The sequence below is a fragment of the Mixophyes fleayi genome, chromosome 1 (genome assembly GCF_038048845.1).
Source record: "Mixophyes fleayi isolate aMixFle1 chromosome 1, aMixFle1.hap1, whole genome shotgun sequence".
Lineage (NCBI taxonomy): Eukaryota > Metazoa > Chordata > Amphibia > Anura > Limnodynastidae > Mixophyes > Mixophyes fleayi.
The window spans coordinates 17,923,372-17,995,460 of NC_134402.1; positions in this window are offsets into that span (position 1 = coordinate 17,923,372).

The following is a 72,089-nucleotide window of genomic DNA, read 5'->3' on the forward strand; positions in this document are numbered from 1 at the left end:
CCCATCTCTAATTCAAATACACATGTCAGACAGTCCATATTGTTACTGGCAGGAAAAAAAAGGCAGTTTGGAAGCCCCTGTACAAACTGGCTCTATTTTACCTGAGTTGTCCCCCCTCCAGTGTGTACTCGGAAAGAGTTTTTAGTGCAGCGGGTAACCTGGTCAGTGAGCGGCGAAGGAGGTTGCTTCCTCAGAACGTTGAAAAAATGATGTTCATAAAAATGAATTATCAATTACTCAATCAAGTACAGCACTGGCCTCCAGATACTACAGAGGGACCTGTGGTTGTGGAGTCCAGCGGGGACGAATTGATAATGTGTGAGGATGAGGAAGTACACACTGAAGGGGGCGAGGAATCTGAGGATGAGGACGACATCTTGCCTCAGTAGAGCCAGTTGAGTTTGTACAGGGAGAGATGAATAGCTTTTTTGGTGTGGGGGCCCAAACAAACCAATCATTTCAGCCACAGTTGTTTGGTAGGCCCTGTCGCTGAAATTATTGGTTTGTTAAAGTGTGCATGTCCTATTTCAGCAACATAAGGGTGGGTGGGAGGGCCCAAGGACAATTCCATCTTGCAACTCATTTTTTGGCATTATGTGACCGTTCAACAGTCGTTTGCCATGAGCACAAAGTAAAACAAAATTAAAACCAATTAAACAAATTAAACCAAAAGTTAAATGCCCAGTCATAATAAAAAAAAAGAGGTATTGACGTCCTCGAACTACTGTAGTGTTTATAACTTAGAAACACTACACTTGAAAGCTTGAGCCTTTAAATGAAAAAGTCACTCTTCATTGCACAAATATTTGCAACAGGGACAGTTTTTTGGTTAACAAAGTCAACAAATAACCCTTCGACCCTGTCTGTCTTTCACATACTTGATGGTATCTCAATGATGAATGCTCAGTACCATGGTCGTCTAAAACAAGAGGTATTGACGTGCTCGAACTACTGTAGTGTTTATAACTTAGAAACACTACACTTGAAAGCTTGAGCCTTTAAATGAAAAAGTCACTCTTCATTGCACGAATATTTGCAACAAGGACAGTTTTTTGGTTAACAAAGTCAACAAATAACCCTTCGACCCTGTCTGTCTTTCACATACTTGATGGGATCTCAATGATGAATGCTCAGTACCATGGTCATCTAAAACAAGAGGTATTGACGTGCTCGAACTACTGTAGTGTTTATAACTTAGAAACACTACACTTGAAAGCTTGAGCCTTTAAATGAAAAAGTCACTCTTCATTGCATGAATATTTGCAACAGGGACAGTTTTTTGGTTAACAAAGTCAACAAATAACACTTCGACCCTGTCTGTCTTTCACATACTTGATGGGATCTCATTGATGAATGCTCAGTACCATGGTCGTCTAAAACAAGAGGTATTGACGTGCTCGAACTACTGTAGGGTTTATAACTTAGAAACACTACACTTGAAAGTCGGAGGAAGTATCGTGGCCCCGGTACCAAATTGGGTATCGGGACCACTCCACTATGCAGTCCAGAAAGCTACCTCGGTGAAACGTTTTGGACTAAAAACAATATTGTGAGGTGTTCAGAATAGACTGGAAATTAGTGGAAATGATTGTTATTGAATGTTATTGAGGTTAATAATAGCGTAGGAGTGAAAATAAACAAAAAAAACCTTGATTTTAACACTTTTTATGCTTTTTTCAAAATAAATCCGAATCCAAAACCTTAAATCCGAACCAAAACCTTTCATCAGGTGTTTTGTGAAACAAATCCGAACCCAAAACCTCAAGCAAATCCGAACCCAAAACACAAAACACGAGACACCAAAAGTGGCCGGTGCACATCCCTACTTTATACCCCCTATTATTTCTGTACCACCCCATATCCGTCTCCCCAAGTGCCAACTGTACAAAAAATGGTCTCATTCAGACCAGAATTAAATTAAATATAGCTAAAAATCAAATACATCATATAGTAAAGCGAAAAGTAATAGTTGTTGCTATCTCTTCAGAACTAAGTATGCTGAAATTTTTATTTCAAAACATTTAATACGGTGGCAAATGTGTCACAACATTAAAAATAGAAATATTGCAGCCTGTTTGGTTAGCAATGGAAAGCTCAATAGATGAAGCTTTCCCATTCATTTCAATGAATCTATTCATTGCTGGTTATGAGGTTTCTACATGTAGCTCACACGTTGAAAATTCCATTAAATGGAATGGACACATTTAAGTGATCGGAAAAGCTCTGTGATTTTTGAGAAACGCGTGGTGCATACACCTTTTGAAATCAATGTAAGTCTAAAAGTTGCTAAAAGACACTAAAAACATTTTAACAAAATATTTACAAACAACATGATTGTTCTGATGAAAATTAGGCCACCCACACATTTTAAGGTGATTATAGACCATGCAGAATGTGTAAATGAAGATTGCTAAGTAAGATTTCTGTGCAACAGGGGTAAATGCCCCTATCCAACAGTTATAATGTATTTCATAAAATATTAGACCAGGGGGTAAATGTATCAAGCTGCGATTTTGAATTTCCAGCGATTTTCTCAGGCAATTTAAAATCATCGATTTATTGACTGGCGATTTGATGTAAAATCACCAGAGATCTTTTTCTTTCCAAATTGCCGTTTTTAAAATCGCTACAAATCGCAGTCCCAATTTTTCCCCACTCTAGCTACACAAATCACCAAATGTATGAAGCTGAGATTTTGCAAACTCGTCCGAGTTTGAATTCAAAATCGTCAGATACAACTCGCTGTTTTCTATGGGCGAGATTGGCAAATACATCGCTGTTACACTGCAGGGCAATTTTAATATAACAGGAGGCACAATGGAAGTTTAAATAAACCACCTTTTTTGTTGCAGTGGGGCAAAAATTATTATGAATTTTCTTACGAGGGACAACTTATTTTAAGAATAAATTAGTGGCCCGAAGGTAATTATAGAATAAAAGTAAGTGTTTAGTTTTTTTATTTTGTTTTTATAACAGTGTTTTACTATTTCATTAGCAGTGGGGAAATATGTATATTTTTATGACATATCAATACTAAAAATTTCCATTAAAAGCACATACTTGTGGCACTACAAGTGCTCTTCTGCATACCGACACTTGAGAAAGCAGCGTGTTGTATCTGGCAATCTTGAATTTAAACTTGTGAGTTTGTTTTTAATCTCCTGCGAGTTTGACTATAACATGGGAGAGATAGGGGTCTTAAAATCGACACAAATCGCCAGAGATTGAATTTAGGATAGTTAAAATCGCTGGTTAATACATATGGTGATTTTGCATTTCAAATCGCCGGTTATCTCCCGTGATTTGTGGCATTTTTAAATTGCTGAAAAAATCACAGCTTGATACATTTACCCCCAGTTGTTTTGAAGTATCATAACTCAGATCGCATAGACTTCATGATTCCTGAACTACATTAACCTGATGTAGTTCAAATGAACAATTATAGTAACCATGGCCATCGGGGGAGGGCAAATTATAGCCCGAGGGGAAATACTCAAGTAAGCAGCCTATTAGGAACAATTTAAAGGAAAGAAAAATGCGGGTGGCTCAGTGACCCAGTCCAAGGTAGACCACTGTGGGACCGGACTCGGGGGCACATGCCCACCTGCTCCCCAGCCCAGTCTGCCCCTGATGACCATGACAAATGGAATGTGAGGGCATTTAGATGGGAGTGAGCATTGGCGCAGATATCGAGGAGGGTATTAGGAGTAACATGTGGAGGTTTTTTCATATATATGTATAGCATTACCCAAATGTCTGTGCACTATAATAATTATGCATCTATAAACATAACTAACTGCAACTGTATTGTTAGAATGTAATCCTATAGTCTAACAATATCAGATTTTATTGTACTCTCTATTGAAATAAAATCAGGGCTAGCGATACATTTGTTGCTTTCCATTTAAACACACTCTACTATTGTGTAAATGGCTCTGTGAATGAATCCAGTAAGTGCATAGGGGTAGCAAGCTTTCTTTTTCCATAAAATTGTCTGGTAAAATGAAAGCACATCTGTTACCTACATAAAAACATATTTAGAAAAAATGAAATCTATTAATCTTTATATATAAAAAAAGAGGTTTGCTTGTTTCTTTGTTTGTTTGTAGGTGAATATCTTTGAAACCCCTGCACTGATCGGGATGAAACCAACGTGAGGTATTTCAGTTGGATCCTTACCACGTTTCAAGGGGTTAAGGGATCAAGTCGGTCCCCCTGTTGGTGTACACTGGGCAGAGCTTTGAACCGCGGAGCATGTTCTGAGCCTGGGTACTTCAGGCTCAGAACATGCTCCGGGTACTTCAGCTAGTTGCTCTTTAAATCTAAAGGTAATTCAATTTGTCCTTCTGTCACTAAGGCTGGCTGCAGAAAATTTCTCCCGATGCGATATCCTTAGCTTTTTAACCAATGATTAAAAAAAAAAAAAGTCCAGCATGCCATTTCATATGTAAACACTAAACACAATTTGAACACATGATTTACCTTCAGATCTGTGCTCTCCATATGTCATAAAGAGCGTCTGAAACAGTCATAAACAGCGGCTGAAAAGATTGTGACTCTGCACACTCCATAGAGATCTATGGACCCTGCCAGTCGTTAGTGCATACACACTGCTTGATTGGAACAACATTGTTCCTTCCTTGAACAAGATTTTTAGTATGGTTTAAAAATCAAACAAAACGAAACAATGTGCTTTGGAATGATAATTGTTCATCGTTGCAGTGTACACACTAATGTGATATTGGGTCGAACTGTCGTTTATCATTTGATAGGCCACTGCAGTGTTTACCCAGCTTAAGAATGCATCTGTTCAGACCATGTTAACATTTGACCTCTTCCAGCTGAATTCTGAAGAAAACAAAATTGGACACACAAAATATAAGTATATTGTATATGTATTTCTTAATTGATACAATAGTAATCATAAACAGTCAAGATTGTGTCAATCAGGTTGGCGTCCACATCAGCCAAAAAATAAATTACAGAGCACAATTGCTACCTACATGCTCTAAGATTAAATAGATGGTGAGTATAGGTATTAAAATTAAATAATAGGCATATGAGTTGATGAGAATGCAGAGGCTGGAGAATGTAGATCCACCTGGTAGAGGGAGGAGATTTAGGGATTGATTGAAAGACCAGCCCAATGCGAACAGGATTGTCTTCAGGATTGACTGGAGGTACTTGCAGCCTGTGACCTACAAATATCCTCTGCAATAGGCTCTGGGTGCTTCAAGCTGCTGGTGAGTTCCTACTTTTAAGGCACTCAACAACACAAAGCAAACAGCCTGCTCTATGGTTTTACCTCAGCCTCAGTCCCATTCTGATATGTTATATATAATGTTCAGGGATCCCAAGAAAGAGGTAGTGTCACTACATTAAGGGCCATCCTAGAACACTTTCCACAGTGGCTACAGTCTTTCATTGCTACAGACCAGCGCTCTGAAAGCTTGTGCTATTACCTGACATAGCACTGAATCACCCCTTGCACAATGGTCCTCTTAGGAGAGCCCTGGAGAGCCACCATGATTGCCTCAGCCTGAAACCATTGGTGGTTGAGGGAGACTTCTAGTACAGTAGCCAATCAGTGCTTATCTAATTACATTTTGCAGTGTTTTAACTCTTTCATTCACCTGCTTTCTATGTTTCTCCACACTGTCCCATCATCCTCTTCTCCCAACTATCCTATCATACCTCTCATGTGCCTCTTCTTCCTCATCCTGCCTTCCTCCGAGTAGTGCCAGCAATAGTAGGTACGCATTATAGTTGTGACACTAAGCTTAGTCTCCCCTTTGCTGGTGTTGTCTCTCATTACCCCCTACATTTGAATGCAACTCTCACAGGCAGTCCTTGTTTTTCCTTGTCATGTTTTATGCTCAATATATTTCTATAGACTATGGGCCTGGTTCATTAGGGCACGTGTCTGCTTATTTTGAGTGTAGCATGCACAAAATCACACTACGCATGCCCGGAACAGACAGATACAGCCGAGAAAAAGAGATACTGATGTGTACGCAAGCAATGTTCATATATTAGTGAGCGCATGCAGCACTTAATACAGCTTGCGACTTTGGGGAGTGAACTGGGTGGGTAAGAGGCGTTCTGCCATTGTCAATGTGCAAAACGCGCGTGCCGAACTCGAGCACACGCAGCCACGGCCGTATCAAGCTGCACGGCCATGATTGTTAGTTGATTTTCTGCTGTATCTCTTGCACCAGCTCTAGGGCTAGTCTAAGTCCTGATTAATAACGATGACAGTCTCGTATACATCCTGTATCGTGGTTTTGCAATCATGAACAACAGTAAAAGCTATTTGAATGTCCAATAGACATAAACAACATTCTAATAAATGTATTTCATGGAATAAAATATCAATAGAAAAAACAACACTTTTTTTCCACTGCTTTATCATAAATGCCTTTATTATTACTAGGTGACATTAATTCTATATTTTTTTTATTTTCTTGTGTGTTCTTTTGACAATTTATACTCAACATAGGTATTGAACGTATCGTGCAGTATCTTGGGTTGTAGAGCACAGCAAACCTACATCCTAATCCAACAGCGCAGGTTTCTTGAGATACGTTCCTTGATGAATTCAGGGGTCCGGAACTCATGGATACGTGCGTAGAATGCGTGCCCTAATCAATAAAGCCCTATGGGATTTATTCACTGAATCCATGCACTTATTAGTTAGCACTTTCCTGTTATTATGCACACTGTATTCATGTTTGTCATATCTGTATGAAAATGTCAGTAGATACGGAATCTGTAAATACACATAAATACACGTTGATGATGGTTGTGTTTTGTCAATTGATGTTACTAATAAAGGTTTTCATTTATAATTATCACAAATACTGCACTTTTAATTTTTGACAAATATTTGCACTTTTTTAAATATTGGAACTCAGAGTCAAAGTTTCCACAATGCAGGACACTTGCTCCTGTCTCTCACCTGTCTGTCCTGGATGGCTGCATACATATATCTCTGTGCACTTGTACTGGTGCAATTAGTTTTCATTTTTCTTACAACATACAGCAATTAAACCAATTTATTTACAAAATGATTTATAAACTACTGTCAATTTCACAAGACAAAAATGGTGATATACTAGGCAATATCGGGAAAAATAGGGCATATTTCAACACTTTGCCCTGGGAGTCATATTAATTATATATCACACTGGGTCCCACTTCAATACAAGAGTCCCACTTTCCAGATGGAAATGATCACAGGCATTGCATGACTGATTTTCTTGATGGTATACACTTAAATATTTGCCGACATGTTAAAGTACACATGAATACACACAGTGGTGGAACTACTGCCAGAACAGGTGTGGGGACCCGGGCATGCCAGTCCATCCTCATATGGAGGCCCCTCTCCACACCTGTGAGCACGTGTGTGGGTTGCAAAATGCGTAGTGTAGGCCCATTGGGACTTTTCAGTTCCAGAACTGCGCATACACCAACCGATGCGCATGTACGGTCTGCGGGAGCAGTGAATAAGTATTGCACCATGCAAAATATTGCTGTGAAGGTGGAGAAGGCTGACACGCCTGCTCCTCTCATCACCCTTGTCTCTCATACTGGCTTATGCTCAAGTGCTCAAGGATGACTCATTGTCTTTAGGCTTTACCATGGGAATGCATCAATATTAAAACCTTAATGCATTTTTTTTGTCATGTTTTATTTTTACATAGGAGAACAATTATTCTTTTATATTGTATAACTTGCTGAAGGTGCCTGGGTTTAAATCTTCAAGTTATTATGTTATCAATGAGCTAGATGAAACTGTCAACATTTTAAAAATATTTAGCAGCTAAGATGTCATCCAAATCCATCCAGAGGAAGGTTCAGAACAGGGTCCCTGTGTCGCTGTTCTGCCCAGTATACACCAATGGGAGGATCGACTGGGACCCCAACCACTCCATTAGGCATCCCAGACCAATTTCCACCCCTCTGTGAAGTTTTTTTATCCAAATCCATCCAGTGGAAGGTCCAGACCAGGCTCCCGGGTCAACGTTCTACCCAGCATACGCCAATGGGAGGTCCAACCAGGACCTCAACCCCCTAGTATGTCTTCTACAATCCAATGTTAAAACTCTGTGAAGTTTTCATCCATATTCATCCAGTGGAAGGCTCAGAACTGGCTCCCCGGGTCAAAGTTCTGTCCAGCGTACACCAACAGGTGATCTAACACAAGCCCTAACCCTCTTAAAACCTGGTCAGAATCTATCTGGAGTACCTCACGTTGGCTTCATCCCAACCAGTGCAGGATGTGCGAATGCATAACCGGACAGACAAATAAACAAACAGACCTATGATTTTTATATGTAAGATGAATTTCAGTTTATAGCTCTCCCTGTCACAATTTTTGCACCCCCAAAAGCCTTTGCACCCTAGGCTGCAGTCTATCAGCCTATTGGATAATCAAGCTTTTAGGACTACCCTGGTTGCCTATAATGATTTTATAGCATGCCTGCAAAACAAGAGCTCATTGAAAGAGAGATGGTTGTTGAGGCACATTTAACAGGAAGTTCAATGACTAAGAGAACTCAACATGCTAATATTTAATGAGCAATGGTATTTAAGGTGATGCTTGCTTGAAAATCTGAGAGAAAAACATTACCTGTAAAGGGCAAATCAAAGCAGGCAAGCAAATGCAGATAAATTGATGGCACATTTGTTACACAAGTAGTCAGTTTAATCAAAACCAGTCTGACAAGAACTCTGCAGAGCAGTGAGAGGTTCATATATAATACGACACACAAATTCCAAACAGATAGTGCACAGTTAGGAATCAAATCCATGGCACCAGTGCTGTGAAGCAGCGATCCTACACACTGTGCCAGAGTGTCCACTGTGACCTCTGTACCCACTCTGCCACTGTGCCCACAGGCACAAAACGTAAATGTATTTGGCGAAAAAAAAGTCCTTATAGAAAAAAGAAGAAAGAAAGAATGTTGTTGCAACAAATTATTTTTTACAGAGATGTTGTGTTGTTTTGTTTTTATATCACCACAAATTCTTAATTATTTGAGCAATAGATATAGTAAAAAAAGTTAAGAAAATTGTAGGAAATATAATTTCACCTTAAAGTGAAGAAACTATTTTAAATTAAAAAATACATATTTATTATTCATAATAATTATTTTACTTTAAGCAGAATGACCTGATCTCTTTAAAACCACCAGAAATATTTTTCATAGGATAATATTTTTGGGGGGATTCTTTTCATCCTTAGCAAGTCGTCAGTCAAAGTTTAAATGAAGGGTATAGAGATTTAATATTTTATTCCTCAATTTAAGGCTTTTGATGTTCTCCAGATCACAGTTTGATATTTTTTTCAAAAATGTTCTTTCTGAAGTTGTATTTTTTTTTATTCTGATCTTTGGGAGATGTCTCTTGAATGTCATAGACTTCAGTACTTACACTTCATGAAATTTGAAAATTGGTGAGTGGAGGCATAAAATATTTTATAATGGCAATTTATATATATATATAAAAATGTAGACCACTCCGTGGCTGCCAGTTAAAGCAAGTTTGGTCTGGGTGTGCAAAGCTCATCATCATCATTATCATCAACATTTATTTATATAGCGCCAGCAAATTCCGTAGCGCTTTACAATTGGGAACAAATGGGAACAAACATTAATAAGACAATACTGGGTAATACATACAGACAGAGAGGTAAGAGAACCCTGCTCGAAAGCTTACAATCTATAGGACAATGGGATTTAGAAACACAAGGGCATGTGCTACATCATATTGCACAATGGACCAGCCAGACTGCAAAGGTAAAAGTACTGAGTGCGCTGTGTGTGTGGCAATGTTGGTCAGAGGGTTGTTGTCTTGTGTTAGCTGTGTAGAGGATGGTAATAGGGTAATCTAGGGAGATTAGGATGGTGGTTGAGGAATATCATAAGCTTGTCTGAAGAGGTAGGTTTTCAGAGAACACCTGAAGGTTTGAAGACTAGAGGAAAGTCTTACTGTGAGAGGGAGGGAATTCCACAAAGTGGGTGCAGCCCGAAAAAAGTCCTGTAACCGAGAATGGGAGGATGTGATGAGAGTGCGGTATTGTCTAGTTGTATTGAGAAATCTGAACCTATCAGATCATTGAAATGTTCACAGCAGCACAGATTTTGCGTGACGAGTGAGTTGATCTAATGAGAAGCAAAGACTTGTTTACTTGTGTTACTATGAGAACAGGGCTGCATAGGACATGGGAAGTGTCATGATATGAGAAGGGGAATTGAGATAAGCAGGAAGCCACAGATGTCTTACCCAACAGCATAGGAAAGTTATGTGAGTCTTTTGTTAAATTAATATGGGAAGAGTTTCCAATATACCTCTTTCTGAAATGAAGTTCCCACATTCACAATAATCTAATTATCACAGTTATGAGAAAAGACTGATTATGATAGATTTTTTTATACCAGAAATTTGATGATCTAGAGGGAATTCAGTATGTACAAATAATACATTTTGACAAAATCTGTTCTGTTGAAGCCTGCACAGAGGAGATGTGGTCAAACCTTGGAGGTGGGGAGTAGTGAGTCAATCACCGGCTGCAAAAACGGTTCTTTGGGAGCGATGAAGCAATAAAATGAACTCTAAAAAGAAGTAGATTCAGATCCAAGAAATGATCTACCCAATAAATCAGCTCTACTGACATTAACAGCACATATGATACGTTGAACCAGGGAGCTGTCTATTTGTCAGGAAAGATTATTTTTTTCTTCACATAAAGCAAATTAGTCTTTGCTTTATAAGGACTGCAAACATATTTCACAGATGGGAAGCTTCATTTTAACACAAATCAGTTGCCAGATGTGCTGAAGTCTAATTGGCTGGTGGTAAAAAGTTTATACCTAGTTTTGCTTTTCTGGTCAGCTTAATAGACTATGATTAAGATGAAGAAGAAGAAGATAGGAAGCAACAAGATGTGCAGGTAGAAGTTGATTCTATCTCAGATTAAGTGAAGAAAACACAAAAGAAATCAGATAATTATGGTCTATCCAAGACCCAATGCTCTTGGTACTGGAATGTAAAAAAAGAATGGTGTTGTTGACAAACACTTCATAACCTCATTAAGGGTGAATTGACGAACCCTGTGAAGAGAAACTTTGAGCTTTGGGTACTTAAGAAAAAAGATAAGCTAATTCCACACTAGGAAAAGGACTAACCTCGTTGTTACATATCAGGGCATGAGCCGACCAATCATATTGAGGGTGTGCTCTACCAACATATCTAAACTATAAACACAAAGACCAGAGTTGGAAACATGGAGACACTCCAGTCCACGAGATGATAAATATATACAGTATTGTTGAAAACTCAATTATACTTCATCGTTCTAAAAAAACATACATAACTACATGTTTGAATAATACAACCAATTGATAGAAAAAATAAATGAGACATGTAAAGTGAGAAATTCCGTTGAGAAAGCCTTACGGTGAAACGTACGTGGGGTCACAACGTCACAACCCGGAATTAAGAGGCGGTGGTGATGCCGCTGCCAATGTTGGCAAAAGTTTGTCTACTTAATACTACTTGAAATGTCCATAATGTTATCAGAACATCACTAGCAGGGGCACCCTTATAGGGGAGACACTGATTCCTATTAGAGGATGAGATGAGAGGTAGACATGGAAGATATATAACACATTTCTCTGTTGAACCTCAGTAGAAGCAAAGTGATAATGACTCTTAAGTAGCATTAATGACCCTTTCATTGAATATATATGAGGTGTATATCTTGTTAATCGAACCTCACTAGGGGTATGGTATCAAAGTCTATATGTAGAACCATGGATGATGTGGGGATGCTGCTTTTTTTTGGTGGGATAATTAAAAATAATATAATAATGTCCTCTTTAATGAAATTTGGGGAAAAGGGTAAATTTGGTTTTGTGAAACCATAACTCAATAGAAAGCATAAGCGGGCTGGGCCAGGGGGCCGGAAATTACTATTTTGGGCCAGTGCATGAACCAGCTCAAGTCTCTATTAATTGGTGGCTGGCCCCTCCTCCGGGACCAGCCACCTTTTATCATTTGCCATGGCCCCTTCTCCCCTCCCTCCCCTCTCTATGTGTGACTTGTCACATGGGACGCGCACCACGTGACAGGTGCCATCCAATGTGTGAACTGTGAGGTGCCGCAGATGTGCAGGTGGAATAAGGTAAGTGGGTGTGTGTGTGTGCAGTATATAAATATAGTGTGCAGTATATGACTATCGTGTATGTATGTGTGCGGTATATAACTATCATGTGTGTGTGTGTGTGTGTGTGTGTGTGTGGGGAGCCAGTATATAACTATAGTGTTTGTGTGTGCCATATATAACTATAGTGTGTGTGGGGAGCCAGTATATAACTATAGTGTTTGTGTGTGCCATATATAACTATAGTGTGGGTGCGTGTGTGTGTGTGTGTGTGTGTGTACAGTATATAACTAATTTGTGTGTGTGGGGCCAGTATATAAATATTGTGTGGGCAGTATATAACTATAGTGTGTGTGTGTGGGGAGCCAGTATATAAGGATTGTGGGGGGGGGCAGTATGTAAAAATTTTGTATGGGGGGGCCAATATATAAAGATTGTGTGTGTGTGGGCAGTATATAAATATAGTGTGTGAGAGAAGGGGGGTCTTAATATAGTGTGCAGGGTAATATAATCAATAGTGGGTTGCAGGGCAGGTGAGGGCTAATGATTTATTGAGTGCTATTTTATTTGTGGGGTGATGGTGGGGCAATTTAGTTTATTGGTGGGACTCTTTAATTTAATATTGGGGCCTATTAATTTAAGGTGAGTTGACGGGACCTTTAATTTAATGCTGAGGTGGTTTCAGGTTAGTAATTGAATATGGGACTGATTTTGGGGAGGAGGGCTATTTATTAATTGTGATTGTGAATATGAATTATTTAATGTTGGTGATAGTCGTGGTAAATGGTTATATTAAACGTAAATGCTATTAATTTATTGCTGGGGCTTTTAATATATATATATATATATAAATATATATATATATATATATATATATAATATATATAGTATATATATGCATATATATATATACATATATATATATATATATATATATTTATTTATACTATATGGCTAAAAGTATTCGCTCACTTGACCATTACACCAACAGGGACTGTAATGACATTGTATTCAGATACATATACTTTAATAAGGAGTTGGTCCCCCTTTTGCAGAGATAACAGTTTCCACTTTCCACAAGATGTTGGAGTGTTTTTCTGGGAATTTGTGTCCATTCATTCTGTAGAGCATTTATGAGGTCAGGCACTGATGTTGGACGAGAAGGCCTGGCTCGTAATTTCTATTCCAGTTCAACCCAGTGGGGTTTGATGAGGTTGAGGTCAGGGCTCTGTGCAGGCCAGTCAAGTTCTTCCACACGGAACTCACCAAACCATGTCATTGTAGTCCTTGCTTTGTACCCTAGAGCACAGTCATGTTGGAATAGAAAAGGGTCTTCCTAAACTGTTGCCTCAAAGTTAGAAGCATAGCATTGTCTAAAATGACTTGGTATGTTGAAGCATTAAGATTGCCCTTCACTGGAGATAAGGGCACTAGCCCAAACCCTGAAAAACAGCCCCATACCATTATCCCTCCTCCACCAAACTTCACAGTTGGCATAATGCACTCAGGCAGCTAATGTTCTCTATGCCAAACCCAGACTCGCCCATCTGACTGCCAAACAGAGAAGTGTGATTCATCACTCCGCAGAACATGATTCCACTGCTCCACAGTCCAGTGTCATTGTGCTTTACTCAACTCCATACGATGCTTGGCATTGGTCTAAGTGATGTGAGGCTTGCATGCAGCTGCTCAGCCATGGAAACACATTCCTTTAAGCTCCCGCCGCATAGTTTTTGTGCTTACTTTAATGCCAGTGGAAGATCGGACCTCTTCAGCTATGGAATCAGCAGAGTGTTAGCAACTTTTATGTACCATGCATTTTAGCAGTCGTTGACCCCGTTCTGTGATTTTGCGTGGCCTTCTGCTTCATGGCTGAGTTGCTGTTGTTCCTAAACGCTTCCACTTTCTAATAATATCACTTACAGTTGAGCATGGAATATTGTGGAAGTCAAATAATTGGTTGAAGTAAGCTAAATTTAATAATATTGTTTTACTGTGCGACTGCGATTAGTACGCCACTTGTAATGATGCAATTGCACAGATTAATAACACACACATTTACATTCGCACTTACACTTGTAAATAGTACACATTTATTAAGGTTCCAATTCACATTTATTTATTAGTAAAATGTATTAGAGATTATTTATACATAGACAATATTATAGTAAAGCTATTTATGGTTCACGTCCTCTAAAAGATAAAGAGTGTTGTCTCATATTAAAGCTTATTTCACCAGCATTAACCAGAGAAATATAAAACAGAAATAGCTGGGCGCTTATTGACTCTGGGTTTTTTTCATTTGAAAATAATGAAATTGTGTATAAATGTTAATTAATACAGTTTAATACAAATTGAAACAATTGTTAGACAATTGCAGACACAAGTGAAAAAACCGCCTGTATGTCACCAATGTTAAACAATAACAAATAACCAATATATTAAAACAGTATTATGAATGCCACTACGTGAGTCCCAGAAGCATTCAAGACAATAAAAACAAATAGATACATAAAATCACGATATCCTCCAGCCAGTGTCAGTGGAGTGCTGCTAAATGAATTCCACGAGGAAAGTAGACATACTAATAACAATGTTCCTGTGCGGTGTCGGTATGTGTCAGTAACTCCGCAATAGGTTCATCGCTGTTTTAATATATTGGTTATTTGTTATTGTTTAACATTGGTGACAAACAGGCGTTTTTTTTCACTTGTGTCTGCAATTGTCTAACAATTGTTTTAATTTGTATTAAACTGTATTAATTAACATTTATACACAATTTCATTATTTTCAAATGAAAAAAACCCAGAGCCAATGAGCGCCCAGCTATTTCTGTTTTATATTTCTCTTGTTGTTTGAGGGAGGGACACCCTCAGCTGGAGCAGCTTTTGCAATACACTTTAGAGAGCTCGATCCTTCCATACCAAACCAGCATTAACCAGGTTTCGACAAAGTAATGATCGCATCTAGGGGTTGCAAGTTATGAGCAATATGAGATTAATACTCAAAAGTACTTTGTCTATGGGTCAGTGTTAAAAATCCTGGGGTTACGCCTTAAACGCGCACACTGTCCTCTTATTCTGTTCTCAGATGCAGTCGTTATAAAACTCGCACGTTTATGCACTTTTCCTTAAACAATGTTGCCTTACTCAGTCTTTCGACCACACTAAATAACACTTAAGCTTTACAGAATTATTTATCCAATAACCACTGTATCTCAGCAGTACTTCATAATATATATTCGTTATAAATAACCAATACTCACAGCACATGTATGTATTCAAATCAAAGTATTTAACTGTTAATGCAGAAAACCCTGCATTCACAGTTCACAAACATATCATAACATTGTTCAACATAACATAGTATATCAATATAAAATTAACCCTATGTTCACCACCTTTATTCCTGACTCTATCCTTGCACTATTTTCTTAACATATATATCTTTAATGAGAATTAGTATTTATAATATTGATTAAACTATCACAGATATCAAACAACAGCTACGCAGTAATATGTATATAAATAGCTAAATCAACCTTGCAAACACATATAACTTTATAGATATATATTATTATCACTGATACTTATCAAATCCTTGTATCCTGGATCCAATTTTTTATCTGCAATGTAGGGAACGTTCCTGTAGTCTTTTTCTGCAGTGTAGTGTTTATTTTCTGTAATATAGTGTATTCCTCCTTTTCTGTAGCGTAGTGTATATAGTCTGTAGTGTAGTGTATTCCTATAGAATAGCATATTACTATAGTATATGTAATATATATCTTATATAGTGTAGTGTATCCCTAGAATAGTGTATTCCTATAGTGCCGTTTCTGTAGTGTAGTGTATACCTATATTATATGTATATATATTACAAGTTAACCCGTGCATGATACTCATGCATTCTAGTCAAATCAAGCTACTTAAGGTGTTAAAAAGGTTCTTGTCATGCATTTGGGCCATAGCCCAGGCCTCCTCAGTGGAAGAGCGTCCTTTTTTAACGTGGTTTTGTCCACATGTCACCACCTCATCATTCTTCTCCATCACCTCATCCTTCATTTTCATCGCCACATCTATCCAGATGTCTATCCAGACACAGGGATCTCTCTCAGCGGTCCTGAGTATCACACTCCTCTCAATCTGTCACCCCCGGCAACCACCAACCACTCCCCACTGTCACCCCCGGCAACCACCAACCACTCCCAACTGTCACTTCTCCTTCAAGAAATATATATATATATTTTTTAAATCTTTATAAACACTTTTAACAATTAACAAATTAAATTAACAAACTAAAAACATCTTAGTATACCAAATTTCAGCCCTTTCTGAATTTTTTTTTCCACACACACTAAGAATTTAGTAGGTCAGTGTATAACTCCGCCCAGCAGGTGGCGCTGCAGCTTGGTTTTATTTTTTCCGCACACACACACACACAGACAGACTAACACACGCCACTAAGCATTTATATTATAGATATATATATATATATATATATATATATATATATATTTTTTTTTATATATATATATATATTTATATATATATATCCCTATAGTATACCCTTTTCTGTAGTGTAGTGTATGCTCATTATCCAGGGGCAGGCACGCAGCAGAGAGAACCAGGGGGAGTCCCGACTCTGGCTTTTATAGTTCAGACCCGAAAACTCCCAGCCTCCACAGCGGCAACGTGTGTGTGGTGATTCACCACACACACATGAACACTGTGTGTGGGCCAGGGGTGATAATGTCACAAGTCAGAATGCACAGTGTAAGGTTCCTTGATGTGACTGCAGTTAGAGAGTCCATGCACTGTAGGTACTACGATTGTGTGGCTCGCAGTTAGATCCTGTACGTGTGCGAGGTGTGCTCATCACGTGCGCTCACATCGCGCCACCCTTCACGGTCAGTTTAAACTGTTTTTTCGGCGGGAAGACACATAGGCAACAGTTGGAGTGAGTTGTCCCCACCCTAGGAGAAGAGATCAAATGAACTGACCTATGACCAGCAGTCTAATGGAACATCGTTAATCCTGGACCTCTCTTAGTGTTATCTATGTATATTCATGACATCATCACTGTTTATGTTAATTCAAACTGCATATAAGCAAGTCCTGGGCCAGTGTTAGATCTCTCTTCCTGACTGCAGATTACAAGGCTGAACATGGACCCGGGCCCGGAACACGCTTGCGTAATGTAATGTATTCAGTTTATATTTTGCTGTAATATGTTAAACCTTTTATGCGTCATCATGGCTTGCTATAGATCTTGCTACCTTGTGCTATTAACAGTACCACGCTTGGAGTCACTGAGCTCTTCAGAACGACCCATTTTGTACCACTAATGTTTGCAAATGGAGACTGCATGGCTAGGTGCTTGATTTTATACACCTCTGGCAACGGGTCTGATTGTAACACCTCAATTCAATAATTAACAGGTTTGGCCAAATACTTTTGTTCATATAGTGTATATATATATTCTAAAAAAAAAATTACTTTGTCCTGAAATAAGTAATAAAAGCTTCAAGCACAAGGCAATCACTGCCATGAAACATAATGTTCTGTACTGAGAACTGGGAGCTTAGGAATATGAGGTGTATAATGTAAGAAATACTTGACATATCTATTGTCCAGAACCCGGTATTGTTGCTCTGATCTTTTTCAAGATTTAGAAATAATGGGCACTGTTAGTTCAATAATCAATTAACCACATACAGGGATTAATCATACATGCCATGGCCCAGAGTGATTATGAACTGATGATAGGGAGTCAGTGGTTGCTATGCTAAAGGCCATTCCTGCAGCTTTCTAATCACGAGAATGCCACACAGTCTGATTGCTTTTATAGCCGGTGTAGCAGAGGTTTTTCTTCACATTGTGGAGGGTTAAAATAAATTGCTTTGCTTGGACAGTCTCATCTCATTTACTGCAGCACTGCATGTATTAAAATAAGGATCACAGTGTTTCATATCAATTCTGGAGTAACTATCAGACTTTGATATCTACTAACTGCAATAAGATGTGTAGCGATTGCAGCTCATTTAGTGCAATGAAAGGGAAGAGCCTGTGTCCCTATAGGCAGCGCTGTCATGAAGTACAGAGACCCCACAACATTGATACATGCTGTGAATTCTTGTTTTCATCTCTTGCTGAAGTCTACTTGCTTCATAGTTTAGTGCACAATAATGCTGTATATGATTGATGCAGATTATGATTTGCATAGTGGATTCTTAAGCCTGAAATAGAACAGTGTACAAGTATAAGGATCTAAATTGTATTTATGTTCTTCATTTGTAGTAGAACCTTTCAGAAGAATGTATTTGACAGCACTACGGTACTGGATGGGAGTGGAGTCCAGTCCAACAGTGAAGTTGTCTAACAGATGGATACAGCCTCTGCAACATTCCACAGTTTATGATGTTAGAATCAGAAAATCAGCAGCTCTGTGCTTAAAGATACACTATTACCAGGGGCAGGCTGTGCTGGGGGGAGGGCAGAGGGGCAACTGCACCCGGCAGGGAGGCATTTGCACCCCCTGCACCAGTACTATAATGGGCTACCTCGGACTGGGTCACTGGTCCACCTGTATTTTATTTTTTCTTTAAAATGTTCCTAGGATGCTGAGCCGAGTCTTGCCCCCCGGGCTAAAATTTGCCAGCCTGCCCCTGACTACTACCTGTTTAAAATTTGTATAATATTGTCCCGCCCCCTAGCCAGACCCCCAGGGGCCCCTATATGCAGATTCAATCATGTTCTTGGGACCCCTTTGTTATTCCTACAGCTTTTTCCATAATATTGGATAAAGCTCGGGCTGGCTGGTAAATTTTTCGAATGGGGGGCTTGAGAGTCAACTCAGCAGCCTATAAGGAACATTTTAAAGGAAATAAGATGCAGTTGGCCCAGTGACCCAGCCCAAGGTGGTCCACTGTGGCACTAGCCCAGTGGGCAGATGCCCGCCAGCCCAGCCAAGTCCCTGGGAAAAAGGAAGCCGGCACCTTCTCTGCCATATACCAAACTCTCTGCAGACCCAACTTCCCAGTAATATAAACTCTATTGCTAAGGGCTTAATGCAGACTTCATAGCTTAATGCAGAGATGAGTAGAGATGATCAAAGTCACAATGAAATTCCACACAAATCAAGTTTTGAGTTGGCAGAGGCCGCATTGCAGAGGTGTGACGTTCCAGCGGTGTAACTTCGAGTTACGATTTTACTTTGTCCTCAGAATGCCGTAGAAAAATAAGACAATAAACAGCACAGAAATAATCCCTATCAGAACATCTTAAACTAAATCCAAATAAGTAACCAAAATAGGCTTTTATGTTACTGCTAAGTTATATAAGTAGGAGATCCAATAAAAAAAACACATTTAACTATGATCAACCACAAAATAGTACATAAAATACATCCAAGAAAAGGTTAAAATACTACAATCAAATGATAACAATATCAATATAATAGTAATCAATATAAATATAGGTATACACACATATAATAAATGGTCAAAAAGCATTTATCAAGTCTGATTCATAAACAACTAATGACAATAGGAAACCAAACTGTTTCCATACAATGTGCATAAGTCTTTGTCCCCTAAGGCCATAGATAAAGCTGTATAGACAAAATAAGCTTGATCCCAGCAGAGACTTGGTGTACACTTATAATCAGTGAGTTTCCTTTCCTCCAAGCTCTGGATAATATATTAGCTGCAGCTTGGGAAGGTGTAAATAGCTCCGTAAAGGAAAACAGCATGTGTCCGTTCAATAAAATTCTTCAAATTCAATGTTTGTTAAAATCAGCATCATACCAGCGCAATTCAGGTGCGCTGTTCATTGTCTTCTTTTCAGTGTTCTAATTTATTTATTGACAGTCCTCTTACGAACAGCTGCTATTAGAACCCTCCTGCATATTGGTTCTAAGTTTAAATTCTCAGTGCCAGATATTTTTTCTTTTCTCTATTGCTCCGAATGCAATCTGTCATGTATTTGAAAATTCGCATTTCTTGGAAATTATAGTCTGTAAATAGAGCTGGGATGATAAGTCCCAATTGGGCCAAATAATCATAGTCTACGATTGTGCGGGCCGCAAGAAAAAGAAAAAGTCTCAAATGCAATTTTATATGGTTTATTATTATGAAAAAAGCAAAAATAAAAGTAATATTTTCTTCCAGATGGTTGACATTGTGCCCTCCATGCTGCTTATGCTCCTCTTCACCTGTCTCTCGTTTCACAATGTGCCCTCCATGCTGCTTATACTCCCCTTTACCTGTCTCCCGTTTCACACTGTGCCCTCCATGCTGCTTATGCTCCCCTTCACCTGTCTCTCGTTTCACACTGTGCCCTCCATGCTGCTTATGCCCCCCTTCACCTGTCTCCCGTTTCACACTGTGCCCTCCATGCTGCTTATGCTCCTCTTCACCTGTCTCTCATTTCACAATGTGCCCTCCATGCTGCTTATACTCCCCTTTACCTGTCTCCCGTTTCACACTGTGCCCTCCATGCTGCTTATGCTCCCCTTCACCTGTCTCTCGTTTCACACTGTGCCCTCCATGCTGCTTATGCTCCCCTTCACCTGTCTCCCGTTTCACACTGTGCCCTCCATGCTGCTTTTGCTCCACATCACCTGTCTCCCCTGTTTCACACTGTGCTCTCCATGCTGCTTTTGCTCCCCTTCACCTGTCTCCCATTTCACACTGTGCCCTCCATGCTGCTTTTGCTCCCCTTCATCTGTCTCCCCTGGTTCACACTGTGCCCTCCATGCTGCTTTTGCTCCACTTCACCTGTCTCCCCTGTTTCACACTGTGCCCTGCATGCTGCTTTTGCTCCCCTTCACCTGTCTCCCATTTCACACTGTGCCCTCCATGCTGCTTTGACTCCCCTTCACCTGTCTCCCATTTCAGACTGTGCCCTCCATGCTGCTTTTGCTCCACTTCATCTGTCACCCCTGTTTCCCACTGTGCCCTCCATGCTGCTTTTGCTCCAGTTCACCTGTCTCCCCTGTTTCAACTGTGCCCTCCATGCTGCTTTTGCTCCACTTCACCTGTCTCCCCTGTTTCACACTGTGCCCTCCATGCTGCTTTTGCTTCCCTTCATCTGTCTCCCCTGGTTCACACTGTGCCCTCCATGCTGCTTTTGCTCCCCTTCACCTGTCTCCCATTTCACACTGTGCCATCCATGCTGCTTTTGCTCCCCTTCACCTGTCTCCTGTTTCACACTGTGCCCTCCATGCTGCTTTTGATCCCCTTCATCTGTCTCCCCTGGTTCACACTGTGCCCTCCATGCTGCTTTTGCTCCACTTCACCTGTCTCCCCTGTTTCACACTGTGCCCTCCATGCTGCTTTTGCTCCCCTTCATCTGTCTCATCTGGTTCACACTGTGCCCTCCATGCTGCTTTTGCTCCCCTTCACCTGTCTCCCTTTTCACACTGTGTCCTCCATGAATGCTTTTGCTCCACTTCACCTGTCTCCCCTGTTTCACACTGTGCCCTCCATGCTGCTTTTGCTCCCCTTCATCTGTCTCCCCTGGTTCACACTGTGCCCTCCATGCTGCTTTTGCTCCCCTTCACCTGTCTCCCCTGTTTCACACTGTGCTCTCCATGCTGCTTTTGCTCCCCTTCACCTGTCTCCCATTTCACAATGTGCCCTCCATGCTGCTTTGGCTCCCCTTCACCTGCCTCCCGTTTCAGACTGTGCCCTCCATGCTGCTTTGGCTCCCCTTCACCTGTCTCCCATTTCACACTGTGCCCTCCATGCTGCTTTTGCTCCCCTTCATCTGTCTCCCCTGGTTCACACTGTGCCCTCCATGCTGCTTTTGCTCCACTTCACCTGTCTCCCCTGTTTCACACTATGCCCTGCATGCTGCTTTTGCTCCCCTTGACCTGTCTCCCATTTCACACTGTGCCCTCCATGCTGCTTTGACTCCCCTTCACCTGTCTCCCATTTCAGACTGTGCCCTCCATGCTGCTTTTGCTCCACTTCACCTGTCACCCCTGTTTCACACTGTGCCCTCCATGCTGCTTTTGCTCCAGTTCACCTGTCTCCCCTGTTTCAACTGTGCCCTCCATGCTGCTTTTGCTCCACTTCACCTGTCTCCCCTGTTTCACACTGTGCCCTCCATGCTGCTTTTGCTCCCCTTCACCTGTCTCCCCTGGTTCACACTGTGCCCTCCATGCTGCTTTTGCTCCACTTCACCTGTCTCCCCTGTTTCACACTGTGCCCTCCATGCTGCTTTTGCTCCCCTTCATCTGTCTCCCCTGGTTCACACTGTGCCCTCCATGCTGCTTTTGCTCCCCTTCATCTGTCTCCCCTGGTTCACACTGTGCCCTCCATGCTGCTTTTGCTCCCCTTCATCTGTCTCCCCTGGTTCACACTGTGCCCTCCATGCTGCTTTTGCTCCCCTTCACCTGTCTCCCCTGTTTCACACTGTGCCCTCCATGCTGCTTTTGCTCCCCTTCATCTGTCTCACCTGGTTCACACTGTGCCTTCCATGCTGCTTTTGCTCCCCTTCACCTGTCTCCCGTTTCACACTGTGCCCTCCATGCTGCTTTGGCTCCCCTTCACCTGTCTCCCTTTTCACACTGTGCCCTCCATGCTGCTTTTGCTCCACTTCACCTGCCTCCCCTGTTTCAAACTGTGCCCTCCATGCTGCTTTTGCTCCCCTTCTTCTGTCTCCCCTGGTTCACACTGTGCCCTCCATGCTGATTTTGCTCCACTTCACCTGTCTCCCCTGGTTCACACTGTGCCCTCCATGCTGCTTTTGCTCCTCTTCATCTGTCTCCCCTGGTTCACACTGTGCCCTCCATGCTGCTTTTGCTCCACTTCATCTGTCTCCCCTGGTTCACACTGTGCCCTCCATGCTGCTTTTGATCCCCTTCTTCTGTCTCCCCTGGTTCACACTGTGCCCTCCATGCTGATTTTGCTCCACTTCACCTGTCTCCCCTGGTTCACACTGTGCCCTCCATGCTGATTTTGCTCCACTTCACCTGTCTCCCCTGTTTCACACTTTGCCCTCCATGCTGCTTTTGCTCCCCTTCACATGTCTCCCATTTCACACTGTGCCCTCCATGCTGCTTTTGCTCCACTTCTCCTGTCTCCCCTGTTTCACACTGTGCTCTCCATGCTGCTTTTGCTCCCCTTCACCTGTCTCCCATTTCACACTGTGCCCTCCATGCTGCTTTTGCTCCCCTTCATCTGTCTCCCCTGGTTCACACTGTGCCCTCCATGCTGCTTTTGCTCCACTTCACCTGTCTCCCCTGTTTCACACTGTGCCCTGCATGCTGCTTTTGCTCCCCTTCACCTGTCTCCCATTTCACACTGTGCCCTCCATGCTGCTTTGACTCCCCTTCACCTGTCTCCCATTACAGACTGTGCCCTCCATGCTGCTTTTGCTCCACTTCATCTGTCACCCCTGTTTCCCACTGTGCCCTCCATGCTGCTTTTGCTCCAGTTCACCTGTCTCCCCTGTTTCAACTGTGCCCTCCATGCTGCTTTTGCTCCACTTCACCTGTCTCCCCTGTTTCACACTGTGCCCTCCATGCTGCTTTTGCTCCCCTTCATCTGTCTCCCCTGGTTCACACTGTGCCCTCCATGCTGCTTTTGCTCCCCTACACCTGTCTCCCATTTCACACTGTGCCCTCCATGCTGCTTTTGCTCCCCTTCACCTGTCTCCCGTTTCACACTGTGCCCTCCATGCTGCTTTTGATCCCCTTCATCTGTCTCCCCTGGTTCACACTGTGCCCTCCATGCTGCTTTTGCTCCACTTCACCTGTCTCCCCTGTTTCACACTGTGCCCTCCATGCTGCTTTGGCTCCCCTTCATCTGTCTCATCTGGTTCACACTGTGCCCTCCATGCTGCTTTTGCTCCCCTTCACCTGTCTCCCTTTTCACACTGTGCCCTCCATGCTGCTTTTGCTCCACTTCACCTGTCTCCCCTGTTTCATACTGTGCCCTCCATGCTGCTTTTGCTCCCCTTCATCTGTCTCCCCTGGTTCACACTGTGCCCTCCATGCTGCTTTTGCTCCCCTTCACCTGTCTCCCCTGTTTCACACTGTGCTCTCCATGCTGCTTTGGCTCCCCTTCACCTGTCTCCCTTTTCACAATGTGCCCTCCATGCTGCTTTTGCTCCACTTCACCTGCCTCCCCTGTTTCAAACTGTGCCCTCCATGCTGCTTTTGCTCCCCTTCTTCTGTCTCCCCTGGTTCACACTGTGCCCTCCATGCTGATTTTGCTCCACTTCACCTGTCTCCCCTGGTTCACACTGTGCCCTCCATGCTGCTTTTGCTCCTCTTCATCTGTCTCCCCTGGTTCACACTGTGCCCTCCATGCTGCTTTTGCTCCACTTCATCTGTCTCCCCTGGTTCACACTGTGCCCTCCATGCTGCTTTTGATCCCCTTCTTCTGTCTCCCCTGGTTCACACTGTGCCCTCCATGCTGATTTTGCTCCACTTCACCTGTCTCCCCTGGTTCACACTGTGCCCTCCATGCTGATTTTGCTCCACTTCACCTGTCTCCCCTGTTTCACACTGTGCCCTCCATGCTGCTTTTGCTCCCCTTCACATGTCTCCCATTTCACACTGTGCCCTCCATGCTGCTTTTGCTCCACTTCTCCTGTCTCCCTTGTTTCACACTGTGCTCTCCATGCTGCTTTTGCTCCCCTTCACCTGTCTCCCATTTCACACTGTGCCCTCCATGCTGCTTTTGCTCCCCTTCATCTGTCTCCCCTGGTTCACACTGTGCCCTCCATGCTGCTTTTGCTCCACTTCACCTGTCTCCCCTGTTTCACACTGTGCCCTGCATGCTGCTTTTGCTCCCCTTCACCTGTCTCCCATTTCACACTGTGCCCTCCATGCTGCTTTGACTCCCCTTCACCTGTCTCCCATTACAGACTGTGCCCTCCATGCTGCTTTTGCTCCACTTCATCTGTCACCCCTGTTTCCCACTGTGCCCTCCATGCTGCTTTTGCTCCAGTTCACCTGTCTCCCCTGTTTCAACTGTGCCCTCCATGCTGCTTTTGCTCCACTTCACCTGTCTCCCCTGTTTCACACTGTGCCCTCCATGCTGCTTTTGCTCCCCTTCATCTGTCTCCCCTGGTTCACACTGTGCCCTCCATGCTGCTTTTTCTCCCCTACACCTGTCTCCCATTTCACACTGTGCCCTCCATGCTGCTTTTGCTCCCCTTCACCTGTCTCCCGTTTCACACTGTGCCCTCCATGCTGCTTTTGATCCCCTTCATCTGTCTCCCCTGGTTCACACTGTGCCCTCCATGCTGCTTTTGCTCCACTTCACCTGTCTCCCCTGTTTCACACTGTGCCCTCCATGCTGCTTTGGCTCCCCTTCATCTGTCTCATCTGGTTCACACTGTGCCCTCCATGCTGCTTTTGCTCCCCTTCACCTGTCTCCCTTTTCACACTGTGCCCTCCATGCTGCTTTTGCTCCACTTCACCTGTCTCCCCTGTTTCATACTGTGCCCTCCATGCTGCTTTTGCTCCCCTTCATCTGTCTCCCCTGGTTCACACTGTGCCCTCCATGCTGCTTTTGCTCCCCTTCACCTGTCTCCCCTGTTTCACACTGTGCTCTCCATGCTGCTTTTGCTCCCCTTCACCTGTCTCCCATTTCACAATGTGCCCTCCATGCTGCTTTGGCTCCCCTTCACCTGCCTCCCATTTCAGACTGTGCCCTCCATGCTGCTTTGGCTCCCCTTCACCTGTCTCCCATTTCACACTGTGCCCTCCATGCTGCTTTTGCTCCCCTTCATCTGTCTCCCCTGGTTCACACTGTGCCCTCCATGCTGCTTTTGCTCCACTTCACCTGTCTCCCCTGTTTCACACTGTGCCCTGCATGCTGCTTTTGCTCCCCTTGACCTGTCTCCCATTTCACACTGTGCCCTCCATGCTGCTTTGACTCCCCTTCACCTGTCTCCCATTTCAGACTGTGCCCTCCATGCTGCTTTTGCTCCACTTCACCTGTCACCCCTGTTTCACACTGTGCCCTCCATGCTGCTTTTGCTCCAGTTCACCTGTCTCCCCTGTTTCAACTGTGCCCTCCATGCTGCTTTTGCTCCACTTCACCTGTCTCCCCTGTTTCACACTGTGCCCTCCATGCTGCTTTTGCTCCCCTTCATCTGTCTCCCCTGGTTCACACTGTGCCCTCCATGCTGCTTTTGCTCCCCTTCATCTGTCTCCCCTGGTTCACACTGTGCCCTCCATGCTGCTTTTGCTCCCCTTCACCTGTCTCCCCTGTTTCACACTGTGCCCTCCATGCTGCTTTTGCTCCCCTTCATCTGTCTCACCTGGTTCACACTGTGCCTTTCATGCTGCTTTTGCTCCCCTTCACCTGTCTCCCGTTTCACACTGTGCCCTCCATGCTGCTTTGGCTCCCCTTCACCTGTCTCCCTTTTCACACTGTGCCCTCCATGCTGCTTTTGCTCCACTTCACCTGTCTCCCCTGTTTCACACTGTGCCCTCCATGCTGCTTTTGCTCCCCTTCTTCTGTCTCCCCTGGTTCACACTGTGCCCTCCATGCTGATTTTGCTCCACTTCACCTGTCTCCCCTGGTTCACACTGTGCCCTCCATGCTGCTTTTGCTCCACTTCATCTGTCTCACCTGGTTCACACTGTGCCCTCCATGCTGCTTTTGCTCCCCTTCAGCTGTCTCCCATTTCACACTGTGCCCTCCATGCTGCTTTGGCTCCCCTTCACCTGTCTCCCTTTTCACACTGTGCCCTCCATGCTGCTTTTGCTCCACTTCACCTGTCTCCCCTGTTTCACACTGTGCCCTCCATGCTGCTTTTGCTCCCCTTCATCTGTCTCCCCTGGTTCACACTGTGCCCTCCATGCTGCTTTTGCTCCCCTTCACCTGTCTCCCCTGTTTCACACTGTGCTCTCCATGCTGCTTTTGCTCCCCTTCACCTGTCTCCCATTTCACAATGTGCCCTCCATGCTGCTTTGGCTCCCCTTCACCTGCCTCCCGTTTCAGACTGTGCCCTCCATGCTGCTTTGGCTCCCCTTCACCTGTCTCCCATTTCACACTGTGCCCTCCATGCGGCTTTTGCTCCCCTTCATCTGTCTCCCCTGGTTCACACTGTGCCCTCCATGCTGCTTTTGCTCCACTTCACCTGTCTCCCCTGTTTCACACTGTGCCCTGCATGCTGCTTTTGCTCCCCTTGACCTGTCTCCCATTTCACACTGTGCCCTCCATGCTGCTTTGACTCCCCTTCACCTGTCTCCCATTTCAGACTGTGCCCTCCATGCTGCTTTTGCTCCACTTCACCTGTCACCCCTGTTTCACACTGTGCCCTCCATGCTGCTTTTGCTCCAGTTCACCTGTCTCCCCTGTTTCAACTGTGCCCTCCATGCTGCTTTTGCTCCACTTCATCTGTCTCCCCTGTTTCACACTGTGCCCTCCATGCTGCTTTTGCTCCCCTTCATCTGTCTCCCCTGGTTCACACTGTGCCCTCCATGCTGCTTTTGCTCCCCTTCATCTGTCTCCCATTTCACACTGTGCCATCCATGCTGCTTTTGCTCCCCTTCACCTGTCTCTCGTTTCACAATGTGCCCTCCATGCTGCTTATACTCCCCTTTACCTGTCTCCCGTTTCACACTGTGCCCTCCATGCTGCTTATGCTCCCCTTCACCTGTCTCTCGTTTCACACTGTGCCCTCCATGCTGCTTATGCCCCCCTTCACCTGTCTCCCGTTTCACACTGTGCCCTCCATGCTGCTTATGCTCCTCTTCACCTGTCTCTCATTTCACAATGTGCCCTCCATGCTGCTTATACTCCCCTTTACCTGTCTCCCGTTTCACACTGTGCCCTCCATGCTGCTTATGCTCCCCTTCACCTGTCTCTCGTTTCACACTGTGCCCTCCATGCTGCTTATGCTCCCCTTCACCTGTCTCCCGTTTCACACTGTGCCCTCCATGCTGCTTTTGCTCCACATCACCTGTCTCCCCTGTTTCACACTGTGCTCTCCATGCTGCTTTTGCTCCCCTTCACCTGTCTCCCATTTCACACTGTGCCCTCCATGCTGCTTTTGCTCCCCTTCATCTGTCTCCCCTGGTTCACACTGTGCCCTCCATGCTGCTTTTGCTCCACTTCACCTGTCTCCCCTGTTTCACACTGTGCCCTGCATGCTGCTTTTGCTCCCCTTCACCTGTCTCCCATTTCACACTGTGCCCTCCATGCTGCTTTGACTCCCCTTCACCTGTCTCCCATTTCAGACTGTGCCCTCCATGCTGCTTTTGCTCCACTTCATCTGTCTCCCCTGTTTCCCACTGTGCCCTCCATGCTGCTTTTGCTCCAGTTCACCTGTCTCCCCTGTTTCAACTGTGCCCTCCATGCTGCTTTTGCTCCACTTCACCTGTCTCCCCTGTTTCACACTGTGCCCTCCATGCTGCTTTTGCTTCCCTTCATCTGTCTCCCCTGGTTCACACTGTGCCCTCCATGCTGCTTTTGCTCCCCTTCACCTGTCTCCCATTTCACACTGTGCCATCCATGCTGCTTTTGCTCCCCTTCACCTGTCTCCTGTTTCACACTGTGCCCTCCATGCTGCTTTTGATCCCCTTCATCTGTCTCCCCTGGTTCACACTGTGCCCTCCATGCTGCTTTTGCTCCCCTTCATCTGTCTCATCTGGTTCACACTGTGCCCTCCATGCTGCTTTTGCTCCCCTTCACCTGTCTCCCTTTTCACACTGTGTCCTCCATGAATGCTTTTGCTCCACTTCACCTGTCTCCCCTGTTTCACACTGTGCCCTCCATGCTGCTTTTGCTCCCCTTCATCTGTCTCCCCTGGTTCACACTGTGCCCTCCATGCTGCTTTTGCTCCCCTTCACCTGTCTCCCCTGTTTCACACTGTGCTCTCCATGCTGCTTTTGCTCCCCTTCACCTGTCTCCCATTTCACAATGTGCCCTCCATGCTGCTTTGGCTCCCCTTCACCTGCCTCCCGTTTCAGACTGTGCCCTCCATGCTGCTTTGGCTCCCCTTCACCTGTCTCCCATTTCACACTGTGCCCTCCATGCTGCTTTTGCTCCCCTTCATCTGTCTCCCCTGGTTCACACTGTGCCCTCCATGCTGCTTTTGCTCCACTTCACCTGTCTCCCCTGTTTCACACTATGCCCTGCATGCTGCTTTTGCTCCCCTTGACCTGTCTCCCATTTCACACTGTGCCCTCCATGCTGCTTTGACTCCCCTTCACCTGTCTCCCATTTCAGACTGTGCCCTCCATGCTGCTTTTGCTCCACTTCACCTGTCACCCCTGTTTCACACTGTGCCCTCCATGCTGCTTTTGCTCCAGTTCACCTGTCTCCCCTGTTTCAACTGTGCCCTCCATGCTGCTTTTGCTCCACTTCACCTGTCTCCCCTGTTTCACACTGTGCCCTCCATGCTGCTTTTGCTCCCCTTCACCTGTCTCCCCTGGTTCACACTGTGCCCTCCATGCTGCTTTTGCTCCACTTCACCTGTCTCCCCTGTTTCACACTGTGCCCTCCATGCTGCTTTTGCTCCCCTTCATCTGTCTCCCCTGGTTCACACTGTGCCCTCCATGCTGCTTTTGCTCCCCTTCATCTGTCTCCCCTGGTTCACACTGTGCCCTCCATGCTGCTTTTGCTCCCCTTCATCTGTCTCCCCTGGTTCACACTGTGCCCTCCATGCTGCTTTTGCTCCCCTTCACCTGTCTCCCCTGTTTCACACTGTGCCCTCCATGCTGCTTTTGCTCCCCTTCATCTGTCTCACCTGGTTCACACTGTGCCTTCCATGCTGCTTTTGCTCCCCTTCACCTGTCTCCCGTTTCACACTGTGCCCTCCATGCTGCTTTGGCTCCCCTTCACCTGTCTCCCTTTTCACACTGTGCCCTCCATGCTGCTTTTGCTCCACTTCACCTGCCTCCCCTGTTTCAAACTGTGCCCTCCATGCTGCTTTTGCTCCCCTTCTTCTGTCTCCCCTGGTTCACACTGTGCCCTCCATGCTGATTTTGCTCCACTTCACCTGTCTCCCCTGGTTCACACTGTGCCCTCCATGCTGCTTTTGCTCCTCTTCATCTGTCTCCCCTGGTTCACACTGTGCCCTCCATGCTGCTTTTGCTCCACTTCATCTGTCTCCCCTGGTTCACACTGTGCCCTCCATGCTGCTTTTGATCCCCTTCTTCTGTCTCCCCTGGTTCACACTGTGCCCTCCATGCTGATTTTGCTCCACTTCACCTGTCTCCCCTGGTTCACACTGTGCCCTCCATGCTGATTTTGCTCCACTTCACCTGTCTCCCCTGTTTCACACTTTGCCCTCCATGCTGCTTTTGCTCCCCTTCACATGTCTCCCATTTCACACTGTGCCCTCCATGCTGCTTTTGCTCCACTTCTCCTGTCTCCCCTGTTTCACACTGTGCTCTCCATGCTGCTTTTGCTCCCCTTCACCTGTCTCCCATTTCACACTGTGCCCTCCATGCTGCTTTTGCTCCCCTTCATCTGTCTCCCCTGGTTCACACTGTGCCCTCCATGCTGCTTTTGCTCCACTTCACCTGTCTCCCCTGTTTCACACTGTGCCCTGCATGCTGCTTTTGCTCCCCTTCACCTGTCTCCCATTTCACACTGTGCCCTCCATGCTGCTTTGACTCCCCTTCACCTGTCTCCCATTACAGACTGTGCCCTCCATGCTGCTTTTGCTCCACTTCATCTGTCACCCCTGTTTCCCACTGTGCCATCCATGCTGCTTTTGCTCCAGTTCACCTGTCTCCCCTGTTTCAACTGTGCCCTCCATGCTGCTTTTGCTCCACTTCACCTGTCTCCCCTGTTTCACACTGTGCCCTCCATGCTGCTTTTGCTCCCCTTCATCTGTCTCCCCTGGTTCACACTGTGCCCTCCATGCTGCTTTTGCTCCCCTACACCTGTCTCCCATTTCACACTGTGCCCTCCATGCTGCTTTTGCTCCCCTTCACCTGTCTCCCGTTTCACACTGTGCCCTCCATGCTGCTTTTGATCCCCTTCATCTGTCTCCCCTGGTTCACACTGTGCCCTCCATGCTGCTTTTGCTCCACTTCACCTGTCTCCCCTGTTTCACACTGTGCCCTCCATGCTGCTTTGGCTCCCCTTCATCTGTCTCATCTGGTTCACACTGTGCCCTCCATGCTGCTTTTGCTCCCCTTCACCTGTCTCCCTTTTCACACTGTGCCCTCCATGCTGCTTTTGCTCCACTTCACCTGTCTCCCCTGTTTCATACTGTGCCCTCCATGCTGCTTTTGCTCCCCTTCATCTGTCTCCCCTGGTTCACACTGTGCCCTCCATGCTGCTTTTGCTCCCCTTCACCTGTCTCCCCTGTTTCACATTGTGCTCTCCATGCTGCTTTGGCTCCCCTTCACCTGTCTCCCTTTTCACACTGTGCCCTCCATGCTACTTTTGCTCCACTTCACCTGCCTCCCCTGTTTCAAACTGTGCCCTCCATGCTGCTTTTGCTCCCCTTCTTCTGTCTCCCCTGGTTCACACTGTGCCCTCCATGCTGATTTTGCTCCACTTCACCTGTCTCCCCTGGTTCACACTGTGCCCTCCATGCTGCTTTTGCTCCTCTTCATCTGTCTCCCCTGGTTCACACTGTGCCCTCCATGCTGCTTTTGCTCCACTTCATCTGTCTCCCCTGGTTCACACTGTGCCCTCCATGCTGCTTTTGATCCCCTTCTTCTGTCTCCCCTGGTTCACACTGTGCCCTCCATGCTGATTTTGCTCCACTTCACCTGTCTCCCCTGGTTCACACTGTGCCCTCCATGCTGATTTTGCTCCACTTCACCTGTCTCCCCTGTTTCACACTGTGCCCTCCATGCTGCTTTTGCTCCCCTTCACATGTCTCCCATTTCACACTGTGCCCTCCATGCTGCTTTTGCTCCACTTCTCCTGTCTCCCTTGTTTCACACTGTGCTCTCCATGCTGCTTTTGCTCCCCTTCACCTGTCTCCCATTTCACACTGTGCCCTCCATGCTGCTTTTGCTCCCCTTCATCTGTCTCCCCTGGTTCACACTGTGCCCTCCATGCTGCTTTTGCTCCACTTCACCTGTCTCCCCTGTTTCACACTGTGCCCTGCATGCTGCTTTTGCTCCCCTTCACCTGTCTCCCATTTCACACTGTGCCCTCCATGCTGCTTTGACTCCCCTTCACCTGTCTCCCATTACAGACTGTGCCCTCCATGCTGCTTTTGCTCCACTTCATCTGTCACCCCTGTTTCCCACTGTGCCCTCCATGCTGCTTTTGCTCCAGTTCACCTGTCTCCCCTGTTTCAACTGTGCCCTCCATGCTGCTTTTGCTCCACTTCACCTGTCTCCCCTGTTTCACACTGTGCCCTCCATGCTGCTTTTGCTCCCCTTCATCTGTCTCCCCTGGTTCACACTGTGCCCTCCATGCTGCTTTTTCTCCCCTACACCTGTCTCCCATTTCACACTGTGCCCTCCATGCTGCTTTTGCTCCCCTTCACCTGTCTCCCGTTTCACACTGTGCCCTCCATGCTGCTTTTGATCCCCTTCATCTGTCTCCCCTGGTTCACACTGTGCCCTCCATGCTGCTTTTGCTCCACTTCACCTGTCTCCCCTGTTTCACACTGTGCCCTCCATGCTGCTTTGGCTCCCCTTCATCTGTCTCATCTGGTTCACACTGTGCCCTCCATGCTGCTTTTGCTCCCCTTCACCTGTCTCCCTTTTCACACTGTGCCCTCCATGCTGCTTTTGCTCCACTTCACCTGTCTCCCCTGTTTCATACTGTGCCCTCCATGCTGCTTTTGCTCCCCTTCATCTGTCTCCCCTGGTTCACACTGTGCCCTCCATGCTGCTTTTGCTCCCCTTCACCTGTCTCCCCTGTTTCACACTGTGCTCTCCATGCTGCTTTTGCTCCCCTTCACCTGTCTCCCATTTCACAATGTGCCCTCCATGCTGCTTTGGCTCCCCTTCACCTGCCTCCCGTTTCAGACTGTGCCCTCCATGCTGCTTTGGCTCCCCTTCACCTGTCTCCCATTTCACACTGTGCCCTCCATGCTGCTTTTGCTCCCCTTCATCTGTCTCCCCTGGTTCACACTGTGCCCTCCATGCTGCTTTTGCTCCACTTCACCTGTCTCCCCTGTTTCACACTGTGCCCTGCATGCTGCTTTTGCTCCCCTTGACCTGTCTCCCATTTCACACTGTGCCCTCCATGCTGCTTTGACTCCCCTTCACCTGTCTCCCATTTCAGACTGTGCCCTCCATGCTGCTTTTGCTCCACTTCACCTGTCACCCCTGTTTCACACTGTGCCCTCCATGCTGCTTTTGCTCCAGTTCACCTGTCTCCCCTGTTTCAACTGTGCCCTCCATGCTGCTTTTGCTCCACTTCACCTGTCTCCCCTGTTTCACACTGTGCCCTCCATGCTGCTTTTGCTCCCCTTCATCTGTCTCCCCTGGTTCACACTGTGCCCTCCATGCTGCTTTTGCTCCCCTTCATCTGTCTCCCCTGGTTCACACTGTGCCCTCCATGCTGCTTTTGCTCCCCTTCACCTGTCTCCCCTGTTTCACACTGTGCCCTCCATGCTGCTTTTGCTCCCCTTCATCTGTCTCACCTGGTTCACACTGTGCCTTTCATGCTGCTTTTGCTCCCCTTCACCTGTCTCCCGTTTCACACTGTGCCCTCCATGCTGCTTTGGCTCCCCTTCACCTGTCTCCCTTTTCACACTGTGCCCTCCATGCTGCTTTTGCTCACCTTCACCTGTCTCCCCTGTTTCACACTGTGCCCTCCATGCTGCTTTTGCTCCCCTTCTTCTGTCTCCCCTGGTTCACACTGTGCCCTCCATGCTGATTTTGCTCCACTTCACCTGTCTCCCCTGGTTCACACTGTGCCCTCCATGCTGCTTTTGCTCCCCTTCATCTGTCTCCCTTGGTTCACACTGTGCCCTCCATGCTGCTTTTGCTCCACTTCATCTGTCTCACCTGGTTCACACTGTGCCCTCCATGCTGCTTTTGCTCCCCTTCAGCTGTCTCCCATTTCACACTGTGCCCTCCATGCTGCTTTGGCTCCCCTTCCCCTGTCTCCCTTTTCACACTGTGCCCTCCATGCTGCTTTTGCTCCACTTCACCTGTCTCCCCTGTTTCACACTGTGCCCTCCATGCTGCTTTTGCTCCCCTTCATCTGTCTCCCCTGGTTCACACTGTGCCCTCCATGCTGCTTTTGCTCCCCTTCACCTGTCTCCCCTGTTTCACACTGTGCTCTCCATGCTGCTTTTGCTCCCCTTCACCTGTCTCCCATTTCACAATGTGCCCTCCATGCTGCTTTGGCTCCCCTTCACCTGCCTCCCGTTTCAGACTGTGCCCTCCATGCTGCTTTGGCTCCCCTTCACCTGTCTCCCATTTCACACTGTGCCCTCCATGCGGCTTTTGCTCCCCTTCATCTGTCTCCCCTGGTTCACACTGTGCCCTCCATGCTGCTTTTGCTCCACTTCACCTGTCTCCCCTGTTTCACACTGTGCCCTGCATGCTGCTTTTGCTCCCCTTGACCTGTCTCCCATTTCACACTGTGCCCTCCATGCTGCTTTGACTCCCCTTCACCTGTCTCCCATTTCAGACTGTGCCCTCCATGCTGCTTTTGCTCCACTTCACCTGTCACCCCTGTTTCACACTGTGCCCTCCATGCTGCTTTTGCTCCAGTTCACCTGTCTCCCCTGTTTCAACTGTGCCCTCCATGCTGCTTTTGCTCCACTTCATCTGTCTCCCCTGTTTCACACTGTGCCCTCCATGCTGCTTTTGCTCCCCTTCATCTGTCTCCCCTGGTTCACACTGTGCCCTCCATGCTGCTTTTAATCCCCTTCATCTGTCTCACCTGGTTCACACTGTGCCTTCCATGCTGCTTTTGCTCCCCTTCACCTGTCTCCCGTTTCACACTGTGCCCTCCATGCTGCTTTGGCTCCCCTTCACCTGTCTCCCTTTTCACACTGTGCCCTCCATGCTGCTTTTGCTTCACTTCACCTGTCTCCCCTGTTTCACACTGTGCCCTCCATGCTGCTTTTGCTCCCCTTCTTCTGTCTCCCCTGGTTCACACTGTGCCCTCCATGCTGATTTTGCTCCACTTCACCTGTCTCCCCTGGTTCACACTGTGCCCTCCATGCTGCTTTTGCTCCCCTTCATCTGTCTCCCCTGGTTCACACTGTGCCCTCCATGCTGCTTTTGCTCCACTTCATCTGTCTCACCTGGTTCACACTGTGCCCTCCATGCTGCTTTTGCTCCCCTTCACCTGTCTCCCGTTTCACACTGTGCCCTCCATGCTGCTTTGGCTCCCCTTCACCTGTCTCCCTTTTCACACTGTGCCCTCCATGCTGCTTTTGCTCCACTTCACCTGTCTCCCCTGTTTCACACTGTGCCCTCCATGCTGCTTTTGCTCCCATTCATCTGTCTCCCCTGGTTCACACTGTGCCCTCCATGCTGCTTTTGCTCCCCTTCACCTGTCTCCCCTGTTTAACACTGTGCTCTCCATGCTGCTTTTGCTCCCCTTCACCTGTCTCCCATTTCACAATGTGCCCTCCATGCTGCTTTGGCTCCCCTTCACCTGCCTCCCGTTTCAGACTGTGCCCTCCATGCTGCTTTGGCTCCCCTTCACCTGTCTCCCATTTCACACTGTGCCCTCCATGCGGCTTTTGCTCCCCTTCATCTGTCTCCCCTGGTTCACACTGTGCCCTCCATGCTGCTTTTGCTCCACTTCACCTGTCTCCCCTGTTTCACACTGTGCCCTGCATGCTGCTTTTGCTCCCCTTGACCTGTCTCCCATTTCACACTGTGCCCTCCATGCTGCTTTGACTCCCCTTCACCTGTCTCCCATTTCAGACTGTGCCCTCCATGCTGCTTTTGATCCACTTCACCTGTCACCCCTGTTTCACACTGTGCCCTCCATGCTGCTTTTGCTCCAGTTCAACTGTCTCCCCTGTTTCAACTGTACCCTCCATGCTGCTTTTGCTCCACTTCATCTGTCTCCCCTGTTTCACACTGTGCCCTCCATGCTGCTTTTGCTCCCCTTCATCTGTCTCCCCTGGTTCACACTGTGCCCTCCATGCTGCTTTTGCTCCCCTTCATCTGTCTCACCTGGTTCACACTGTGCCTTCCATGCTGCTTTTGCTCCCCTTCACCTGTCTCCCGTTTCACACTGTGCCCTCCATGCTGCTTTGGCTCCCCTTCACCTGTCTCCCTTTTCACACTGTGCCCTCCATGCTGCTTTTGCTTCACTTCACCTGTCTCCCCTGTTTCACACTGTGCCCTCCATGCTGCTTTTGCTCCCCTTCTTCTGTCTCCCCTGGTTCACACTGTGCCCTCCATGCTGATTTTGCTCCACTTCACCTGTCTCCCCTGGTTCACACTGTGCCCTCCATGCTGCTTTTGCTCCCCTTCATCTGTCTCCCCTGGTTCACACTGTGCCCTCCATGCTGCTTTTGCTCCACTTCATCTGTCTCACCTGGTTCACACTGTGCCCTCCATGCTGCTTTTGCTCCCCTTCACCTGTCTCCCGTTTCACACTGTGCCCTCCATGCTGCTTTGGCTCCCCTTCACCTGTCTCCCTTTTCACACTGTGCCCTCCATGCTGCTTTTGCTCCCCTTCATCTGTCTCCCCTGGTTCACACTGTGCCCTCCATGCTGCTTTTGCTCCACTTCATCTGTCTCACCTGGTTCACACTGTGCCCTCCATGCTGCTTTTGCTCCCCTTCACCTGTCTCCCGTTTCACACTGTGCCCTCCATGCTGCTTTGGCTCCCCTTCACCTGTCTCCCTTTTCACACTGTGCCCTCCATGCTGCTTTTGCTCCCCTTCATCTGTCTCCCCTGGTTCACACTGTGCCCTCCATGCTGCTTTTGCTCCCCTTCATCTGTCTCACCTGGTTCACACTGTGCCTTTCATGCTGCTTTTGCTCCCCTTCACCTGTCTCCCGTTTCACACTGTGCCCTCCATGCTGCTTTGGCTCCCCTTCACCTGTCTCCCTTTTCACACTGTGCCCTCCATGCTGCTTTTGCTCCACTTCACCTGTCTCCCCTGTTTCACACTGTGCCCTCCATGCTGATTTTGCTCCACTTCACCTGTCTCCCCTGGTTCACACTGTGCCCTCCATGCTGCTTTTGCTCCCCTTCATCTGTCTCCCTTGGTTCACACTGTGCCCTCCATGCTGCTTTTGCTCCACTTCATCTGTCTCACCTGGTTCACACTGTGCCCTCCATGCTGCTTTTGCTCCCCTTCAGCTGTCTCCCATTTCACACTGTGCCCTCCATGCTGCTTTGGCTCCCCTTCACCTGTCTCCCTTTTCACACTGTGCCCTCCATGCTGCTTTTGCTCCACTTCACCTGTCTCCCCTGTTTCACACTGTGCCCTCCATGCTGCTTTTGCTCCCCTTCATCTGTCTCCCCTGGTTCACACTGTGCCCTCCATGCTGCTTTTGCTCCCCTTCACCTGTCTCCCCTGTTTCACACTGTGCTCTCCATGCTGCTTTTGCTCCCCTTCACCTGTCTCCCATTTCACAATGTGCCCTCCATGCTGCTTTGGCTCCCCTTCACCTGCCTCCCGTTTCAGACTGTGCCCTCCATGCTGCTTTGGCTCCCCTTCACCTGTCTCCCATTTCACACTGTGCCCTCCATGCGGCTTTTGCTCCCCTTCATCTGTCTCCCCTGGTTCACACTGTGCCCTCCATGCTGCTTTTGCTCCACTTCACCTGTCTCCCCTGTTTCACACTGTGCCCTGCATGCTGCTTTTGCTCCCCTTGACCTGTCTCCCATTTCACACTGTGCCCTCCATGCTGCTTTGACTCCCCTTCACCTGTCTCCCATTTCAGACTGTGCCCTCCATGCTGCTTTTGCTCCACTTCACCTGTCACCCCTGTTTCACACTGTGCCCTCCATGCTGCTTTTGCTCCAGTTCACCTGTCTCCCCTGTTTCAACTGTGCCCTCCATGCTGCTTTTGCTCCACTTCATCTGTCTCCCCTGTTTCACACTGTGCCCTCCATGCTGCTTTTGCTCCCCTTCATCTGTCTCCCCTGGTTCACACTGTGCCCTCCATGCTGCTTTTGCTCCCCTTCATCTGTCTCACCTGGTTCACACTGTGCCTTCCATGCTGCTTTTGCTCCCCTTCACCTGTCTCCCGTTTCACACTGTGCCCTCCATGCTGCTTTGGCTCCCCTTCACCTGTCTCCCTTTTCACACTGTGCCCTCCATGCTGCTTTTGCTTCACTTCACCTGTCTCCCCTGTTTCACACTGTGCCCTCCATGCTGCTTTTGCTCCCCTTCTTCTGTCTCCCCTGGTTCACACTGTGCCCTCCATGCTGATTTTGCTCCACTTCACCTGTCTCCCCTGGTTCACACTGTGCCCTCCATGCTGCTTTTGCTCCCCTTCATCTGTCTCCCCTGGTTCACACTGTGCCCTCCATGCTGCTTTTGCTCCACTTCATCTGTCTCACCTGGTTCACACTGTGCCCTCCATGCTGCTTTTGCTCCCCTTCACCTGTCTCCCGTTTCACACTGTGCCCTCCATGCTGCTTTGGCTCCCCTTCACCTGTCTCCCTTTTCACACTGTGCCCTCCATGCTGCTTTTGCTCCACTTCACCTGTCTCCCCTGTTTCACACTGTGCCCTCCATGCTGCTTTTGCTCCCATTCATCTGTCTCCCCTGGTTCACACTGTGCCCTCCATGCTGCTTTTGCTCCCCTTCACCTGTCTCCCCTGTTTAACACTGTGCTCTCCATGCTGCTTTTGCTCCCCTTCACCTGTCTCCCATTTCACAATGTGCCCTCCATGCTGCTTTGGCTCCCCTTCACCTGCCTCCCGTTTCAGACTGTGCCCTCCATGCTGCTTTGGCTCCCCTTCACCTGTCTCCCATTTCACACTGTGCCCTCCATGCGGCTTTTGCTCCCCTTCATCTGTCTCCCCTGGTTCACACTGTGCCCTCCATGCTGCTTTTGCTCCACTTCACCTGTCTCCCCTGTTTCACACTGTGCCCTGCATGCTGCTTTTGCTCCCCTTGACCTGTCTCCCATTTCACACTGTGCCCTCCATGCTGCTTTGACTCCCCTTCACCTGTCTCCCATTTCAGACTGTGCCCTCCATGCTGCTTTTGATCCACTTCACCTGTCACCCCTGTTTCACACTGTGCCCTCCATGCTGCTTTTGCTCCAGTTCAACTGTCTCCCCTGTTTCAACTGTACCCTCCATGCTGCTTTTGCTCCACTTCATCTGTCTCCCCTGTTTCACACTGTGCCCTCCATGCTGCTTTTGCTCCCCTTCATCTGTCTCCCCTGGTTCACACTGTGCCCTCCATGCTGCTTTTGCTCCCCTTCATCTGTCTCACCTGGTTCACACTGTGCCTTCCATGCTGCTTTTGCTCCCCTTCACCTGTCTCCCGTTTCACACTGTGCCCTCCATGCTGCTTTGGCTCCCCTTCACCTGTCTCCCTTTTCACACTGTGCCCTCCATGCTGCTTTTGCTTCACTTCACCTGTCTCCCCTGTTTCACACTGTGCCCTCCATGCTGCTTTTGCTCCCCTTCTTCTGTCTCCCCTGGTTCACACTGTGCCCTCCATGCTGATTTTGCTCCACTTCACCTGTCTCCCCTGGTTCACACTGTGCCCTCCATGCTGCTTTTGCTCCCCTTCATCTGTCTCCCCTGGTTCACACTGTGCCCTCCATGCTGCTTTTGCTCCACTTCATCTGTCTCACCTGGTTCACACTGTGCCCCCCATGCTGCTTTTGCTCCCCTTCACCTGTCTCCCGTTTCACACTGTGCCCTCCATGCTGCTTTGGCTCCCCTTCACCTGTCTCCCTTTTCACACTGTGCCCTCCATGCTGCTTTTGCTCCCCTTCATCTGTCTCCCCTGGTTCACACTGTGCCCTCCATGCTGCTTTTGCTCCACTTCATCTGTCTCACCTGGTTCACACTGTGCCCTCCATGCTGCTTTTGCTCCCCTTCACCTGTCTCCCGTTTCACACTGTGCCCTCCATGCTGCTTTGGCTCCCCTTCACCTGTCTCCCTTTTCACACTGTGCCCTCCATGCTGCTTTTGCTCCACTTCACCTGTCTCCCCTGTTTCACACTGTGCCCTCCATGCTGCTTTTGCTCCCCTTCATCTGTCTCCCCTGGTTCACACTGTGCCCTCCATGCTGCTTTTGCTCCCCTTCACCTGTCTCCCCTGTTTCACACTGTGCTCTCCATGCTGCTTTTGCTCCCCTTCACCTGTCTCCCATTTCACAATGTGCCCTCCATGCTGCTTTGGCTCCCCTTCACCTGCCTCCCGTTTCAGACTGTGCCCTCCATGCTGCTTTGGCTCCCCTTCACCTGTCTCCCATTTCACACTGTGCCCTCCATGCTGCTTTTGCTCCCCTTCATCTGTCTCCCCTGGTTCACACTGTGCCCTCCATGCTGCTTTTGCTCCACTTCACCTGTCTCCCCTGTTTCACACTGTGCCCTGCATGCTGCTTTTGCTCCCCTTGACCTGTCTCCCATTTCACACTGTGCCCTCCATGCTGCTTTGACTCCCCTTCACCTGTCTCCCATTTCAGACTGTGCCCTCCATGCTGCTTTTGCTCCACTTCACCTGTCACCCCTGTTTCACACTGTGCCCTCCATGCTGCTTTTGCTCCAGTTCACCTGTCTCCCCTGTTTCAACTGTGCCCTCCATGCTGCTTTTGCTCCACTTCACCTGTCTCCCCTGTTTCACACTGTGCCCTCCATGCTGCTTTTGCTCCCCTTCATCTGTCTCCCCTGGTTCACACTGTGCCCTCCATGCTGCTTTTGCTCCCCTTCATCTGTCTCACCTGGTTCACACTGTGCCTTCCATGCTGCTTTTGCTCCCCTTCACCTGTCTCCCGTTTCACACTGTGCCCTCCATGCTGCTTTGGCTCCCCTTCACCTGTCTCCCTTTTCACACTGTGCCCTCCATGCTGCTTTTGCTCCACTTCACCTGTCTCCCCTGTTTCACACTGTGCCCTCCATGCTGCTTTTGCTCCCTTTCTTCTGTCTCCCCTGGTTCACACTGTGCCCTCCATGCTGATTTTGCTCCACTTCACCTGTCTCCCCTGGTTCACACTGTGCCCTCCATGCTGCTTTTGCTCCCCTTCATCTGTCTCCCCTGGTTCACACTGTGCCCTCCATGCTGCTTTTGCTCCACTTCATCTGTCTCACCTGGTTCACACTGTGCCCTCCATGCTGCTTTTGCTCCCCTTCACCTGTCTCCCGTTTCACACTGTGCCCTCCATGCTGCTTTGGCTCCCCTTCACCTGTCTCCCTTTTCACACTGTGCCCTCCATGCTGCTTTTGCTCCACTTCACCTGTCTCCCCTGTTTCACACTGTGCCCTCCATGCTGCTTTTGCTCCCCTTCATCTGTCTCCCCTGGTTCACACTGTGCCCTCCATGCTGCTTTTGCTCCCCTTCTTCTGTCTCCCCTGGTTCACACTGTGCCCTCCATGCTGATTTTGCTCCACTTCACCTGTCTCCCCTGGTTCACACTGTGCCCTCCATGCTGCTTTTGCTCCCCTTCATCTGTCTCCCCTGGTTCACACTGTGCCCTCCATGCTGCTTTTGCTCCACTTCATCTGTCTCCCCTGGTTCACACTGTGCCCTCCATGCTGCTTTTGATCCCCTTCTTCTTTCTCCCCTGGTTCACACTGTGCCCTCCATGCTGATTTTGCTCCACTTCACCTGTCTCCCCTGGTTCACACTGTGCCCTCCATGCTGATTTTGCTCCACTTCACCTGTCTCCCCTGGTTCACACTGTGCCCTCCATGCTGCTTTTGCTCCCCTTCATCTGTCTCCCCTGGTTCACACTGTGCCCTCCATGCTGCTTTTGCTCCACTTCATCTGTCTCCCCTGGTTCACACTGTGCCCTCCATGCTGCTTTTGCTCCCCTTCACTTACCTTTCTATTGCCATTCTTACTTCTCTTCTGTTATCTATTCTACTGTTCTCCTAAGCCTTTGGTTCTCCCTTAAAACTATCTATCACAATTGACTTTAATCAGGGTTACCATAAAGCACAATGTTCTCCCTTTTTTCAACTATATAACGATTTGACAAAGCTGTCTTGTGAATTTGTAAGAACACAAAGACCTGAACTTATTAAGTGTAAAATAATATGGAAAATACATCCACACTGCTTAGGAACAATTAATCAAATGACATACAAATATAAAATGCAATGGTTCCTTGTAAAATAAAAAGAATAAACACAGAATTAATAAAACTCACATATGATCACGTTTCTGTTGCTGGGAGAAGCAGAAAATGGGACAGTCTTCAATATCAGATTGACTCCCCAAACTGATCAATTCCTTAGAGTTACAGAACAGTTTTTAAACATGCTGCAGGGCCCACAGCCCCCCTTCCTATGATGTCAGAAGTAAAAGTCTGTGTAAATGCAAATTAGGGTTTTATGACAGTTCCCAGGACACGGAGCTGATTATGAAAATGTCCCAGCCGTCACCATGCAAGAGGAAGAGACGTCCCAGCTGTTGCCATGACAGCCGACCGGGACGCAGAGGAAGAGAGCCACGGACCACAGCGACTTGTAACAGTCAGGTTTTATTTCTCCTGTCCTAACTTCTCACCAGAATGGCTTACAAATATGATCTTACCTCCACACAACAAGTCATAAGTTTCCCTTCATCCTTATACCACACATGCCTGTGGTAAGCTTGATATTGGAGAAAATATGATAGGACATTTTCCTGTGACCCTATTCAGCTTGAATTTGTCATATAACATATAACCCTGTATTAGCAGTCGACATGTCTGGGTTTGGTGCATATCACTGTCCTGAAAGAGATATTTCCAAAGGCTTCAACTTTTGCAACCCGCCATAAAATGATACAAGGTGCTCCTCCATAACCATGGGTTTGGGGCTCTCTTATCTACAAGCACCATCTGGGGAAAACAGTTAACATCATCAAAGGGACACATTGATTTAGTTTCAGTTTGAAAGTATTTAATCCCTGGCTGTACTCAGCTCCTCTGAGCCATATCAAGCTATTACCGTATATACTCGAGTATAAGCCGAGTTTTTCAGCACATTTTTTGTGCTGGAAAAGCCCCCCCCCCCTCGGCTTATACTCGAGTGATGCTCCAGGACCACAATGAAAAGAATCAACCAATAACACCATGCCCACTTCCGGATATCTTCACATGCGTTCCACTGTGGAACGCGCGCCATTCTGACTGAGACCATACGGATTACAGCCGCTGTGCAACGTCTAGGACTAGTGCAACTTCACCGCTCATCCACTGGCCGCTTATTTCTGTATATTAAGGATCAATTGCAAGTATTGTGCCTCCTTTGATAGTTCAATATTGAACAGCTCACTGGATCCCTGGATCCCGTTATTGCCATTACCTATACGGACATCTATTTTTATTATTCTTTAGAATACTGGACATTATTGTTATATATCTGGACATTAACACCACCATCAACACTAATACTGTTTATTATTGTGCACAAGCGGACTGTGCTATGGTTTCATATCATTATTTTTGATTACGGTTTTTATGTTATTTAATTAGTTTTTTATGTTAGATTAAAGTACATGTGTAATTCCTATTCAGCCTATGATCAATCTATGCACTGATACAATATATTAATTAGCCAATACATTTTATTTTTTAATTAATGTAATTTTATTGGTATCTATTTTTATTTTTGAAATTTACAAGTAGCTGCTGCATTTCCCACCCTAACATTAAGTGCCTCGGCTTATATTCGGGTCGACTTATACTCGAGTATATACAGTACTAGGAATTAATTCACAAATACATACTTGCAGTTTTAGATGCCTAAAAATTAACTCCTCACTGCAAATGCCGGTAGTGATAATGTTACGCCCAACATTCAGTGCGAAAGGAGGAAGGAAGGAAGAAGGGCGCTGGACGCCGCCACTTCAGATAAGTTTTTTTTGTTTAGTTTTATTTTTCAGGGCCCTGGCTGGGACCCAAACAATATGCGTTTGGGCCACATGCGGCACACGGTCGGTGAGTTTGACACGTCTAAATTAGAATCTAAGCTCTCATAGTCCTGTCTACTATATGTATCACTTCTGTCTAGCTACTTCGTTTGTTCTTGTGATGTTCTACACTGAAGATTTGTGTGACCACTATGTTGATTGTTTACTCATACACACCGACAGCCTGATCCATCAAGACACATGTCTACCAATTTTGATTGTATCGTATGCAAAATCACTATGCACATGCCCAGATCCGAGACATACGGCCGTGAATGCAGCCCTGTCCTCTGCATCTTCGAATGCAAAGGGGCATTTTGCCATAGTCAATGTACAGTAGGGGGTGTGACAAACTCAAGCACACGCAGCCATGTCCAAACCTAACTTTGGGCATCTCAAAGTTACTTGTTTTTCTGCTCTATCTCTTGCTCCAGCTACAGGACTAGTCTAAGTCCTGATTAGGACAGTGGCAGGTGGGGAGTTTGACTGGGGCGGTACACCTGTCAAACAGTAATGCAGGTGTCCTAAGACGAGCTTAGGGAGGACAGAAACCTCTGTGGTGCAGAAGGGCACCACGGGAGGTGGCAGTCTCATATGCATGCTATAACATTTGTTTGCAATCACAATCAACTGTAAAAATATATTTTATGCTCAGTAGACATTAAGAACATCCTAATAAATGTATTTCATGGAAAAAAACACTTTTTTAAAAAAAACAGTTTGTTTTTTTACAACTGTTTTATCACTAATGCCTACATTATTAACAGGTTAAATTATTTTAATATATATATCTATTTTTTTCTGTGCGTTCTTTTGCAAATTTGTAACCCACATTGGACATATCCTGTGACGTTTTGTATATTAGAACACAGCAGACCTGCCCGCGAGTTCAACAGCGCGCGTATCTAGAGATCCGTGACTTGATGGGTTCAGGCATGCGCTAAACCGAAATACGTGCGTTTAATACTAAACGCGGGTTCTGCTCAGTATATGTGCCTTGATGAATCAGGCCCCTAATTTATACTTGTTGTTGTCACTTCCTCTTGCATGGTGTAATTGCTAGGGCATAGCTCATACTTGGGTTCGGTGGTAGTCGGTTTCCCGATGATAGCAATAACGACTAGAATGACACCGACATAAAAATCACGATGACCATCAGTGCGACAGTGAATAAATATCTACATATCATTATTTAGATGTACTGTATCTCTGGCACCAGTTATACCCGTCACCTGGAAATTGCGAATTGAGAAAATCCGGCAACTGCTAAGCTCGTCATTTACAGTGGTCACAGTGCGATTGTCGCTTTTAAGGCGGCAATGGATGGACCCGACGCCTCTATAATGTATTAATAAAGATATTCTAAAGATAATCTCCACTATTTGATGATGTTTCTGGATGACTCCTGTAGTGAATTGTTAATAGGGAATCTCACTATTTCAAATGTTATTTTTCAAACTACATCTATATTTTTCTTAAGATTCTCAGGTTTTTTTGGGGGGTTTTCAGGAAAGAGAATTAGTTTTACTTGAATGGAGACTGTAACTTTTGATTTTTTTTTAGAAATGTTATTTTTCAATGTTGTTTGCAACATTTTTTAAGAACATTCTCCAATGTCCCTAAGGATAGACAAGCTGCAGCTACAGTATTCTAAAATACATATCTCCCTAATAAAATGTGAAACAGTCTATCATTAGACAATACATACTTGCCAGCTTTGTTTACCTCCACTCTGAGTGCTTAGCTCCAAGTTGCAAGAGCAGGCCACACGATTTGCATCATGATGACGCGTTTCGCATCAACTTGAGTCGATATGGCTCCCTAGTGGGAGGGTGACCATCTCTGTCAGGAGTCCAGGAGGCTTCCCTGACACCCAGGGAGTAAGTAATTATAAGGCAAAATTTAAGACAACTTGATTAGAACCCACAGACTGGATTAAGAGGCTCAATTAAATGGTCTTCAAGATCAATCTTGTGCATGAAACTGCTCCCTAAAAGTGACACAATTCTCTCATTGTTATGCTGCCATGAAAATTTAAATAGAGATGGGCCATTATTTGGTTGGATGAGTGGCACACAGGCGCCTCTGTCCCGTGAGGAGGAGCCCCCAATCGTGCCATACCAACCCCATCCAATACTACCGAAATGTGGTGAAGTTAGAGGTGGCAGATGCTTAATCATTTACTTTATCCAAATAATTTGTGCTCCTTCCGATGATCGTAATAAAAGTTTAAAACGCATTTTAGAGAGAGAAAAGAAAACGGTAATAGGAAAAATCCCTTCTTTCATCAATCAGCTTTACATAATTTACAGTCTACTCGGTAATCTCATGTTTGCAAACATAACTGACCATATTATTTTATTTACATTTTTCTGCAACAGCCATTTATGTTTTAAGTTACTATGTATCCTTTTGATATTGTTTAACTACACTGTATGCAAATATAACGATAGAACAATAACATCCTAACAATACAGTTGACAGTGACGTGCACAGCAGGTAGGATGTTAAAATACATGAAAATGATTAGTCATAATTTTGAATAACATCTCAAAAAACGTTTTTATGCCTAGGCTCTGTTTTTTGTTATTGTTTTTTAAAAATAAATAGAGGATTGGAAAAAGCAATGTAATATTTCTTCTCTATATAAATATATAATGTTGTTATTTTTACATGTTTATGGAAAATGTAATTCCTGAGTGGACTGTTCCCATTATTGTAGCAGTTAATCTGCATGCCTGCTATTTTTGCATACTTTTTTTTCTTTCCTTGTGCTTCTCTATCTCGCGTTTCGCAGAACACAATCTGCTGGCACTCCTGGGATAAATAAGGTTAACTTCTGTAGGGAAATACTAGTGCTGTTATCACAGCACATGTCATGAGTGAAACGCAGAGGGGTTAGGATTTACGTCTGGTTAGTTGCTGTGTGATTATTTATTAATAAACTCTTCCTTAGGATCTGAACATCTTGTGCCTACACTTTAAATTATTTGTTAGATGTGTATTGTACGCTGGGATTTCTTGCAACTGATATGAAAGATTTTCTGTTTGCTTCTAAACTAAATGGATTAACTCTCTAACGGACAAGAATCCAAACCCACATTTATAAAAACACAGCGTATATGTAAAATGTTGAAGGAGTTATCACAATATATCTGGCTATGGCTTAATTGTATTAGTTTTTGGATGAATAAAATTGCATTGATGCTAAAACATCTACAGTTATTTTCCTTATATGCCTGGGTGCTTCAGATACAGAAAGAAACCTACATGAAAAAACAGGCAGTATTTAACTAATGTGCAAAACAGAATACTAATTTGCACCCCTTGCATTGTAACATGGTTTTGTCCAGGAGACTGAAATAAGAAGTTTCTCAAGTTAAGATTCTTAATGAATCAGGCCCTAGATTACCTTGTATTGCCTTTGCTATGATTCATATTTTTATTGGAAAGACTATGGTCACTTGAGTGAGCAGATGTTGAATATAGAGCTGTGATGGGTGTGAGGAAGCGGATCCTCTGCTGGGATCTAAGCCAGAAATTGAAGGGCAAAGTAAGAAAATTAATAACACAAGAGACAAAGCCGGACATCGGGGTAACCAGAGTTCAGTGATAATCAAGAACAAACCAGTTTGGACACCAAAATGTACACCCTCTGCTTACTGTGCAGATAACTCTCAGGGCAAGATTATGGCAAGATGACTGAGGTAGCTGAGACAGAATATGTAGATAGATAATGAAAGACCCCACAGAAAGGAGTCCATAAAAGAAAGCCAGGAGAACAGGAAGGAAACACAGAATGGACAGGAGCAGTTATTCTTTGATATTCACAATGATGGATATAGGGCAAAAAGCACGGCCCTTATATATAATACATTTTGTGTTATTGTGTAATATAAGGCCTTTAGGTTAGCACTAACTTATCAAATTATGCATATGTATTGTCATTCAATTACACGTAAATTAGTCATAATTATGAATATTATCCCATATATAGTTATACCAAATCAAGTTTCAAAAACAATTAGTAGCACATTGCTGGCCCTGATGCATTAGCAGGACCAGCTCACACAGACTCTATAGTTCCCTGCAAACCCAGCACCCACACTAGTCAGCCTAGACTAACCAGTAGCATAGTGTCCTACCGGAAACAGAAAACCAGCACTCAATCTAGGTCAGCTAAAGTAAAGAAATCCAAGTCGCGATGACAAGAAACTGCCGGACACCTCTTCCTTAGAAATGACTTGCGGTCAGCATTGTGGTGCATCACTTAGCTGCGGAGTCGTTGTAAAGGTAAGTCTATCAACAGTCACATAGTGTTTTCACACTTTCGTCGTTTTTTTTTGTAGGGCAAGTGGGTGTCAGGTTTATCACTACCGAAAAACCGTACCCCACCCACCTGACCACCCGGAGGAAACCCACGCAAACACGGGGAGAACAAACAAACTCCACACAGGTAAGGCCATGGTCGGGAATCAAACTCATGACCCCAGTGCTGTGAGGCAGAAGTGCTAACCACTGAGCCACCGTGCTATGAAAAATAAATGTATACAATAAGTTATTTCTTCTTATTTCCATGTGGAGAACGGTAGATCCAGACACAATTATATTTTTTGCATTTATTGTAATAAAATGAAATGATGACAATTGGGAAACAGTTCAGATGGAAATGATCTGTGGCAGATTCTACGTCTCTTCATTCTTAGCGTATGTGTTGTTTGAACCAACCCTTTAGCAGATTAAGTGAAGGGGTTTGGGGTAAATTCTCCAGAACTATATTAGCATATTAGCATTTTGGTGGAAGTATCCTTTAAATGTTGTTTCATCTGTGCAGAAATAAAAGCAGGTACTGAGAATTGCACCCTGCACACAGATTCAGTAATTAGCAATCGGACACTTTGAGAAACATTTTTGCATGATGTAATCCTCATTACAATACTATTTATATTCCAGTACAAGTCTTACATTCCATAGCAGGATACACAGTTATTTAATTAAACCGTATATGTGTGTGCTCTGTTTCTTTCATACATATAAATTACACATGGAAAATAGACTGAGATCACTGTTGGGTTTGAAAACAATGACTCATCCTTCAAATTAATTTCATTTTTTAGGTGAATTAAATATTCTTCATATGTAAGATTACATTAGTAAAAGTTGTCTAATTACAGGAGGAGGCAAAGATAGTTTTTTTTATTGCATCACACTGCATTTATAAGTCCAGACCTTGGCATAGACGTACATGATTTGTTGTTTTTTATTTTATGTTATTTTTTTTGTCACTTAAGAACATCCCATTTAATTGAAAAACAGAAGTAATCAATCATATGTCAGCAGACGCTTTAGTAATTTCCCACACGCTGATGTGCAGCATACAAGCGCTATAAACAACTTGTGGTAAAATAAACGTATAACTTAATTGATTTACACAAGTTTATACTTTTATTCAAATTGGATTTATGCACCATTCTGTCTATCTTATCTTCAATCTCTTCATGCTGCAAACAGGCACACTAAGGTATTGGCCACTGAATAAATTGGGGACCAACCTCTCCCCATCACCCCACCACCCAATCCAGGCCACATCCTAATACTGGATCCATAACACTGATATTTATGGAAGTTAAAAATGTTTAATAGATCTCTACTTGCCACAGATACTAGTAACTGTTTTCCCTTTTTCAATGATCTAAAACCTCTGCTTGTTTTGCACAGCACTTATGTATCCCTTGGTGATGACTGTTCTAGAGAATTTTCAAAAATGTTGAACCACAGAATATTCTCCTTGCTCTGGGTTTGGATGCGGAATTTTGCAAGTTCCTCTGGTGGAATGTGGCTTAAATGGAATGTGGCATCTATGTATCCAAAACAGACACAATTCGGCGAAATACTCAATAGTCCTGTTGAAAGTCCATCAAAATGTAGTATATAATAATAATAGAACACTCCACATGATCAGGCTGCCGCCTCACTCCCAATAACCGGGTGGTCGGTCTGGAAATATCTTCAGTACAAGTGGGGAGTGCGGTGTGGTGTTGGGATCCACTCTTATCAATGATACTACACTATTATTTGTTATTTGTTTTTATGAGATGACAACGCACGTCTAGAAGTGCACCGGAATGGACCCACGAGAAACACCTACAGCTATTTGCTTGTTTTTATATCTATCATTTACGCATATATAATAAGGGTTTGGTGGAACAAAGGTGTTCTAACTATACTACACTATCAGGCGCCTATCCCTTCTCCCTCCCCTCTTTTTAGTGTGTAAAGTAATCACACTACAGGGCATAATGAATTCACCATCATCTATTTACAGACTATACATTCTGGAAATGTGAATTTACCAAAAAATATCCATTTCATGGAATGGATCAGCAATATTGGAACTCAAAGATTGCCTAACCAGATGTTCACACCCCCACTGATCTGCCACAAAAGTCAATTAGCGCAAGATTTTGCCATATATATCTCAATTCTAGATTGTTCCTTTAAAGAGGATATAATTTGTGGACTTAAGTAAAGTTTATTTAATTGAAATGTACCGAGCTATTGTAATGTGAAAATTATATGTTTATTTCTAATAAAAATGTACCCCTTCCATTAGTTTTTTTTTAATATAGCTGTATATTTCATCCATATGCATTAGAGTTTAAATCATATTGTTATTATACGTTAGGGTATAGGGTAGACAAACTACATACTGCACATAGAACTAACAGTAAGTTATGGATTAAATAAAAAAAACTCATTATGAAAAGTATCTTTCCTCCAAACAAAATAAACTTCAATTATATTGAGACTGGATCAATTATAAATAACTTATGGTATCAATTTATTGAAGGGAAATAGTGAGGGCGCATATTTATATAGTTGCATAGGCACTTATTTTTTTGTATTGTATATATTCTGAGATAGGAAATCGCTATTTCTGAGACCAGGGTAGAAACTGGTCTTTCCTGTTTTCACCTTACTAAAGGATATGTCTTATTTCTGATGCATATATCTGATACAATAGGCCTTTGTGGATGGAGGTATTGTGTGTATTGGGATGTATTTAGTATGGAAGTGTCATTGTTTGGGATTTGTAAGGTTGCTAGTGGAAACCTCTAATTAGGCATAGGTACAAGGAAGTCTGATAGCAGGAATGGCTAACAAAGTTTTTTGATGAAGTGTCATGTCTGCTCTGGCCAAAGGCCCAGCAGGGGGTCGTTACTGTGTGGCCTTTTGTCCAGAGTGAATTTCATAGATAAATGTAAATTTTGTTAGCCTTGAAATGCATGTAAATCTATGTTTGTGTAAATAGAGTATATCCTGATGCTAAAAATAGCATGTGTCTGAAAATTATAAATGCACTGACTTGTACACTGAAATGTGTTCTTCTGATTTCAACATCTGACTTGATCACTGGTACCTCAAACCAGTGTGAGCAAATAAACCATCTTGCTTCAAAGACCTGCTTGGAAACATCTTCAATATTGCTGTATTCCTGTGATCTACATATTAGACCCTAAACCTAATCCGTTCTCTGGCTGTCTCTGAGGTTTGGACCCAAACGTTTCCAGTACCGCTGCTCTGCCTGCTATCCAGCAGCCCTGGTCAGTGTGATAGGCCCGGATCCATAGTAAGAGGTCCGGAGTTACCAGCCCAGGTACACCAGCAACGAGATATGCTAGCAGCGTCAGTGACCCAGAAGGAACGTGGTTCTGAATGCCATAGAAGGAGCTCAGTGGTGGCAGCAGGCCCCTCCCACTGCAGCAGGAGGGGCGTATTCATAATAACGAAAGAGGACGGTGGCAAAGTAAGCCCAGCTGGTTCTCAGCAACAACAGACAGGGTGGCATAGGCGGTCCATCCTGTCACATATATGTTAAAAATTCTTGCATTAATGTACATATTGCTAGCACACAAAAAATGTTACCTGCAATATTACTTGAAGTCTTAATTATGAACCTTTAAGTCATTCTAAAAACATACTTTTAATACCAGATTTACATAGTTTTAGTTTTTTTGGGGGGGATTTCTCTCATACATGGCAATCTTTTTGTCTTAATTTTGATTGCTAATGCCAAAGTACGGCAGATGCCAAAATTTTATATATAGTGGGATTTTCCTATACTCTTCTAATACACCCAATTCAAGAAAATAATCCAATTAATAACCAACACACCAAGGATTATGTCAAAAGAGCAATTATTTCAATTCCACGTTCTCAATAACTTAAAAATACAAGTCATATCCAATCAGTTCATAGGCTTAGATTGAGCGCAAATTTACTACACTACTCCCATAAATATATAGTTAATGGAATAGGGAAAGAGGAATGATGACTGTAGTAGTAAAGCTGGATACACACCACGGGCCTGAGTCATTAAGGAGAGCAAAGCACAAAAAAGGAGTAATTTTGCACCTGGGCAAAACCATGTTGCATTAGAGGGGGAGGTAAATTTAAAATATGGGGACAGATTTATTGTTGGGGTAGGGCATGTCCTAGATCAACTTTAAATGTCAGTGTAAAATCAAAGCTATCAAGTACGTGTGTGCTACATGAAAAAGCAGCCAGTACTTTACTTATGTGCAAAATAAAAAACTAATTTCCACCCCTTGCATTGTAACATGATTTGTCCCGGAGAAGATTTGCTCCTTTTTTTGCCTTACTTTCCTTATTGACTCAAGCCCTACAGGTTTTTCACCCAATTTTTGTGCCAATCATACCATTAGGTCCAATATGGCATTAGTATGTATGCTCCAACAATCATGTTTTATCGTACCAACGCACATCGTATCGTTTGAGTTTACTGACTAAAAATCACGATCAACAATGGAACGATGTCGGACAAATTCGGCAGTGTATATTCACTCACGACCAGCAGTGCAGACAGATTACCATAGAATTTACAGACTCATGATCTTTTCAGCAGATGGTCATGACAGATAAAGAGCACAGATATGAAGGTAAATCTGTGTACACATAAATCCATGATCCTCGGAAATTTCAGTCGTTGGTAAAATCATTGCAGAAATCATTCCTGCAGCAATTTTCTGTAGTGTGTACTTAGCTTAAGTCTAACACCGAGATTTGTAAAAAGGAAAGTAACATCACCTTCTCTGACTGATGTTAACAAGGTAAAGTCCTGGTTTTCTCAGTGGGAAACCAGAAGATAACATATTGCAATTTCTTACAGATGATCGGTGCAAAGGTCTGAAATATGAAAACTCTTCATATAAATGAAAGTAGATGTTCATGTAGCAAAAATAACACTGTAGTGCGTTCTTCTCCTGCTGGGAATCAGATTGTGAAGTCCAACATTTCACAAACAGGAGTTCTTCAAAATTCCAAACATTTACATCCCCTTTTCCAGTGTAGCTACTGATAGTGACCAAGTAGGCCTAATCTTCTCATAATAAACTTTGCAGGAGCGCACGCAGGGGGGGTTTCTGGTTCTCCAGAAACCCCTTCCCTCCGCGAATGAATGGCACTGTACAGCAGCCGCCGCGATGTCAAAGAAGAGTCCCCGGCAGTGCAATACAATACAGTGTACAATACAGCACTGCCGCGGATGCTTCTTTGACAGCGCCGCGGCTGCTGTCCAATTCAAAATCGCCGAAATGGAGCTGCTGCGCATGCGCGCGCTCTCTCTCTAATTTTTTGGGGGGGTGACCCCCCCTTAAAAATCCTGCGTTTGCCCCTGCTGACAAAAACAGCAAATACTGACAAGGCATGGTCAAAATAGGAAATAATAATAACAGTAAATAAAAAATTAAACATAGGGCCATATTTCAGTATTGTTCCGTGGAATTTTGGCAGGTGGGGGCAATTTGTGAAGGCTACAATTTGTGAATAGATCTACTGGAATACCATCTCAGATGCTGGACCAACGAGTTCAACTGTCATTGCTGTTGCAAAAGTACTATGAGCATAGGGAACAATTAACCTGGCTTTTTGCCCAGCAGCAAAAATAATCCCAAAGAAAATACCGGGCACAGCACTACTCTGATCTGGCTGATAATCACAAGAGTGTTCATTCAGCACAATAGCAAAAGCTTCTTCCAGAAACAGAAGTGGAAGGAGGTTCAGATGGGCTGAGATAAATGGTGAAGGACCATCCCAGTGGCCAGCAGCTGACTGTCTACAATTCTACAGTAACAGGTTGATCTTTCATGTCTCTGTCATCCACTATCTCATCTTATTCCAATTGTACCACACCACTGGTGTTACGGACTTACCTCTCCTCCGTTTCAGCGCCGCTCTGTGTCATGTCGGAAGCCGCACTTACGGGTGCGGCGGTCACATGACCGCAACTCGGGACGGGGATTTAAAACTTACCTGGGTATTTAATCTTCACTCTGACACTCATTGAGTGTCAGAACAACTTGTCTGGCTCCTGTCCTCTCCGTGGATCTCTGTGCTTTACAGCCCTTGTGTGAACTCCTGTCTACCAGTATCTGCCTGTGTGTCTATTCTTCCTTTCCTGCCCCTGTGTACCAACCCGGCTTGCTGACTTCTCTTTTGATTTCTGGTGAGCCTGACCTGGCATGTCTGACGTTGCTTTGCCTCTGTCCTGTACCTCTGCCGCCAGCTCGTGTACCGAATCTGGATATTCCCCACGCTGAGCCTGCTTGCTGATTCTGTACTACATTGCTTCCGTGTAGACCAGTCCCGGCTGTCTGACTACGCTCTATCCACTTGCTCATCCTCCCGCTATACTACATCTGGAGGCGAACCTGAGGACCGCGACCTGCGACTCCTGGCAGCAAAGCCTATCCCGCCTTGCGAAAGGTCTTGGTGAACACCGGGGAGTTTGTTAGACTCCGCACCTCTGGTAAGCCAGTGTTAATCAAGATTAGTATCAGATCCAGTTAATCCGATAAATCCGGCTAATGTACAGAAATGCCAGTCACCAATGACTGCTTTAATATTAGTGGCTTGTAATGCTTTTGCTTAATAATAGCCACACACACTTCCCCCACCACCAGCTACAGTTGGCATTATACTACTTTATGTATCATGTGTTCCCTTACACCTCATAGATTGTAAGCTAATTTGCACAGGATCGACTTCCCCTTATGTTTCATGTCGTTGCATGTAATCTATTTGTATCATGATCCCTTCAATATATGGCTCTATGTAATTTGTTAGCACTTTATAAATAAAGGAAAATAATCATCATCACCATTTATTTATATAGCGCCACTGATTCCGCAGCGCTGTACAGAGAACTCACTCACATCAGTCCCTGCCCCATTGGGGCTTACAATCTAAATTCCCTAACACACACAGACACACAGAGAAAGAGAGACAGACTAGGGTAAATTTTTGATAGCAGCCAATTAACCTATTAGTATGTTTTTGAAGTGTGAGAGGAAACCAGAGCACCTAGAGGAAACTCACGCAAACACGGGGAGAACATACAAACTCCTCACAGATGAGGCCATGGTCGGGAATCGAACTCATGACCCCAGCGCTGTGAGGCAGAAGTGCTAACCACTAAGCCACCGTGCTGCACATTACTATAATAATACTATTATCACTGCCCCCTACTAGAGATACCCATTCTCTACTGTACCTAGTGGACTATAAGCAAGACACTGGGTACAAGAAAATCATTTGCTTCCCACCTGGCCCCAAAGATCTAGGGTATGGCTCCCATTCACATATAGCACCAAATTATAATAATATAATAATTACTTTAGACTGTAGCATTCTCACTGTCACCACCATCGCTCTATTTGGGAAGCGGGCAGGCAGGTAGCGAGTGGTCCTCTCTGCATCAGAAACTAATTTCTATTTTTATTATTCATATGAATGTTGTATATGGTTTGCACAGAGCAGGGCCAGCACTTTGCAATATTTAGCAAACATTGACGTGCGTTGTATAGCAATGGGCATTAACCATTTATACCGATGGTTATTAACCACACCATTAAGCTCTAACTAGAAAACTAATTGTCATTGTATTTGTTTGAAAGCAACTCTCATTTTTATTCCTGGTAAATTCAGAGCTGAGTGAAGACCATTTAAGTTCCTAGGCAAGGTAGCAATTCAGGTCACCTCATGTTCATCAATACAAACACTACCATCAGAAATTCCGCTACCCCAGACACTCATCCCTTCCAATGGCCTCATGGTCAGGTCTACTGCCAGTGACATTGTCAGTACTGTTATACTGGTCAGGAAAGGGCAGTCGGGCACAGCAGGGTCTGTTCAGTTAAATCAAAATATCTTCCTTGGAACGTAGGTGCTCTCTTGATGTTCTGCGGTCATTCAGTGCTATAAGCATTTCTCCACAGTAATGTACCATTGAGAGAGGCAGTCATAGCCTTTTCTATGTTCCTTTCCTAGAGGCAGGATATGGCACAGTGAATGTTAGATAGCAAGGGAGGGTGCTGGCTACACGTTATGATGTTAATGGGATGGACTAGATTGGGACAAAGGTGTATGACAATGGTGGTTAAACAGTAATCTAGCACCATTGAAAATATTAAGCTTCTGTATATTTTGCCCATGCTTTATGTAACCTCTTTTACTTGTGGATGGTATCAGTACATACTTTCCCGTGCAGCAACGTCCAAGTCAGGTTCAGCCACACGCAGAATTAAGCTGGTTTTCTTCCGTAACCCCTCCTAGAGGTACAGGGCTAGTCTAAGTCCAGGGGGTAAATGTATCAAGCTGAGAGTTTCCCTGCGGGCTTGAAAAGTGGAGATGTTGCCTATAGCAACCAATCAGATTCTAGCTGTCATTTTGTAGAATGTACTAAATAAATGATAGCTAGAATCTGATTGGTTTTTCAAACCCGCCGGAAAACTCTCAGCTTGATACATTTACCCCCTGATCTCTAGTGATGACATCTGAGCTGTTGAAGTCAAATATTTGGATGAAGTCATTTTAAATTAATAAATATTGGTTGTTATAGTTTCCTGTGCAATTGTGATTAGTATGCAACAGCGTACAAAGGATAAATACGCAATCACATAGGAAAACACAGTTAATACATCTACATTCACACCTCCATTTGTAAATCGTTCACTTTTTTTTTCTTTTTTTTTTATAACTTTTTATTAGAAACATCTTTTCCCATAGAAAATGCATTACAGAATCTCGAGAGGTTAAACAGAAATAGATAACACGTATTTACATACAATAGGTTCTCTCGCACTTGGGAGATAAATGTACATTTATCTATCTAATACTGCAAAGATGTTATTTTAACTTTTCAAGTTTGAAGGGTATAAAGGGGGAGGGGGGGGTATACAGGGACCAAAGGGAGGGACGGGGGGGGAGTAAATGATTCATGCATCCAGTAAGAGAACAAGTATGCTTGCTTAGGAATATCTTTCCATGTCTAGTTTCCACTAGAACTGGAGTGGAGATTGATTGTGACAGACTTTGTAAAAGGAGACGGAGGAGCCCCTCAGCACACTAGTAATGTGCTCCATCTGGTAAGTGTGCCAGATCCGACTGCAGACCATCTGGAGTGTTGGTGGTGTGGAGCTTTTCCAGGAGGCCGCTATTTGACATGTGGCAGCACTGATGATGTGCCTAAAGAGTTTGTGAGCAGATCTAGTGAGGTCTGGAATGGGTAGTGGCAGTAAGATGTGCTTTGGGTCAGGTGGTACGTGAGCATTTAGGATTGTTGAGGCTAGAGCAAGAACTGTAAATTGTTCACTTTTAATAAAGTTTCCAACTCAAATTCTTTTCTTATTAGCCTTAGAGATTTTACACAAAGGCAAACCTACATCAAAGATATTTATGATTGAGGTCAGAGGAAATGTATTTTGTTTGGTCTTATGTTAATCCACATTTCACCAGAAGGAATCCGGTATCATCGGTATGATTAGTATAAAGTTAATACTCGAAAATGCTCTGCTAATGGGTAAGATTAAACTCATACACAGTTGTTGGAATGAGTTGCCCTCACCTTTGGAGAAGCATAGTTTGAACTGACCTATGACCTACATTGTACTTGACTATCTTAAACCCTGAACCAATAAAGAATGATCTTAGTGTTAACTTTGTATACATTGTGACATCCTCACTGTTTTCATTCAACCCAAACTGTATAAAACCAGGTCACCGGCACAGTAACATCCTCTCTCACCACTTAGACTTCAGGATTGATGAGCTGTTACTGGATTGGTTATACTTTGTTATATTTTGCTGTTAAATCTCTTTGTGTTTTGGAACCACGCTAATCACATGGACAATCTTTATTGGGGATGACAGTTTCGGACGTTACAGAGTATGCATGTTAAAAATGTGTTTTTAATCAGTAGCAACTGTAGAAATGTATGTTATGCACAGTACACATTAAGAACAGCCTTACAGTTGTTTTTAATTTAAAAATAAATTAAAAAAACAACTTTTTAATTTACATGTTTTTCATTAATGCCTATGTTATTAAAAAAATCTTTATTTGAATAGTTTTTTTTCTGTGCGTGAGTGAGTTTATATTCTACATAGGTATTGTACGTATCCTGCAGCGTCTTGTCTAGTAGAGAAGAGTAAACTTACACCCATACTCATCACCACAAGTATTTTCACATCGGCTTCTTGCTGACTTCAGGCAAATGAATACTGGAATTGCGGGCGTTCTAAAGCAAACGTATGTTGCGCTCACTGTGCCTTAATGACTCAGGTCCAAAGTCATTGCAGCTCCCATTAACTCTCACTTTACTCCCTGGCAGACCTGTCTTAGAAATCCATCAACTGTCAATGGATTATCAGATTTCCATCGGTTTACAGATCCAGACAGCTAGGGCCTCGTCATTAAATTTTCAATTGCAGCCCTATTTCTCTCTGGGAATCTCTTTCCCTCTGCTCATTACGTTTAAGGTTCTCTTAATGTTTACCCCAAGCTCATGTTCATCGCTCTGCTCCAAATGCCTTCTCTAACATTCACACACAAACCAAGTGCCTGGAACCCCCACCCCCCTCCAAGCCTGGGGCACTGTATTATTGAGGTGGCTGGACACTGCTCCCGCTTCACACGGCTCTGCTTCAAAAGAGAGAGCTGCGTGCACCTAACAGTAGTGCACACATCATTACCCATGTATATTATGGGGATAAGAAGAGTTGGAAAGCAGCCAAGCACTGTCTAATATTATAGCCACACCCCATGTATGCTGGTCACGCCCACTGGTGGCGTGGTGTGGAAAATCCCCTCTACAAATCCTGCGTTTGCCCCTGACCCCAAACTTCATTACCCCTGATGGACATGGCTGAAAAAATGAAAAAATATAGTATACTTGTGGCTCAAAATCAAATTCACCTCTTAACCAAATCAAAATTATACTCCAGGCTAAAACTAACACGAGCACCAATCAAAATGAAACACAGCAGATTTGCAGTCCTAACTGTGAGTAGAAAGAGATTATACCACAATTTGCTGGGCTGTCATTCAGGCCGGGATAGGAAAACAGAGCGTTTCATAAATGCATCTAGTTACAGTGGTGAAAATAAAATGGAGAATCAGCCATTGTGGTTACTGGGATAGATGACAGAATTACGTTATGCTTCTTTCTTATGCATAATGCAATATATTGACACTTCGCATGCTGAGCATAACACTACTAAAACTCTCAGGATTTCTTGCACACGGTAATGGCTCAAGACACCGTCTGACCAAGTGAATCTGAAAGGTGACATCCAGTGAGTTCTTTTTATTTCAGTTTAATATAACACAAGTTCTTTGTGCTTCATATCTTAGTGTATATTCCCATTTACATTTCAGCACAGAACCCTATCACCGTGAGTCATGTGACACGAGTTTTATCACTAAGCACCGTTTAGTACAGTGTTGGCAAACCTGTGACACTCCAGGGGGTAAATGTATCAAGCTGAGAGTTTTCCGGCGTGTTTGAAAAACCAATCAGATTCTAGCTATCATTTATTTAGTACATTCTACAAAATGAAAGTAAGAATCTGATTGGTTGCTATAGGCAACATTTCCACTTTTCAAACCCGCCGGAAAACTCTCAGCTTGATACATTTACCCCCAGGTATTGTGAAACGACAAGTCCCAGCATACCCTTCCAGCAATAAGCTGCTATATATTGGCAGAGCATGCTGGGACTTGTAGTTTCACAACACCTGGAGTATCACAGGTTAGCCAACACTGGTTAAGTACATAGTTAACATTAGAGATGGTCACTGACCCCCGTGTTTTGGTTTTGGATTCGGTTTTGGATCAGGATTACCGTCGTGTTTTGGTTTTGGTTTTGGTTTTGCAAAACCGCCATTGCGTGTTTTGGTTTTGGTTTTGGTTTTGTTTGGTTTTGTTTTGCTATTTTTTTGGAAAATCCATGTTTTTGGGCCTAAATTAACCCAATTTAGTGCTCCAACTGTTTTAGAGACAAGTAATCTAATTGTTGAGGTAATAAATCATCCAAAAAAACAGTTTAATTCTTCGTTGGTAGGCCTATTCTACACACAAAACAGATTGTCTTCCTCTCCATCTATGCCTATTGGCAATGCAGCCATCGTCTTTGAATGTATATTACACCCTACACTTATAGTTAAATATGTAAAGAAATGGAAAAAGCCAGTTTGGTTTCTGTCTCTCAAGGCCCCCCTCCACTTGTATAAAATACCAAAAAATGCAGCCATTATAGACTGTACAATATTAATTGACATGGAGAAAGCCAGTTTGGTTTCTGTCTCTCTAGGCCCCCCTCCACTTGTATAAAATACTAAAAAATTCAGCCATTATAGACTGTACAATATTAATTGACATGGAGAAAGACAGTTTGGGGTCACTCTGTCTCTCTAGGCCCCCCTCCACTTGTATAAAATACCAAAAAATTCAGCCGTTATAGACTGTACAATATTAATTGACATGGAAAAAGCCAGTTTGGTTTCTGTCTCTCTAGGCCCCCCTCCACTTGTATAAAATACCCAAAAATTCAGCCATTATAGACTGTACAATATTATGAAAAATGGACAAAGCCAGTTTAGGGTCACTCTGTCTATGACACCCTACCCTTAAGGATAAATTGCCCTAACAGCAGCCTTTCAAGATGGTATGTGATATGGAAATGCCACAAGTCCCTTTCCTCTTTGGGGGTAGATTGCACCCTACACTTACATAGAAAGTTTTAAAAAGATGTTATCGGCATCATCTTCAGCTTAATCCTCACCCTCATCAGTGTGTACGTCATCATCACAGACTATCAATTCATCGCCGCTTGAATCCGCCATTAGAGAACAGTCAGTGCTTGGATGTCTTGGATGGTGAAGGCCTTCCTCGTGGAAGATGTAGTTCATTTTTATAAACATCATTTTCTCCACATTTTTGGGAAGTAACCTTCTACGGCGATCACTGACTAAGTTCCCTGCTGTGCTGAACACTCGTTCAGAGTACACACTGGAGGGTGGGCAGCTTAGGTATTGCAAAGCAAGTTTGTACATGGGTTTCCAAATGGCCTGCTTTTCTTCCCAGTAAGGAAAGGGACTGTCTGACATTTCCATATCAACTACCTCTTGAAAGTAATCCTCCACCATCCTTTGCATGTTTATACTCATATTGGATGGAGTTATGGGCAAAGTGACACATTTTTTTGAAAAATCCTTCAAACCAGCCCAGATGTTAAATTGTTATGGTCTGCCCCCTGTGTCTTCCCTGCTTCTTTTTTGGAAATTTAATTTTTTACGAGCAACAGCTTGAGAAAGTGAAGGAGGACACGTCGTCAAGCCGAGGCCCAGTTCAGCGGCCAACTTGCTGAGCAATAGCTCCTTGCAAAAGTTCACATCTCGCTCATTTACAAGTAAAGACTCAATGTAGGTTTTAAACCTTGGATCAAGCACAGTGGCCAAAACGTACTGATCCGAGTTCAAGATCTTAATAACTCGAGGATCATTGTGAAGCGAATTAAGTACTTGATCGACAAGGCCAACATACTTTGCTGAATTGCTTGCTTTCAGCTCCTCCTTCATTTTCTCAAGCTGCTTTTCCAATAGTCTAATTAAAGGAATGACTTGGCTCAAACTAGCAGAGTCTGCACTGACCTCACATGTCACAACTTCAAATGGTTTCAGCACCTTGCACAGCACTGAAAGGATTCCCCACTGTGCAAGAGTGAAATACATCCCCCCTCCTTTCCCAATGTCATGACTTGTGCAATATGCTTGGATGGCTTTGCGCTGTTCCTCCATCCTCTGAAGCATGTACAGGGTGGAATTCCACCGAGTTACCACCTCTTGCTTAAGTTGGTGGCAGGGCAAGTTAAACTGCTCTTGGAGCTGCTGTAATCTCCTACATGCTGTGGCTGAATGCCTGAAATGGCCTGAAATTTTACGGGCCACCGAAAGCATCTCCTGCACCTCACGGTTATTTCGTAGGAAGCTCTGCACCACCAAGTTGATGGTGTGAGCAAAACAGGGAATATGTTGGAAATCACCCAGCTGTAATGCTCGCACTATATTGTTGGCGTTATCTGAAATGACATACCCTGGGGAGAGTCCGAGTGGTATAAGCCATGCATCAATCACATCTCTCAGTTTGCGTAACAAATTGTCAGCCGTATGCCTGTTAGTGAAGCCGGTGATACAAAGAGTGGCCTGCCTGTGCCAAATGTTACGTAGTGGTGTACATGCTGCTGCTGTTCCTGCTGGTGAAGGTGAATGACCAACCCAGTGGGCTGTCACAGTCATATAGTCTTTGGTTAGGCCACTTCCACTTGTCCACATATCTGTGGTTAAGTGAACAGTGGGCAGAATGGCATTTTTCAGCGCAATCTCTACATTTTTACACACTTTTTGGTATAGTTGTGGAATAGCTTTACGGGAGAAATGGTGTCGCGATGGAATTCTGTAACGCGGACACAAAACCTCAATTAACTGTGAAAAACCAGCTGCGTTTATTGTGGAGATTGGACGCAGATCTAACACTAACATTGCAGCCATGGCGTCTGTGATTCGCTTGGCGACTGGGTGACTGCTGTCATATTTGCTTCCCCTCGCAAATGATTGTTTCACAGTTAATTGCTGAAATGTAGAACTGCTCATTTTATTAACCTGCCTCTGGGATGGCGATTCACCCCCAGCAGCAGCAACAGCAGCAGCAGGACTAACGCTTTCTTCAGAGGAATCAATAATAGTGCCGGAGTCATCCAGCCTTAAGTGGGATGCCGGGCTAACTCCGAGCGCTACTGAGGATATTGATGAGGATGGTGTGATGGGTGTATTTTGTAGCCGTCGGTATGTCGGTGAGCGGAGGGTCTTAGCTGATGAGGGAGTGCTTGTATTCTTTTGGGAAGAACTTTCAGCTTTTCCCAACACTTTGCCATGAACTCTCGTTAAATGGCGTAACATAGACGAGGTTCCAAGATGGTTAAGGTCCCTCCCTCGACTGACTGTGGCTTCACATACACTACAAATGGCTATACAATTGTTGTCTGGATTTGGGTAGAAATAATTCCACACATAAGAAGTGGATTTTTTTGTTTTATGCCCAGGCATGACAATGGCCTTTTTCTTGTCACGTGCCAGAACTGCTGCCACTGGTGCAGGACTTACACAAACAACCTCATCCTCATCAACATCCTCATTAGCGCCCTCGTCGCCTACACAAATCTCCCCCTCATCCTCTTCTAATTCCAAAGTGGCATCCTCAATTTGGGTATCACCGGCTACACTCGGGCTATTAAGTCACACATCAGCAGAATGCTCACGATTAGACATCCCACTGTTGGATGGACTCTCCACAGGGATTGTTGTCATTTGTGAATCAGAGCAAATATTCTCCTGTAATGCCTCACTGTTATCTTGCAGCTCAGCTTTGACGCGTAACAGTAGTTGTGCACCAATTGTAGGCTGGGTAACTTTTTGGGATCTGCCACTAATAGCCAAAGGTGAAGGCCTCATTCTCTCTTTGCCACTGCGTGTGTAGAATGGCATATTTTTTTTTTTATCGTCACTTAACTTTTGCTCAGTTACACTTCTTTTTCGCTTCAATACAGTAAATTTTTTTTTGGTTTTTGTTTTTTGCACTAATTTGAAAACACTCTGTTGTTTGACATCGCCTTGGCCAGATGACGTACTGGAAACACTAACATCAGGACTGGTGACAGAACCTGGTTGCTCATTCAGATCATATGTGGACTGCTTTAAATCCACCACTGGGGAGTGCTAAAAATTATTTAGTAGATACTGCTGACAGTTATGACTTTTGACAGCCAGAAATATTAATGCACAATTAGGGAGGACACCCCAAAAGCACTGAGGAGTGCTAAAAATTATTTAGTAGATACTGCTGACAGATATGACTTTTGACAGCCAGAAATATTAATGCACAATTAGGGAGGACACCCCAAAAGCACTGAGGAGTGCTAAAAATTATTTAGTAGATACTGCTGACAGATATGACTTTTGACAGCCAGAAATATTAATGCACAATTAGGGAGGACACCCCAAAAGCACTGAGGAGTGCTAAAAATTATTTAGTAGATACTGCTGACAGATATGACTTTTGACAGCCAGCAATATTTATGCACAATTATGGGGGACACCCCAAAAGTGCTGGGGAGTGCCAAATATGAAGAAAAAATAATAAACCTCTATCCTCCTCTCTGCACTAGCGATTTTGGTTAGAGCAATTGCAAGAACAATATTGTATTCTCTGTCCCTGCTCTAATTAGCCTATGACTACACCCTGCTCTCTCCCTCTGTCAAATGGCGATGGATTGCTGTGGAGGCGTGTATTTATAAAGTTGAAGTATCGCGAGAACCGAGCCCCGAGATCCGACGACGTCACAATGACGTCCGGCCTCGATTTGGATTCGGAATGGGCGGGAGAGTACCGAGCTGCTCAGCTCGGTACTCGGATACCCAAATTTCGGGTGGGTTCGGTTCTCGGAGAACCGGACCCGCCCATCTCTAGTTAACATATACATTATTAGATAGCCCATTCTAGAAGGAAATACTGCTTGAAAAAGTCTGCTCAGACAGACGAAACGCGTTGCAAGTTTACTCTCTATCTTATGAGTATGTGCTCATCCTTAGCCTCATTGTTATTATGAAGACTCTGTAACATTGTCTCTAAGAGGCGCTATTTATATATTTAGAGGATCCACGTTCCTACATCTGATCTGCAGTCCGGATACTTTTCTGTGGTGCGCACCACACACAGGCACAGCCTGGATCAGAAAGCCGCTTATGCGGTCAGAGACAAGCCCATACCCAGGCACAGCCCGGACTTTAACAAGCTGTTTATACCACCGGATAGGTGTCCAGGATCTATATCTTTCTTGAGGTGGGTAAGCTCTACATTTTTATCTATGACCGATAGAGTGGTGATGACCATATTAGCCGCACTAACTTTCTATACAGCGGATGAGCTGCATATGCTTACATCGCATTACTAGTTTACAAAACAGAAGTATACAAAACATGTGCGAATTTATGCATCAATAGATCTGTTTTATGGAACATTATTATCAGAACTAGCGAACTAATCCACTGGAAGAATAACAACTTGGATCGGAATCTGTGTTTATAATATCAAGAAACAACCATATATCAATCTGTTTGGTTGCGGATCTGTTCAAATTGTGGAATTATTTGAGAGTTTTCTCATGCATATGATATTCGCTGATTATATACCTATAGATCGATTTATGTCTGTCAACAGCCATATGTGATAATATTTGGAATACTCTATTATTGTTTACATATGTATCCAGTTGATAATCAGTTCGTTGGATAGCTGAATTTTCTGTCTGGTTTTTATTATATGTATATACTTTTTTATATATAAACATCATCTGCGCAATCAGTTTTTTGTATTATATGTGTGTTTTTAGAGGATTGGCATTGCCTCTATTGATCTGCTGCATTTGTTGTTTGTTTTATTTGTTCATATACCAATTAGCGCCGGAGACTCCATATATTTTACTTGTTTGAGGAAATATTTAATATCATGTAATTGCAATTGCTTGAAGATATTTTTTTTCACTGAATAGCGATGAATAGTTTGGCTAAATGAAATCATTAACTTTATATCATTTTAGGCTCGGATATCTTTGGTAGAATAACAGTATGATTGATATTCGCGCTTAACTTAACAAATGGTTCATAACTCATTTCCATTATGATTTAAATTAGTCCCACATTAGTCCAGTTAGCCAGAAAAGGTTTTCTGTATCTCCTAATTTTCCTTAGTTCCGTATCTTTTTGGCAAGTTAATTTTGTTTTCATTAAAATGTTATTTATTTGCAGTATTATTAGTGTTATAAATATACATCTGGACAGGATTTTGACTTATTTTTGTAAAATGTAGCGTCTATCAGTTATGCAATCACTTGTCTGCCTCTCATTGTGTAGGTAAGAGCTGATCTGCAGATCCAGGAGAGGTTTTAGTACCTTGCAGACCGTTGGTTATGAATTTGGAAAACTCAGCAACTTCTCTGGAAATGGGCTCAGGTCCATTATCTTTGACATGCTATTTTAACTATGGCCTGGTTGCCTTTACTGTCTAATATAATGTTTAACTATAGATAAAATAATAAACCTTGGCTGGCAGTTAATGAAGTCTGCTTTCTACACTTCACTCTTCTGTCTCTGAATCTCTCTTCCCTTATTATCCCACATAACTGTCACTTGCTATCACCTTCTATACTAACTGTCCTTACTTATTACTTGTGTTCTAACTTTCCTCTCTATCTCTCTCTGACATTCTCCCCTTATCTTAATTATGTTTACTTTCTATTTGTTTCACTATATATTAATTGCACTTTCTTTAACTTAGATCTTCTCATCAATCTCTTTCTGCCACTAAGCAGAGTTCATCCTTTTCCTTTCTACATATTTTATGTCCCTGACTGCATAGGCAAACGGAGGGGGTTTTTCCTAGTGCCTGGAAACCCCCCTCCAAACCTGGGGCACTGTATAATTGAGGCCCTATTTCTCTCTGGGAATCTCTTTCCCTCTGCTAATTACATTCGAGTTTCTGTTAATGTTTACCCCAAGCTCATGTTCATCGCTCTGCTCCAAACGCCATCTCTAACATTCACACACAAACTTCCTCTCACTTTCCCCCATAGGCAAACCGAGAGGGGTTTCCTAGTGCCTAGAAACCCCCCTCCAAGCCTGGGGCATTGTAAAATTGAGGTGGCTGGACCCTGCTCCCGCTTCACATGGCTCTGCTTGAAAAAGGACCAAACAGTAGTGCATGCAGCATTGTCCATGTATATTATGGGGAGAGTTGGAGAGCATCTAAGCACTGTCTAAAATTATAGCCACACCCCCATGCATGCTGGTCATGCCCACTGGTGGTGTGGTGTGGAAACCCCCCTCTACAAATCCTGCGTAACTGATAGTAATACCCCTGTCACTTCTACTGCTGTCACAGCATTGGGCTGCCAGGGAGCCAATCACCACACTCTCCATTGGTCAGCATAAGGGGGGTGGCACTGGTACTGCAATGGGTGTGAATGTGTAGGCACACTTGTGCAGCAGACTACCCTGACAGCTGCACTGAAGCAACTTAAATGTTACAGCCTATCAACCTGGAACACCATACATTTCAATGTAAGGGGACATATTTATAATCTTGCTGTGGGTTCATTTATTTCTAAATAGGTACCTAGGAATATAATTTCAAACATGTAGTACCTGAGTCATTAAGGAGAGCAAAGCAAAAAAAAAAAAGAAGCAAGTTTGCTCCTGGACAAACCATGGTACAATGCAAGGGATGCCAATTAGTTTTTTTATTTTGTACATAAGTTAATTACTGGCTGTTTTTTCATCCAGCACACAAATAGTTGATAGCTTTATTTTTACAATGAAATTTAAACTTGATCTAGGACATGCCCTATCCCAACTATAAATCTGTCCCCATATTTTAAATTTACATCCCCCCTTCAATGCAACATGGTTTTGCCCAGGTGCAAATTTACTCCTTTCTTATGCTTTTCTTTCCTTAATGATTAAGGCCCGTAAAGTGCAATTAAATCTCAGCTATTCATATGGCCAGCTTTAATAATAGATAGGTATGTATATAAAGGTAATTGTCTTTACTCTAGGTCCCCATTCTAAGAGAAAGACTTTTGCCAGGTTTGGCTGCGTTAGCCTCCCCCTTGGCTGTCCCACTTAAATCCCCAGTGAGTAAACTAATATAGTAACAGTTTCAGGTTTAGCAAAATTGCAGCAGAATTTTGAGGCAGAACAGGACATTTTCCATAGGTGTGAAGTCCAGGCTTTAAAATCCTTAATTTCTGCTTTTGCTTTCTGCACTCTGTCTGTAAATTTGCATTTTACTGAAATTATAACCTATGAGTAGAGATGGGATGACGTTATGTGACGTGTTTGCAGAGCAGTTTTGTTTTTAGATCCAGGTTATAGTCTATCCCTTAGATTATAAGCTTGTGAGCAGGGCCTTATCACCTCTTTGTCTGTATTACCCAGTATTGTTTATTATTCTGTTTGTCCCCAATTGTAAAGCGCTATAGAATTTTCTGGCGCTATATAAGTAAATGTTGATGATGTTGGTGATACCTTATACTCTGGAGAAATGTATGTATTTGTCTGTATATCTCTCTATTGACAGGTGTTTCCTTATTAAAAGGGTTTCTGTCTAGTAACTCTCCCTAGAGCTATCAAAGTTTGTTATAGCGGAGTTGTACCACTGATAACATCAAATGTGTTCTCGTAATTTGGGTTATGATTATAGTCTAATCAAGATAATTAGGAAAATAATATTTAGTGTGGTCACTCCCCAAAGACAATGAATTGTTTGAAATAAAATGGTTCCAGCAATCACTGAGCGTCAATAAACAAGGGGTTAATGTATATTGCTATAGGTTTTAGAGGTCAGTTTTGTGTTACCTAGAATTGCTTACTCAGAGATGCATCCTGTTAAAGCCACAGTAAGATCAGCACATCAGCAATGATTTATTGGACATCCCTGTAGATTCTTAAAGTTTTGGAAATTCCTTCGGTTCAAAAATGATGATATTAGGGCTGGAATATTTTCTGCTGGGAAAAGCAGTGAAAATGAATAGGTTTCATCATCTGTGTTTCAGGAGACCTCATAAGAAATCTACATAACATAATCATGTTTCCTATGCACATATGCAGAAAATCATACGTGGACTTACTATAGATTCTCTGCTAATATTTATATAATTCCTTAATAGAAATGTTTTTGAACTTAAGGGCAAGAAAACAGAAAGCAGATTAGCTGTCAGGAATCACACATGAACTTTACTGAATTCAACAGCCAGTCTGATTTGGCTCTACCTGCAGTGGAGGCGCGGAGTCCAACAGGGGATAAGTATTCATCAGGGGCCCCCTGCAAGGAGGTATGGGCTTGGCTGATATCCCCTTGCATGTCGTGACCCTCCAACCAGGTATCAGATGTGACTGTTAGTTGCTAGGAAACAAGCCAGAATAATGTGGAACTCATTGGCATATATGGACTAACCAGTACACACCGGCATGGATGAAATACCCAGGACACCCTGACACAGTTTGACTAATTAGAACACATCTTCTTCCAAAGGCAGCAGAATTAAGTGAGAATGCTCTGACCTTTTCTGATTTTATTCCTGCTTTATTTTAAGAAAATTGTTTTCTATTTTCTGTATGTAAATTTGTTATCACCAATTTTGCTAAATAAGTATTTAATGATGTTCTGTCTTTATGTTCTTAAATAATGTACTAGATAAAAAAAATTTTTTTATAAAGCTACATCTAAAGCAAGGAATTTTTAGATAGTTATAGCTTGTGTGGAAAGTTGTCACGAAAAAATATAAGACTTAATAAGGGACTCCCTAAGAAGGTCAGTTCTTGAACTAAATCTTAGTGGTGGCAGAAGATTGGGTTTAATAGTGAGTATCAGATATAATTTGGGAGATATTCAGTCATTTTAGAGTTGTGACCAATTCCCAGTCAGACAAAGCCACAAAAAACCCAGCCATATTGTTTTAATACTGGATTGACAAAGGTCATTTAGTGTCAGTTCATATATTAAAATAGTAGAGGTTTATATCTGATGGGTACAGAAGATGCACAGCTTGATCACTGATATATTAATATGTAAATTACCAAAGTCATAAACCAGCACTAAAACAAATCTCTGCCATACACAAGAGAGGAAATTGCTATTACATCTACAGTAGTTGGCCTCCTTACTTAATACTGATGGGATTCTCCACTAGGTTTTATCTGCTTGGGTAATTATCGAGGGGACAGTTTAGAAAACCGATGCACAAATGATGACAATAAAAACCATAAAAAGTCTAAAAATAGCTACAAACAGAACATCAAACATTTATGTTCTATTGTTTATAAGTAACTTGGAACTGGGAATTATCAAAGAGAGAACAATATTACATAGATTTTTGAGGTCTTTTGAGGAGTGGATGTGATAAATTTAAAATGTACATAGAAAAGTTTTTATATGTTGCTGTAGTTATTTTCTTATTTTTTTGCTATTTCCCTCTCTAGCCAAGCTAAAAACACAACCTTGCCCCTTCCTCCTCCATCTATCAACCTCAATTCTGTTTGTTCTAGAATACTGTGAACACTAGTAACGAGAAGACATGTAAACTGAAGAAGCACACGGTTTTATCTGGTCAAATATCACATTTTCAACAGACTTATAACACAGGAACACGATATCTTATGGGAAAATCTCTACAAATGGTGAGTTGGTGTTGGCCATTACATGTCATAATTCCCATCTAAAAGCCATAATATTCATTGAATGAAAAGCTGAAGTCTGCTGGACATTCAAAGACATTGGGCTGAAAAATGTATCCTTGAGAAATTATTAATTCATATTTAAATTATTCTATGAAGTGAGGTCACGTCCCACACTAGCATTAGGCGAAGCTAGACTGTTGCCTAGGGCATTAATTGTTAGGAGGCACCTGATGCACCACTGTGAAGCCCAACTCCTATGTTACAAAACAACTACAAAGTATATCCAGCCAAGCAAAAACAAAAAATTACATGAAGACATTGGCAAGGTTGTAGACATAGACTTGTTTATTTTTCTTCTCGCTGGAGCTAATTTATGCTGGATGAACCATTCGTTAACCAATTTGAGAACTACTGCAATAGCTATGAGTAATTACCAAACGACATTGAGTAAATTTAAAGATGCTAGGTTTATTGAAAGCAATTGATACTAGGGGGTAAATGTATCAAGGTTCAATTTTTTCAGCATTTTAAAATTGCGGCAAATCGCGGGTGACAACTCGCGGTCTTAGTCCCGAAGTTGTCAGATGTATTAAACTGCTATTCTTGCTCTGATCTTAAAAATCGCTGATCATCTCTGGCAATTTGCTGTGATGTCAACCACTCCCATGTTTAGCTAACTCTCCTGTGTTTCCTGTGTGATTACTAAACACATCAATGTTATACTGCCCCTGCCTATACAGCCGGAGGTCCCGGCAGCTGTCAAAAGTTTAAAAATAGAATTTTTAAAGTATTTAAAAAAAAAAACCATGGGTTCCCCCCCGTCTGGCCACTATTAACCTTAGTGCTGCCAGCCTACTGCTGGTTACGTGACAATCAGGGGGAAAATTTGTGTGGGGTGCCCCCGATTTTCACATAACCAGCACTAGACAAACCATCCGGGGTGGGTGGCACTATAGCAGGGGGACACACGGCAGGGGACCCCTGCCATAATGACAAACCAACCCCAGGCTGTTCATCGCTGGGTTGGATTCCCCCTCTAGGCACACCCAGCCCAGTGCTGAAAGCACTAGGGCACTTCCAGCACCCCTGGTGGGTGTAGGGTAATAACGGCGAAAGTTAATGTTTAAAAAAAGGACGCCATTTTGTTTTGTGTGAACTAAAAGTCCCAAACAGCCCAGGCTGCCATAAACAGTGTTGGCATGCTGATGTCTGTATAACTACAAGCACCAGCATACCCATGGCAGCCAAGGCACCACAAGTGCCAACAATTCCTGACACACAGGGCTGGCTGAGACCTGTAATTCCACAAAAACAAATGTTAAAAAGAACCCACAATACCCTTTTTTAAACCAC